Source organism: Mirounga leonina, unplaced genomic scaffold (genome assembly GCF_011800145.1).
Source record: "Mirounga leonina isolate KUSES-001 unplaced genomic scaffold, KU_Mleo_1.0 Mir_53, whole genome shotgun sequence".
Taxonomy (NCBI): Eukaryota; Metazoa; Chordata; class Mammalia; order Carnivora; family Phocidae; genus Mirounga; species Mirounga leonina.
In genome coordinates, this window is record NW_023270807.1 from 95,016,106 (window position 1) to 95,088,194 (window position 72,089).

Consider the following 72,089-nt stretch of genomic DNA (forward strand, 5'->3'; position numbering starts at 1 on the left):
TTAAGAGGATGAAAATCTTGGGACTGTGCTTTCAGGAAACTAAATGAGCAGTAATTGTCAGAAATTCAGAGCAGGGGCTGCTGCCCTAAAATGAATGAATACCTGGATGAGTCTTAGGAAGTCTGCGAATCCCTGAAAGACACACAGAATTTTGTCTGTATTTGTGTATGTACACATTTCTATTGAGACTGTCTACAACCTCTCAATGATTTTCAAAAATTGTGATCCCCTGCCCCAAACAGGACTGCCCCAAGGCAAGCATCCAAATAGATGCCACCATTCCATATATCTAAATATCTTAAGATTATAAATGAAGTTAAATTGTTAAATAAAATAGGTTCTTCATCCTATCTTGGCAAATATAACCTCATACTATATAGTATAGTAATGATATTCAAATTTTACTTTGAATTTACTTTTATCAAAAATGTAAATTAATGTAAATGTTCAAAACCTCAAAATATTAAACAATATATTATTAGAAATTATCTATTAAAACTAAAAAGCAATTAAAATAAGAATGAGATACTACTACACACCTATTAGAATGACTAAAACCCAAAACAACACCACCAAATATTGGTGAGGATGTGGAGAAACAGAAGCTCTCATTTACTGCTGGTGGTAATGTAAAATGGTACAGCCACTTTGGAAGACAGTTGGACAGTTTCTAAAAAACTAAACATACTGTTATCGTATGATCTGGCAATCCCGCCTTTCAGTTAGTGAGTGGATAAACAAACTGAGCATATCCAAACAATGGTATATTATTCAACAACAAAAAAGAAATGAGCTATCAACCCACAAAAAGACACAGAGGAAGTTTAAATGTACATTATCTAGTGGAAGAAGCCATTCTAAAAAAATACATACTGTACAATTCCAACTATATGACATTTTGGAAAAGGCAAGACTGTAGAGACAATAAAAAGATCAGTGGGTTACCAAGGGTAGGGGAGGCAGGATGAATAGATGGAACACAGGAATTTTTTTAAGCAGTGAAACTATTTAGCACGATACATGTGGATACATTTGTCAAAACCCAATTCAAGAAAAATCACACACACACACACACACACATGCATGCACACTCCAGAGAATGTACAATACAAAGAGTGAATCCTAATACAAACCATGGACTTTAGTTAATAATGTATCAACTGTGGCTCATCAGTTGTAACAAATGTACTCCACTAATGAAAAAGGAAGTTTGGTGGGGGTTGGTACTCTGTAGTTTCTACTCAATATTTCTTGTAAATATAAAACTGCCCTCCAAAATAAAGTTTATTAATTTAAAAATTAAAAGGAAAAATACAAATTATAATGAATATAAAAACTTGAGAATTGTTTAAATAGACCAGAATTGTATTAATTTATTAATTTGTGTATTTGGAAGCTGATATTGGTACATAAACCTAAGATTATTTCTTCCTGATTAATTGATCTCTTTACATTATGAAATTACTTTCTTTATCACTACTATTTCTGCTCTACAATGTATTTTTTTTTAAAGATTATATTTATTTATTTATTTAATTGACAAAGAGAGAGAGACAACAAGAGAGGGAACACAGGTGGGGAGGGAGTGGGAGAGGAAGAAGCAGGCTTCCCGCTGAGCAGGGAGCCTGATGTGGGGCTTGATCCCAGGACCCCGGAATCATGACCTGAGCCGAAGGCAGTCGCTTAACCAACTGAGCCACCCAGGCGCCCCTCTGAAATGTATTTTGTCTGACATTAATGGAACCACTCTTGCTTTCTTTTGATTTGTGTAGCATGCTGTATCTTTTTCCCATTCTTTTGCTTTTACTCTGTTTCTCTTGACATTTAATAAGTGATTTCCTTGTAGGCAGCATATTGTACTTTGATTTTTATCCAATCTGACCATCTCTGCCTTTTAATTGGAATGATTAGACCACTTACATTTAATGTGATTATTATGTATTAGATTGAAATCTAACCTTGCTATTTGTTTTCTGTTTTCTCCATCTTTGTTCTCTTTTCCCTCTTTTTCTGCTTTCTTTTGGATCAATTGAGCATTTTAATGATTCCATTTTTTTCTCTTTTGCTGGCATGTTAGTTATTTTGTCATTTTAGTCGCTTTAGGTTTATAGTATCCTTCATTCATGTATCTCAGTTTACTTTTGAGGGATATTATACCACTTTACAAATAGTTTAAGAACCAATTTTAAGGTTCTATTATTGTCACACATTATTATTAACATATTTTATAAATCCCACAGTACATTTTTATTATTTTTGTTTAAACAGTTAATTATCTTTTAAAGATATTTAATATTAAGAAAAAATCTTGTATATTTATTTATGTAGTTACCATTTCTGGTATTCTCCAGTTTTCTGTTTGTAGATTTCCATATTTCCATCTAACATCATTTTCTTTTTGCCTGAAAGGCTTCCTTTTACATATCTTATAGTCTGCTGATAATAAATTCTTCCAGTTTTTATATGTCTGAGAAAATCTTTATTTCACCTTCATTTGTGAAAGATACATTCCCTGGATATACAATGATAGGTTGACAGGTTTTTCCCTTAATATTTTTTCTTTTAGTCTTCCATTGTTTCCCTCTTATATTATTTCTGATGTGAAATTTCTTATTATACTCATCTTTTTATCTTTTTTCCTCTCTACATAATGTGTTTTTTCTCTCTGGCTGTTTTTAAGATATTCTCTTTATCACTGGTTTTGAGTAATTTAGTTATGATATGCTTTGGTATACTTCATGTTTCTTGTGCTTGGGTTCACTGAGCTTCTTAGATCTGTGGGTTTATAGGTTACATCAAATCTGGAAAAGTTGGGCGCCTGGGTGGCTCAGTTGGTTGCGCGACTGCCTTCGGCTCAGGTCATGATCCTGGAGTCCCGGGATCGAGTCCCACGTCAGGCTCCCTGCTCAGTGGGGAGTCTGCCTCTCTCTCTGACCCTCCCCCCTCTCATGCTCTCTATCTCATTCTCTCTCTCAAATAAATAAATAAAATCTTTAAAAAAAAAATCTGGAAAAGTTTTGGACATTATTTCTTCAAATATTTTTTCTATCTCTCTTTTCCTTTAGGGGACTCCAATTGTGTGTGTGTGTGTGTGTGTGTGTATTGAGTTTTCCTACTCTTAAAGAGTAGGAAGAGTAGATTATGTATTATACCTTGTTGGGTGCTAGGTATTTTTGAATTCCCATAAGTGTTCTTAAACTTTGTTAAATTACTTGGAAACAGTTTGATCCTACTGAGACAAAAATTTTCTGACCACTTCTTCCAGTAAATTATGAGGTTTTTCAGTCTGGTTTGTGAAAATAGGCACCATTTCTGGCCTTGTGTAAGCAGCAGTTACTGCTTCCTCCAATCCTTTTACCTGGTTTTGTCCCCAGCCCCAGGTAGTTTTCTGACATGCATTAACTGATAAATCCTCTGCTGAATACTCCAGGGGGATCTTGTACAAATCTGCTGGGATGTCTCTATATTCAACTCTCTCTCCCCAATACTCTATCCTGTGAACTTTAGTCAGCTTGGTCTTCCTGGACATTTAGATTCATCTCCTCAACTCAGGAAATCTGCCTGGCTTCTTCTCTGTGCCATGTGCTGGAAACTCTTTCAAAGCAGCAAGCTGGGAAAAGCAGGGCTTACCTTGTGTGTTTTCCACATCTTGGGGATCACAGTCCTTCATTATTTAATGTTTAATATCTTGAAAATTGGTATTTATATATTTTGTCTCTACCTGTCATTCAGTTGGGAGGGTAAATCTGGTCCCTGTTACTCCATCATGTTTGGAAGCAGAAGTCAATGTATAAGTATTAACTAAATAGTAGAGCAGTATCTAGGCTCATTTTCTTCAGTTGGGGGCAGAAAAATGACTGTTAATAACCAGGACTTACAGTGCAATTCCACGAGTTGCTGGATTTATTATAAACTTTTAGAATTGGAAAGATATACAAAAATTATCTGGTCTAAAAGGATATAATGCCTGGGAATAGTCTAGGGTAGAAAGCATTAGAATGAAGGATTATACTGACCATGACCTAATAAATATTTCAGTTTAAGGATTAACTATTCTAGAGACTTTTGTACAGACCCAACATTTGCCATAATAAAGAGTTTAAAAAATTATCCAATCCAAAGAAAAAAAAACAAAACAAAAATTATCCAATCCAACTTGGATAATTTTAGTTAGGAAAACCTATGTGGCTCTGTTGGGGCTAGCATGATGATGATGATGATGATGATCACTACACTCAGCAAAGTACTTTCTCATTTCATCCTACACAAAACAAAGAAATAAAAGAAGCAATGAGTGTTTGCAGAAAGGAGAGTACGTCTGATTTATTGTGATGGAAATTTGTGGTTGTTGCAAATAAAGCTGAAAAGTGATGATGATGATGATGATTATAACAGCTTACTACTTTCTAAGCACTATTATAAGTAGTTTGCATGAGTTATCTCATTAAATTCTCATAATTTCCATATATAAGTCTGCAATTCATATTTTTTCACATTTTGACATTTCTGAGGTCAGGATGGCTCTTTGACTGTTGGTATAGTACAGTTACTGTCAATCTGGATAGTTTAGTATTTTCAGAGAGAGTGTACCTTTGTTTCAGCCAGTCGTCTGGTGTCATAATTAAACTAGTCCACTGTAATCTATCTGAGGCCTTTTGCCCCACACAGGTAATATGAATTCAGACTTCAAATTTCCATGACTATGAACTGCATACAATTCTCAGGGGAGATTAACCCCCCTACATCTAGTGTCAAATTGAGATACGTAGGACCAGGAATAAGATAAGATGGTGGGCCTGCAATGAAGAGTTGATGAAGGATAAAAATTGGTATGACTAGAAGCGGATTTTAAAAGCAATTTCTATCAACATATTTTTTTCCACTATACCTGATTAGCATCTTAGTTCTCTATGGCACTAGCAACAGTAAAATAGGCCATATTAAACAGGACTATCTTGAAAATTTTATTTCCAATTCCAAATGGAGCTTTATATTGTGTTTGCTCTAAATTTATTTATTCTTCTCTTCCAGATGACTATAAATGCAAAGTAGAGCTTATTTTGACACTTTCAACAATGGATAGATCATCCACACAGAAAATCAATACGGAAACATTGGACTTACACTATGTATTAGAACAGACGGACTTAACAGACATTTAGAGAATATTCCATCCAACAGTAGCAGAATGCACATTTTCTCAAATGCACATGGAATGTTCTCCAGGATATATCATTTGTTAGGTCACAAAACATCTCTTAGTAAATTTAAAAATATTAAAATCATATTAAGTATCTTTTTCAACCATAATGCTATAAAACTAGAAATCAGTTACAAGAAAACTGGAAAATTCACAACTACGTGGAGAGCAAACAACATGCTACTGAACAACCAATATGTTAAAGAAAAAATCAAAAGAGAATGAAAAATTTCTTGAGACAAATGAATATGGAAGCACAACCTACCAAAACAAATGGGATGGAGCAAAAGCAGTTCTAAGAGGGAAGTCCATAGCAATAAATGTCTACATAATGAAAAAAAAAAAAACCCACTAGATAAACAACTTTACACCACAAAGAAATAGGAAAGGAAGAACAAACTAAGCCTAAAGTTAGCAGAAGGAGGAAAATAACAAAGATGAGAGTGGAAATAAAGGAAGTCGAGATTATAAAGACAATTGAAAAGATCAATGAAAATAAGAGGTTTTTTGGAAAAAGTAAGCAAAATTGATAAACCTTTATCTAAACTTACCAAGAAGAAAAGAAAGAAGACCCAAATAAATAAAGTTAGAAACAAAGGAGGAGATGTTACAACTGATACCACAGAAATACAAAGGATCATGAGAGACTAAAACAAATAATTATATGGCAACAAATTGGACCACCTAGAAGAAATGGAAAATTCTTAGAAACATACAACCTACCAAGACTAAATCATGAGAAATACCAAATCTGAACAGACCCCTTACAAATAAAGTAATTAAATCAGTAATAAAAACCCTCCCAACAAACAAAAGTCCAAGACCAAATGGTTTCACTGGTGAATTCTACTGAATATTTTAAGAATGAGTACCTGGGGTGCCTGGGTGGCTCAGTCAGTTAAGCTCCTGACTTCAGCTCAGGTCATGATCCCAGGGTCCTGGGACTGAGTCCCGCATTGGACTCCCTGCTCAGCGGGGAGCCTGCTTCTCCCTCTCCTGCTCTTCCTGCCTGTGCTCTCTCCCTCTGTGTCAAATAAATAAATAAAATCTTAAAAAAAAAAATGAGTGCCAGTCCTCAAACTCTTCCAAAACAATAGAAGAGGACAGAGCACTTTCGAACTCATTTTACAAGGTCAGCATTACGCTGATACCAAATCCAATCAAGGACAACTACAAGAAAACAAAATTACAGGCCAATATCCCTGATGAACATAGATGCAAAAATCCTCAACAAAATATTAGCAAACTAAATTCAACAATATATTAAAAAGATTGTACACCATGATCAAGTGGGATTTATTTCAGGGATGCAAGAATGGTTCAACATCCGCAAATCAATCAATGCAATACACCACATTAACAAAGTGAAGGATAAAAATCTCACAATCATCTCAATAGATGCAGAAAAAGCATCTGACAAGGTTCAACATAGATTCATGATAAAATCTTGTAATAAACCAGATATAGAATAAACATACTTTAACATAATAAAGGCTACATATGACAAGCCCACAGCTGTCATCATGCTCAATGGTGAAAAGCTGAAAGCTTTTCTTCTAAGATCAGGAACAAGACAAAGATGCCCACTCTTGTCACTTTTATTTAACTTAGTATTAGAAGTTCTAGCCAGAGCAGTTAGGCAGGAAAAAGAAATAAAAGCCATCCAAATCAAAAAGGAAGACATCAAAATTTCTCTATTTGCAGATTACACATAATAGATAGAAAACCCTAAAAACTACCCCCAAAATTTTTAGAATAAAAAAATTCAGGGTGCCTGGGTGGCTCAGTTGGTTAAGCAACTGCCTTCAGCTCAGGTCATGATCCTGGAGTCCCTGGATCGAGTCCTGCATCGGGCTCCCTGCTCGGCAGGGAGCCTGCTTCTCCCTCTGACCCTCCCCCCTCTCATGTGCTCTCTCTCTCTCATTCTCTCTGTCTCAAATAAATAAATAAAATCTTAAAAAAAAAATTCAGTAAAGTTGAAGGATACAAAATCAATATACAAAAATCAGTTGTGTTTCTATACCATGACAATGAACTATCAGTAAGAGAAATTAAGTAAATAATCTATTTACAATTGCATCAAAATGAATAATATACAAAGAATAAATTTAACTGAGGAGGAGAAAGACCTATACACTGAGAACTATAAGACTTTGATGAAAGAAATTGAAGAAGACAAAAATAAATGGAAAAATTCTGTGTTCATGGATTAGAAAAATTAATATTGTTAAAATAATCCATATTACCCAAAGCAGTTTTATAAGGATTCAATACAATCCCTATCAAAATTCCAATGGCATTTTTTCAAAGGAATAGTATGGTATTGGCATAAATACAGACACATAAATCAATGGAACATAATAAAGAGCCCAGAAATAAATCCATGCATATGTGGTCAATTAGTTTTCCATAAAGAAGCCAATAATAGGGGCGCCTGGGTGGCTCAGTTGGTTAAGCGACTGCCTTCGGCTCAGGTCATGATCCTGGAGTCCCGGGATCGAGTCCCACGTCGGGCTTCCTGCTCGGCAGGGAGCCTGCTTCTCCCTCTGACCCTCCCCCCTCTCACGTGCTCTCTCTCTCTCTCATTCTGTCTCAAATAAATAAATAAAATCTTTAAAAAAAAAAAAAAAAAAAAAAAAAAAAAAAGAAGCCAATAATATAAAATGGATAAAAGATGGTCTCTTCAATAAATGGTGTTGGGAAAACTGGACAGTCAAATACAAAAGAATGAAATTGGACCTCTGTCTTATACCATACAAAAATCAACTCAAAATGGATTAAATACTTGAATGTAAAACATAAAACCATTAAACTCCTAGAAGAAAACATAGGGGGTAAGGTCCTTAACATCAATCTTGGCAGTGATTTTTTTGGGGGGGGGGACTTGACACCAAAAGCAAAGATAATAAAAACAAAATAAACAAGTGAAACTACATCAAATAAAAAGCTTTTGCATAGGAAACTATCAACAAAAAGAAAAGGCAACCTACTAAATGGGAGAACATATTTACAAATCATGTATCTTACAAGGGGTTAATGTCCAAGACATATAAAGAACTCATACAACTCAATAACAAAAACAAAAACAAAACAAATCATTTAAAAAATGGGCAGAGGAACTGAACAGACATTTCTCCAAAGAAGACATACAAATGGCCAACAGGTATATGAAAAAGTGCTCAGCATCACTAATCATCAGGGAAATGTAAATCAAAAGAACAATGAGATATCACCTTCCACCTGTTAGAGTGGCTGTCATAAAAAAGACAAGAGATACAAAGTTGGAAAGGATATGAAAAAAAGGGACACCCTGTGCATCACTGGTGGGAATGTAAATTGGTGCAGCACGTATGGAAAACAGTATGAAAACTCCTCCAAAAATTATGGGGCGCCTGGGTGGCTCAGCCAGTTAAGCATCTGCCTTCGGCTCAGGTCATGATCCCAGGGTCCTGGGATCAAGACCCGAGTGGCTCCCTGCTCAGCAGGGAGCCTGCTTCTCCCTCTCCCTCTGCTGCTCCCCCTGCTTGTGCTTTCTCTCTCTCTCAAATAAATAAATTCTTAAAAAAAGAAAGAAAATTCCTCAAAAAATTCAAAATGGAACTACCATATGATCTAGCAATCCCACTTCTGGGTATAAATCCAAAGGAAATGAAAATAGGATAGTGAAGAGATATCTGCACTTCCATGTGCCTTGCAGCATTATTCACAATAGCCAAGATACAGAAACAACCAAAGTGCCCATCAATGGATGAATGGATAAAGAAGATGTGGTATATATATACAATGGGATATTATTCAGCCATGAGAAAGAAGGAAATCTTGCCATTGGTGACAACATGGATGGACCTTATGGGCATTATGCTAAGTTAAATCAGCCAGACAGAGAAAGGCAAATACTGCGTGGTACTCTTACATGTGAAAACTTAAAAAAACAACAACAAAAAAGTCAAACTCACGGAAACAGAGAGTAGAAAAGTGGTTTCCAAGGGCTAGGGGTTGAGAGAAATAGGGAAAGGTTGGTAAAAGGGTACAAACTTTCAGTTATGAGATGAATAAGGTTTGAGGATTTAATGTAAAACACGGTGACTATAATTAATAACATTGTAAGTTTATATAATTGAAATTTACTAAGAGAATAGAACTTTTTGCTTCATCAAAACAACATAAATCAATGCTGTTCATTTTAATATTATAATTTTATACTTTTAATATGTAGATTTGTTCAAAATTTTTAAAGTTTTTTATTTTAATTCCAGTATAGTTAACATACAATGTTATATTAGTTTCAGGTGTACTAAGTATAGTGATTCAACAGTTCTGTACATTACTCAGTGCTCATCACAGTAAGTGTACTCTTAATCCCCTTCACCTATTTCACCCATCCCCCCACCCACCTCCCCTCTGGTAACCATTAGTTTGTTCTCTATAGTTAAGAGTCTAGGGGTACCTGGGGGGTTCAGTCGGTTAAATGTCTGACTTTTGATCTCAGCTCCAGTCTCGATCTCAGGGTCGTGAGTTAAAGCCCGGTGTTGGGCTCCACACTGGGTGCGGAGCCTACTTAAAAAAAAAAAAAAAAAAGTTAAAGCATCTGTTTTTCGGTTTGTCACCTCTTTTTTTTTTCCTTTGTTCGTTTGTTTCTTAAATTCCACATATGGTGTTTGAATTTTATAGTTTTCTAATGAGTCTGTAACCATAAGGAATTTATACCATATTTATGTAAGTAACATTGTATTTATATTATATTCAAGTAATTTGTCAACACTGAGTGTCATATATTTTTTTCCTTGAAGAGGGGTCTACTCACTACTTAAGTTGGAGACAAGATGTCCTAGGACCATGAAAAAAATAAGGCATGAATAGATTATATACAGCACCCACATTTGCATTGTAGTGAATCATGAATTCCAGTTTGCCTGGGGGCATTTGTTTTGTAAAAGTTTCTTTGTGACTAGGGATGTAGAATTGTGGCAAAAGTTCCTGTTTCATAATTGACTATGCCCATCACCAACTTGTAGAAAATAGGGTTTAAAGAAATCAGCTAGAGTGGCCTGCTTTCAACACTGAGACTTAGTGATGTGAGGCCCCATCAGCTCCTACCAAAGATTCCTATTCACGCTCTGGGCCCATAAGTAAGGTAAGGAGCTGCGGACTGAGAGGAACATCTATCAGCTTCCCCAAGGTCTCATCATCATCCCAAGAGCAGGCACCTGCAAGAAGACTGTCCCCTGAATCTGTGAGTTTACTGCTGAGACTTCAATCTGTTTTCACTGTGTCACTTTTAGTAAGCTCATCTTTAAAACATATTCATCATTTGAAACCTGTTTGTTTTTTGCGGTACCAATATTGTACTTTTAAATTTTCCTTAGGGTCATGGAAGGATGCTGGCCATGGTCCATGCACTCACAGAAATTATGAACCATTTCTAAGGAAGGACTCAGTCCTTTTGAAGATTGTGTTAAAGGGAAAAGTAAGATAAAGTCATGGAGCTGCAAGAAAAGGATGAAATGGATGAAGAAAAAGAGAAGAAAATCATGTCTCAGCCCCAAAGTAAGGCTTTTTGGTGTAGAAATACATAGTTTCTAAATGAGTGGCACAAATTCATCTAAATGAACAAAATATGGATTATAAAAATGTTTAGTCTGTGAAAATTATGCTTGTTGAGAACAAATTTAATTATTCTGATTCAAAGGCTCATGATGAAACCATTACTTTATTATTTAAAGGCTTGGCTTATTTGTTAGATTCTATTTATGCTTTTCTGTTTCACTTTTATCAGTTCCGCAGGACAGGGCAATTGTGCAAAAAGGGGTTTACAAGAAGTGAGTATTGAGAAAGTCTCATCTTAAAATAGTTTTGCAACTTGTTATGCAAAATCACAGATGCAGAAAAATCATTAAGAGCCGTTAAGCAGATCAATTATACTATCTCTAGACCTGATATTTTTTAGCTCATTCTCTTTCACAGAGAGTGTTCTATTTGTATGCATAGAACAGCCGTACATGCTCACCTTCAAGCCTCTTGCAAGTATGCCAATTTATCAGAGGGAAGTTTTCACTTAATTGCAATTTGGGTTAAAATAAAAATACAGGGGCGCCTGGGTGGCTCAGTTGGTTAAGCGACTGCCTTCGGCTCAGGTCATGATCCTGGAGTCCCGGGATCGAGTCCCGCATCGGGCTCCCTGCTCGGCGGGGAGTCTGCTTCTCCCTCTGACCCTCCTCCCTCTCATGCTGTCTCTCATTCTCTCTCTCGCAAATAAATAAAATCTTAAAAAAATAAAAAATAAAAATACAGCCATGTCACTTCAGGAATTGTAGGCAGGAATAAGATTTAACTAATACCAAAACAGTACATTTTCACCGCTAATTTTCTACTCCTCCTTGTGTACCATGTACAGAAAAATAAGCTTACTGCACAATAATAAATTTGTTTTTCTATGAGTTATTGTTGCATTCTTTTCTTTCTTTCTTTCTTTTTAGTAATTTTTCTAAGCTTATTTAGATTTAGACATCATTCTTTGAGTGTAGGTAACAGGATAAGAGAAATCATTTGCTTCAGATAGTCCTTATTTTTTGGTTCTTCTGTGATCTTTAATGCTGTTCTTGGATTCTTTTTTTTTTTTTAAGATTTTATTTATTTATTTGAGAGAGAGAATGAGATAGAGAGAGAGAGCATGGGGGTGGGGAGGGTCAGAGGGAGAAGCAGACTCCCCGCCGAGCAGGGAGCCCGATGCGGGACTCTATCCGGGGACTCCAGGATCATGACCTGAGCTGAAGGCAGTCGCTCAACCAACTGAGCCACCCAGGCGCCTGTTCTTGGATTCTTAATTGGTGGTTAAGAACATGGACTTTTGTGTTAGATACGAGGATTTGAATGTAGGATCCTTTACTTGCTGGTGTTGGGAGAGTGGACAGGAGATTTTAAGGCTCATTTCCTCCTCTGTCAAATGGGGTTGAGTTGTACATGCCTTATAAATTTGTAATGAGAATTAAACAATATACAAAAGTGTTAGCATAGTGGTTGCCACATTGTAACTGAGCAATAAGTATCAGTTATCTTTATTTTATTTTTAAAAAATATTTTATTATTTATTTGTTAGAGAGAGAGAGAGCATAAAGAGGGGAAGCGGCAGGCAGAGGGAGAAGCAGGCTTCCCAGGGAGCAAGGAGCCCAATGCGGAACTCGATCCCAGGACCCTGGGATCATGACCTGAGCCGAAGGCAGATGCTTAACTGATTGAGCAACCCAGGTATCCCTAGTTATCTTTAATATAGGTATTAGCATTATGGGGCTTATGTATTTTTAAATGAGCTGATGTCTGCTAATAATTGTATACATTTAAATATTGAGCTTCAAAGGGTGTCTTAATCCATGTAGGCTATATGCTATAGCAAAATTACTCTAGACTTTATGGCTTATAAATAGCAGAAGTTTATCTGTCATAGTTCTGGAGGCTGGGAAGTCCTAAGATCAAGGTGCCAACAGATTTGGTATCTGGTGAGACCCTAATTCCTGGTTCATAGATAGCTGTCTACTTGCTGTGTTCTCACATGATGAAGGGGAAAGAGAGCTCTCTGGGGCCTCTTTTATAAGAACATAAATTCCATTCTTGAGGGCTCCATCCTCATGATGTAATCACCTCCCAAGGCCCCACCTCCTAATATCAACACATTGGGGATTAGGTTACAACATATGAATTTTTGGCAGACACAAACATTCAGTGTATAGGAAAAGGTTAGAAACTGTGTTCTCTGGTAAACTGTGTATATTGAGTAATGATGGTTTGTTTGCAGTACTGAGGTACAGATTTTCTCACATTTAGAAGTAATTTACAGCTTATTAGATATTAAGATATTTAATATCTTAAACATAACCTATTTATAGTCTTCTTTATATATTTCCATAAATAATATTTTATGTAGAGAAGCTATATGCAAGAAGATTTGCCTATGAATTAGAATATTTTTCTAGTCTGAGTGTACTGGAGAAAAATTTATATTATATGACATACAACATGGTTTCTTCATAAAGCTAACCGGTAGATTGAAATAAGGAGATGCTAATACTATCAGGGAACATTTTTGTAAGGTCTGTAGGTATAAAATTTTCAGAGCAGGGATTTAGACACTACGGTATAGCTGATTAAGGATGGCTGTTCAAGGTCCCAACATGAAACAGATGGCACATTCAAATTAGAATAATTCGATGAAGGTTTATAAATAAAGGTAATATTATAAAGGTACAGGCAGAGTGGAAACCATAGGGACTCCCAGGAGGTCATACTCCAGGCCTGAGAACCATGAGTAGGGAGAGGTAATCAGAACCAGGAAGGAGAGGGAATCATACAGAACAGACCATCTTAGAGGAACAGTGACCTTCTGTTGAGGAACACAGATAGCCCTCTGCTTGGAATAAATTCCCCGACCTCATTCTGCTCTCCTGCTAGATTTCCCTACTGGCTAAGCCCAACAGGACTGCCTGTTGCAATCATCCATTAAGATCAACCATCCAGGGTAGCAGCAGAATGGAGGTAGGTAGAAAGTAAATTTGAAGGGGCAAACAGAAGGTGTCCGCACACATGCTGACATTATTGAAACCTAGAATTTGTTCTTGTTATTATATTCATTGGTGGCCAGTGTTTATAAAAGAGTTGAAGCTTTATAAACATGTACTAGACAAGATCCTTACAGGAATTAAGTTTTAAGCTATTTTTTGAACACTGAGAGAAAAGAACATGGCTTAAAATCCCTGTTTTGTTAAAAAAAAAAAAAAACAGTGCTAGATCCATATTCCTAAATCTCATTACACCTGGATGCCGCCCTCTAAAATGTTATCTCAGTGCCCTGAGCTCCCAAGTTCTGCTCAGTGCTTACTTTTGTCCTTCATTCACTCATCATTCAACAAATATTTATTGAGAGTCTCTAATAGCCTAGGTATCGTGTTAGGCTTTGGGTATAAAGTAGTAAGTAGAAACCTAATTTCCAATCTGAATCTAAAAATATTTTTTTGAAACCAATGGTTTAATAAAGAACTGTTTTGAGTGATATAGAGAAAGGCTTATCTAGTTTAGCAAATCTGTGTTCATAAAGGTAATCATCGAGAGCAATAGAACCACATAATCACTGAAAGTCTAAATCTAATATTTAAACATAAAAATTTGAGACCTTGTGTGGCAGCCATTTATGTATTAAGGGCCATAGAATTTTTAGGTAGCATATTTCCTCCCTCCTGAAAGAAAGACCTTTATCTTAAATTTTAAGCTGTCCAACTCTGGAAAAGCTTTTCCAAATATGATTTGTGAGACAAAGCACAGGGCCCTCGCAGGATCTAGAAAGCACTGCCCAATATAGTAACCAAAGAACTGGTAATGTTCACAGCAGTGTTCTAGTCTGCACACTCCGATACAGTGGACACTAATAACCACCAGTTATGGTGGCTGTTGTGCACTGAAAATGTCACTGAGCTGAGGAAGTGAATTTAAAATTTTGCTTAATCTTAATTGATTTAAATTTAAATAGCTACCTGTGGCTACAATAGTGGACAGTGCGAATCTAGAACAAGATGTGCAAGATGGGGCTTGCTGATTCATTTAATCTTATTTCCCTTTTCAACAGGGTTAACAACAGCTGTTCGTTCACTCATACCACATCATGTGCCTAGCAGCGTGTCAGGTAGAGAGGAAATCAGAGCTAGGTTATAAGAAATAACAAGTGTTGGCAAGGAGGTGGAGACATCAGAACTCTTGTGTGTTGCTAGTATAAATGTAAGACGGTGCAGCTTCTGTGAAAAATGTGTGATGATACCACAAAAAAATTACACAGAGAATTACCATATGATCCAGCAATCCCACTTCTGGGTATACACACCAGAAAAATGAAAGCAATGACTGAAAAAGAAATATTATTGGGAAATCCTTTAAAAGGAAAAAGATTCGGACACACATGCTAAAGATTCCTTTAAAAGGAAAAAGATTCGGACACACATGCTACAACATAGATAAACCCTGAAGCCATTATGCCGAGTGAAACAAGCCAGTTACAAAAGGATACATATTGTTCCATTCTACTTATACAAATGTCTAGAATAGTCAAATTCACAGAGACAGAACATAGAGCGGTGGCTGCCAGGGGCTGGGGAGTGGGGGATTGGAGAATTAAGTGTTTAATGGGTACAGAGTTGTCAGTTGGGGATAGCTAAAAAATTCTAGAAATGGATGGCGAGGATTGCATAACAATGTGAATGTACTTATGGAGCTGAACTTTACATTTTAAAATTGTGACAATGGTAAGTTTTATGTCACATATATTGTATCACACACAAAAAAGACAGGTTAAACTAATATGTCCTCAAGGAGTTTGCAAACTAGCATGGCAAAGAGAAATGATGGTTGGTGGTTACTACATGGTGTGGGGATAAAAAATGACTATTTACTGAGGGTGATGGAGGAGTTGTACTTGAGAGGGGTGGCTGGGTTAGATGACCCTCCAATCCTGAGATTCAGTGGGTTTATGAGCGCTTCAAATTTGGGATGGCAGTAGGATACAAGATGGTGTATACAGAGGACAAGACTTCATTTCATGTAGCAGATATCCTCCTCTCCAAGCGCTTGTCCTGCTTTATCTGGGTTTACCCTAAAGTCCTCATCCATACTCATGGTTCAAAAAATCCAGACTGGAGGTGAGAGCCAGTCTCTCCAGAAAAAATGTATAAAACATAGGAGACCAACCTGGGAGCCTAGACGGGGGTGGGCACATCAATTGCAGAAAGCCCAGGTCAGTCTAGACTTTGTCATTATGAACATCTTCAGCCCTTCATCATCTAAGTCTCAAAGATCCCACTCTCTGATAACCAACTTGCTTTTTTCCAACTGAATCTCTCTAATCCCCCACTGCACGATTCCTTGACATCCTGGGGCCTCCAATCCATTAACCTAACACCTTTTCACTTTCCTCAACACCATCATTTATGTCCTCTTTTCTCTCCTTCCTTGGTTTAAATGCCATGGTCCTTCCTTATAATCATTCCCTTGCATAGATGCTCCATGCTCTTGTCCCTCTCTCCTCCAACATATTCAGCTGTGAACTCCAAACTCTGGTTGTATCTGGACCTCTGTCTAGCATTATTTGTACCCAAATAGGCAAATGAGGCTGGTGAGAATACACAACTATACCAACTGGCCTCCCTTTATATCTTGGTCCCTGACTTCAAATGAACCCTTAGTGTTATCCAGCAATCTGACTATATTTTCAGAGTCTATTTACTCTCTCACTGCCCCTGGATGATATTTCATACTTTTTATCCTCTTCTCAAACTTCCTCTCTTTCCACTGATAACCTTGCTTCTTCTCTGATAAAACATTTTTCTGCCTCCACATTAACCAGCATCTGTGCCCATATGTTCTGCCTCCCCTCCTATCAGAAAAGAATTCTATTTTCTCTATCTTCTCCAATTTAACCCCAACATTCCTTTTGTGCGTTGGATCCCACCCCTGCTCATCTACTCAAGAACATTGCTACAGCAATTATCTTCACTCCTCTGCATCCTCACTTTTTCCTTCTCTTTTGGCTCATGGCCATGAGCATACAAACAGGCATATCTTCCAATTAAAAATAAAAATCTCTCTCTTGACCATATATTTCTTCCAGCTATTCATCTTCCTGATCTCTGACCTTTGGAGTGCCCCAGGGCTCAGACTTTACTATCTAAATTCTATCTGCACATCACCTATATGCTAAGGACTCCCAATTAATAGCATTATCCCAGACTCATCTATCTAAATGGCTTCTTGACAACTCCAAACTTCAAATGTCCAAAATGGAACTCTTAATCCCCAGCAACCCTTCCCTCCCCTCCCCCAACCCCACAACTTGCTTCTCAAGCTGTCTTCCCTGCTTAGCGTAAGGAAACTCTTTTCTTCTAATTGCTCCAAGTAAAAACCTTGACTGATCCTGATTCCTTTTACTCTCTCATGTCCTACATCCAATTAATCAGCCAGTCCTGTCAGCTTCTCCTTGGGAATATATCCAGAACCTGCCCACTTCTTACCAGCTCTACTGCTAGGGTTTTGAATCAGTGAGGGTTGTCGAAGAGACAAAACCAGGTATATATGAATGAAACATATATATTATGGAGGCTGAGAATTTCTACGATCTGTAGTCGGCAAGATGGAGACCCAGGAAAATTGGTGGTATAATTCCTGTCTGAGTCCAAAGGCCTGAGAAGCAGGAGAGTAAATGGTGTAACTTTCAGTTTGAGGCCAAGTCTGAAGGCAGGAAAAAATTGATGTCCCAGTTCAAAGATAGGCCCAGAGAGGGGCGCCTGGGTGGCTCAGTTGTTAAGTGTCTGCCTTTGGCTCGAGTCATGACCTCAGGGTCCTGGGATCAAGCCCTGCATCAAGCCCTGCATCGAGCCCTGCATCGAGCCCTGCATCGAGCCCTGCATTGGGCTTCTGCTCTGCGGGAAGCCTGCTTCTCCCTCTCCCACTCCCCCTGCTTGTGTTCCCTCTCTTGCTGTGTCTCTCTCTGTCAAATAAATAAATAAAATCTTAAAAAAAAAAAAAAAAGGCCCAGAGAGGACAAATTCTCCCTTTTCCAGGGAGAATTGTTCTATTCCATTGTTCTATTCAGGCCTTCAACAGATTGGATGAGGCCCACCCATACTGAGGAGGGCAATTTACTTTACTTATTCTATAGATTCAATCAATAATGGTGTAGAGGAGATAAATCTCCCCTGCAGAAGAATTTATAAAATTGGCCTTCTTCCATCCTCTCCCCTAATTTGTCAACACAACAGAAAAAAAAAAAAAAAAAAGCCATATCAGGTCACTCCTCTACTGAAAATTCTTCGATGTCTTCCTTTCTCAATCAGGGTAAAATATTAAGACTATCATGACCACCTAGGCCCTACATACACTGTTCTCCACTCCTAGCTCCACCACCCATTGCCCACTCATTCTGTTCTACCCACACTGATACTATTCTTAGAAGCCAAGCATGCTCTTGCCTCAGGGCCTTTATATCTGCAGATCTCTCTGCTGGAAATGGTCATAACCCAAATATCCACACTGTTTCCTCCCTCAAACTGTTTTCTTATCTTAGAGACCTTTGAAATAAACCCCCCTTTTTTTGTTTTTAGTTTATTATAACACCCCTCATCTCTCTTATTTTGCTTAACTTTTAAAATAAATTTCATTTTTGGGCGCCTGGGTGGCTCAGTTGGTTAAGCGACTGCCTTCGGCTCAGGTCATGATCCTGGAGTCCTGGGATCGAGTCCCGCATCGGGCTCCCTGCTCGGCAGGGAGTCTGCTTCTCCCTCTGACCCTCCCCCCTCTCATGTGCTCTCTCTCATTCTCTCTCTCAAATAAATGAATAAAATCTTTAAATAAATAAATAAATAAATAAATAAAAAATAAAATAAATTTCATTTTTTAGGACAGTTTTAATTTACAGAAAAATTGCAAGGATAGTATAAAGTGTTCTCATAAATGTTGTTCCCATTTTTCCCTATTACTACCATTGTACAGTTACTATGGCACATCATCATAACTAATGAACCAATCTTGATACTATACTGCTAATGAAAGTCCATACTTTATTGAGAGTTTCTTAGTTTTTGAAAAAGATTTATTTATTTATTTGAGAGAGAGAGAGCAAGAGCACGAGCATGAGTGGGGCGGGGGAGGGGTATAGGGAGAGGGACAATCTTAAGCAGACTCCCCACTGAGTGGGGAGCCCTCTAACGTTCCATCTCACAACCCTGATATCATGATCTGAAAGGAAATCAAGAGACTGACTCTTAACTGAATCAGCCACCTAGGTAAACCCTCCTTAGTTTTTACCTAATGGCCTTTTTCTGTTGCAGGATCCCATTCAGGATACCACAAACATTTAAGTGTAATGTCTCCTTAGGCTCCTCTAGGCTGTGGCAGTTTTTCAGACTTTCCTTGTTTTTGATGACATTGACAGCTTAGAGAAGTATTGGTGGGGTATTTTGTAGGATGTCCCTCTGCTGGAATTTGTCTGATGTTTTTCTTATGATAAGCTGGGGTTATGGGCCTGGGGAGGAAGGCCACAGAGGTAAAGTGACATTTTCATCACATATCAAGAGTGTATACTATCAATATGATTTATGACTGTTAATGTTGACCTTGATCATTTGGCCAAGATCGTGTTTTTTAGGTGTCTCCATTGTGAAGTTACTCTTTTTCCCCCTTTCCATACCTTACGTTTTGGGATTAGTCACTTTGAGCAAGGAGTGGGAAGTTGTGCTTCACATAAATTTTTACAAGTTCTTCTGCATCTCCTCTCCACCTATTCATTCAACTACTTATATCATTAGGAACTCATGGATTTTCTTTTTACTTTGATTGCAGTCTACTACCACTATTTATTTTGTTGCTCAAATTGTTCTAGCTTCAGCCATTGGGAACTCTTTCTGTTGGCTTCTGCATTTCTCTGAAAATTCCCCATCAATGAAGGCTTTTTTTCTTTTTTAGCATTTCCTAACTTTTGAGCCTCAGTCTTATTTTTCAAGATACTTACCACCATTCCGCGTAATACACCCTTAATCCGTTTATCTTTCCGCACTGGAATGCCAGGTCTTCGAGGGCAGGGTCTTGGAGCTATTTTTATCCAGGGTAGTATCCTCAGTCCTTGAGTGGACACTCCGTTGGTACTGAATGAATGAATGTACCCGGCTGGGGCTCAGGGCTACTTGAGAGGGTGAGTCGGAGGGGGCTCTGGCAAGACCGTGCTCAGCCTCCCCGCCCGCCTCCTGGCGGGTCCCATCAGGTGCAGGGCCGGCCCCAGCCTCTCGCACTCACACCCACACTCAGAACCGGCTGCACGGGTCCGGCCGGCAAACGTCACCAGCGCCAGGGGGATTCCCGGGGAAAGTCCGATGCCTCCGGCCCCCCGCCCCGCGCGGGGGTGGGGGAGCGGGTGAGGTGCCTCGGTCAGCACGCGGAGAGGGCCTGTGGGCGCCCAGGAGAGGGGAGGCGGCTGGAGCCGACCCGCAGGGGCGCACGGACTCCGGGCGGGGCGGGGACCGACGCGCGGGCGGCCGGCGCAGTCGTCCCGGGGCGGGGCCTGCGCCCCCAGCTGCGGGCGCTGCAGACGCTGCAGACACAGGGGCTGGGCCGGCGGCGTCCAGATGCGGCGGCGGCGGCGCGGAGCTCGGGCGGCTGAGGAAGAGCCCGGTCCCGGCCGCGGGAGGCGCCGGGAGCCTCGCCGCCAGGAGTCGCGCGACAGGTGTCCTTCCTTCTCACGACTCCCCGCGTAGGACCGGCGCCCGCGCGGGCCAGGGCTTCCCGGTTCGCGCGCTCGGTCCTGTTCCTGGTTCGTTTTTTCCCTTTGTACCTCTTTGTCTCTCCTTAACTGGCCCAGGAGCGAGGATGCGCCCCGCTGGGCTGTGCGCGGAGAGCCGCGGGGGGACGCCGGGGTGGCCTCGCTGGCTGGGCTTCGAGGGACGTCTTTGGGGGGATCTCGGGTCTGGCCGCGGTGCTCACGCCGCCGCCTCGCGCCTCAGCGAACTCGGCCCTGGGTTTCTCGTGTACAGCGAGTGACTTTTTTTCTCTCTCAGTGGGCAAGGGACTCCGCATTTAGGGCTGCATTGAAATTACTTCGGGTTCCTGTTGATAGGCTTCCCTTACAAAGTGTGCGCCTAAGACTACTTTGGTTTTAAGTCCAGAGGCTGAAGTTCTTTTGAATTACCGGGGACATTACTTCGGTGCGATCGCCTGTTCACTTCCTATTTTATTTTTATTAATTAATTTATTTATCAACTTATTTATTTATGAGAGAGTGAGCGGGGGTAGGGGCGGGGGGGCAGAGAGAGAGAGAGAGAGAATCTCAAGCAGGCTCCACGCTCAGCGCAGAGCCCAAGAGGGGGCTTGATCTCAGGACACTGAGATCATGACTTGAGCCAAAATCAAGAGTCTGCCGCCTAACCAACTGAGCCACCCAGGTGCTGTTCACTCCCTATTTTAGGCTGCACTTTCTCAAAAACACCAGAATGGGTACTTCTTGACTTGAACTTGACAATATGACTCAGGAGCCAGGAAATACGGAGAAATTGATATTGCCTTGAGCTAGTTCCTTCCAAGCCCACATAAAAAAGACTTTCTTTTTAGAAGAATGAAGACAAGAAATAGTGGCAAGGTGACTGCCAGAGCCACACAGCCCTGAGAGGGAATTCTAGACTCCTCTGACAATAGCTGAGAAGTGTATTACTTCCTGTGGTTCTCATGCACTTGTTGAAGCCGTTTCTCAGCAAAGGGAGGAGTTGTTATTTCCACACGGGTATCCAAAAATGACTCACAGGGCTGCTCTTTTAATTGTGAGACTTTGTTAATGAACTTTTGAAAAGTGAGGTTCACTCTGGGTGTGTGTAAAGTAAGACTAAGATATAAAGTGCGTGCACTGCTAAACTGGGGCCGGTGGTATAGGAAGTAACAGTTTAAGTTTTCCATTTCCTAAAGCACCTGATGGTACAGCCTACCAGCTAGGGTCACTAGGCTGATGTAAGATAACCATTCAAATCGTGTGCTTTGCTGCAGAGGCCCAAGAGAAAATTAAGTTCGTTGTTCAATAACCAAGTGTTACTACTTTCACTGGTATGGTATGGTAGAAATATGTTGTTTTACATAGTGATTGAATGTCACTCTCTGAATCCAAATATTTTGGACAGTTTGTCTTTAGTAAATTAGTGCCACATGAAAATATTTGAAGATGGTGGATACCTGTTGGAGGTGAGATATTAACATATTTAAGCTGATAGGTCCCATTGCAGCTGGGTAGTGGCTCTTGGGAAAGGACTGTGCACTGTCTCAACACATAGTAGAGAAGGGGACAGCATCTCTGTTGGAGCTGAGTTGAGCTGAGGTCAGCCCAGCAAACAGTTACCAGGCACCTTCTTTGTGCCACGCTTTTCACAGAGGTCTGGTTATACAATCGTAAATAAGACAGGATGCTGCTGAAAAGGGCCATAAACACTAGTGTGGAAGGTTGGAAAATCCAATGAAGGAGATGGGCACTTTGACAAATCTGTGTCCACAGAAGAGCTTCTGTCTTGATATATTTCTGCAGATCTGGGATTTGAATGAACTGTGTCATCATTGCTGGAAGAATGAGGAAAGTTTTGAGTTTGATCATCTACTTGTCTTTGTAGATAGCCTGTTGTGCTTATTCAGTAAGCATTTCATTCAATGAGTGATTTAACAATGTATTAATTAGAAAGGAATGATTCTTAAAGTGTTTGAATTAACCATATTTCATATTATTTATAACCATGTAAAAAGAAACTGAGTCTGTTATTACCCCTAGACAGTTGCAGGCACTTAGAGTTACTTACCTTTTAAAAACAGAGTGGCTAGTTAATGGCCTATAACTTTATAACACCATATTGAAACAACTTTCTGATTATTGTTTTTTTATAGTTCAAATCAACCTTTTCCAACACATCATAGCTGTACAAGTCAAAATGACTAAATCTACTGTGTCACAGTTTATTGTTGAGATTGACGTCTGCTGAGGTACTTTTGGACTTGATGCCAAAATATATTCAATTTCTGCAATTCCATAAGGTATTCCAACTAGTGGGGGAAACAATGCTAAACTTGAGACAACTCATTCTCAATTTCCATATTTCATTTCTCCCTCAAGGGCGTCAAAGTTTACTTTTTCTATGAGAAAGAAAGGATTGACTGTGTTCTTCATCATTGTATTCCCTGACCTTGGTACAGGCATTACTCATGGCAGGTGTTAGGAAGTATTTATTGATTAAATAATGAGCCTCAGTGTAAGAGGGGGAGCTGTCGGGCAGATGGAGGGATAGTTGACCCAGCGGAAGGATCAGCGCTGTACTGTTAGGGAACTCCAGCCTGGTCAGTATGGGCACGGGGTGAGGGCTAGGGAGACAGACTGGGCCACATTACAAAGTCCCATGTGCCATGTTGGACCTGTGACTTTATCCCATAGAAGACTTCAGCAGGTGAATGATATTGCCAGATATGTGTTTTGGAAAGACAATTTAGAATCAAGATGGAGAATAGATTGGATGAGCACAACACCAGCCTTATGGGAGACACACAGGAGATTACTGTAATATTTGAGAAGAGAAATTGGAGAAGGCTTGAGTCAGGCAGTGATAGTGAGGAGTGGAAAAGAGGGAAGGAGCTGACATGTCTAATAGGCAGAACTTGGCCACATCTTTAGGGGTGGGCAGTGAGGGAGAGGAAGGAGTTTAGGATGACTCCTACATTCCTAGTTAATGACTAGGATGGGAACCTAAGTAGAAGAATAGGTTTGTGCTAAAGGATCATGAGGCCCTTATACAGTGCTTGGCACATAATCAGTGCTCATTAAAATTTTTGAATGAATAATAATAGCTAAAATGTATAGAGTGCTTATTAGTGCCAGGCACTATTCTAGGCTCATTATGTGACTTCAGTCTTCTACTTCTCATTGCATCCCTGTGAGTTAGGTACTACAATTGACTGCTTTTGACAGGTGAAGTAAGCGTAATGTTAGTAACTGATAGAGCTAGCAATTGATCCCATGCACTTGGTTCCAGAGCTTACATTCTGAACCACATTGCTTTGACATGGTATCTCTAAGAATGAATGAATAAATGAATGAATGAATGAGTGAGTGAATGAGTCAGTGAATGAATGAATGAATGAAGTCTCAGACGCTGTGGTATACTCAAATTGGAGTCATTGTCTTGATGCCAACAATTCTTTCTCGTCCAGGGATGGCCCAATATATAAGATGGGCCCTCAGTGGCCCTATTGTGCTGCATGGCATCGCTCCCCCTACCTTCACCCCTAGATATATTTGGTTGATCTAAGAATAAGCCTAGAAACTTCCCTTATCTTTACATCCCACCCTGAAGTATTTAATCAGTTGCTCCTCACAGTCTGGGGAAAGCAGCTTTTTCTGCCCGAGTGTCCTGTCTCCACGCTTTAATAAAACCACCATTTTGAACTAAAACAAAACAAAACAAACAAACAACAACAACAACAACAAAACAGAAGGAATAAGCCTAGAATAATCAGAAAATTTCTCCTGGGGATTTGAAACACTTTTATGGAGACTCACTCTGGCTGTGAGTTTCCAGAACTTCAACAAATGTGTCTTTAGAGCTGCCTAGATTACCACTCTCCCCAAACGCTGAATGTTCACTGCTTTGCATTTCTTGGATGTAGTCAATGATCTGTTGCAGAAATCTGTAGTATCCCTCTTGTGGGGAAACAGAGAGGTTGGCCAGGGGATATTAATCTACAGAGCAGGGTCCAATGGTAGAAGAATTGCTAACAAATTCAGGCAGGTGCATAACTCCAAATCTTACACTCCCGGTTTGTGATCTACCTTCTGGGGCCTGTTTTATTCTGGTTTTACCCCGAAGCAGGTCTTGCCTCTAACTTCCAGAATCTTACTAAGTGAAGCTGGCCTGCAGTGTCCCCTGTTTTCTTGATTATAACTAGGCAAAATGACTCAGATTTCTAGGGGTTGGGACCTATTTTCTATTTTTAGTATCCAGATAGATTCTTTTGGTCCCAATAAAGGTATTTTTGACAAACAAGCCAAGCTCCCCACTTCCCCCCAAAATCTGGCCTCATCTCTTCACTGTTCTCATTATTTCATGAGTTAGATTAAGATTTTGATCTTTGTTCAGCAAGCGGGGTCTAATTATCTTTTTCTCAAAAACCTCTACTTTGAACTATTTAAGGATTATAAATACTGAATTGATGTTCTACCTAAACTGAATCAGCAAACTCATCTTAAGGTTGAAGTTTTAAAATATTTTCTCCATGCATGAAGGAAATGTTTCATTCAGGATCTCTTCAGGCTTAACAGGAAAACAAGGTATTTATAGCTTCCCCCTATATGGGGAGACACTATCTGGGGAGACATGTCTTTCCACTATATGGAAGACACGAAGCCTTCTGGAATGATCCAACCCACATGATCACCCCTTGTTCTGAATTCCTGTATGCCTACCTGTAATTTATTCAGTACTCAAATAATAAGAAAGGGAAGGATTTTGGTTAATATTTCATGTGGGTTTGTCTTGCCTCTTCTTTTTAACTGTGGTTTCTCTGAGAGCAGAGAATCACTGAAGTTGGGGGCTTTCATAAGTCTCTCAGCTTCCTTCCAGTTATAATCATTCTGTGACTCTTGCTGATAATAAAGCCATCTGTCAGATTAAGTCATTCATTAGCCACTCCTTCTGAGTCTGTGAATACCAGACATTATTTGTATATCTCATTTAAGTTCTTGGTAAGGCTCAGTAATTTGGTAATTTTTAATATAAAGCATAGTTTTAGAATTGATAATTTCCACTTATTCTTCTTGAACTAACTCAGTGTTTTCAACTTGATTTGTGTATTGTGTTGTTTTTTTTTTTTTCTTTTCTTTTTAGTAGATACAGTATCAAGGTAATCCAGAAAATACTTAGTTGCCTGGAAAAGTATTCCTCATTTTATTTTATTTTATTTTATTTTTATTTTTTTAAAGATTTTATTTATTTATTTGAGACAGAGAGAATGAGAGAGAGCACATGAGAGGGGGGAGGGTCAGAGGGAGAAGCAGGCTCCCCGCCGAGCAGGGAGCCCGATGCTGGACTCGATCCAGGGACTCCAGGATCATGACCTGAGCCGAAGGCAGTCGCTCAACCAACTGAGCCACCCAGGCGCCCATATTCCTCATTTTATATACTTGTTTCTCTGTTCAAAGATGTAAAAGATATTCCATTACTCATTGCATAACTTGTTGGGTAAAAATGTGAATTCTGACTTTACAGAGGAGTGGAAATTGCTCTGTTGCTGTCTTCATATGGAAACAGAGTGAACAAATATTGTTCTGTCTTCTCTTTCAGTTTCAGGATTGTGGTAGAGCACATCTGACCTCCTGGCTTTATTTCTAATTTTTTTTATTTTGTGCCTAGCTGTATTGATTAGTAACACAAATCTGTTGATTTGAGAAAGTAGCAAAAGTGTGTAACCTGAATGGTATCATATTGGTAGATATCCTACATCCTTCGTCCTTCTTCCTTGATTACTGCACGGTAAACCAGGATATAGAGATGTTAGATGATAGGATGATGTAGCTCTTCTTTAGTTACAAAGTACTCTCATATATGTTTTCTCTTTTAATTCTCATAAAAACCTGGCAAAACAGAAATGGTAAGTATTATTGTTGTTGTCTGTATTTGAATTCTATACTTGAGGAAGGACACACTTGGAGAAATTAAGTGACCACTGGATTGCCCAAGAAGTCAGGTACAGAGGCCCACTACACTGTGCTGTCAGTGCTTGACTGAAAAAGGCAAGTTCAGCAACTTCGGTCACATTCCCTGCAAATAGACTGTGAGGTTTGCATCCAGGAGGTTTATCAGAAGATGCTGTGGGAACAGCACTTGTCAGGGAGAGAGAGCCTCAGGATTATGCAGAGGGAGAGATTGAACTTCAGTGCATGTACAATGGGGGCCTCAATAGGAGGAAACTTTGGAGCAGGAATGGCCCTTCAGAATTGTTCCGCAAGCAGGGGAGCTAGTCATCTGCATTCCCTGCATTGACAAGTCACTGGATATGGGCTACACCCAGGCATGAGGTGCAGTCTTGGACTAAGCAGCTTCCTTCAGTCAAAGGCAATTCCTGGAACTCTGAGCCTTCAGTAGCCAACACTTCTGGCAATTGGGGGAATTGAGGGCCTTGGTCCTGAAGGGGATCAGAATATCACATGATCCACAACCATTGTATGGAAGAAAGCATTCTCCTCTGCTGCAGCCTTGTTTGTGTCTTTCCGACCCAGACTGTTGCCCTGCTGAGTGGAGCCCAGAAAGCTGGCATTTTTTCCAAGGCCCTTAAGGATTTAGAATAGCTGACCAGATAGCAAGAAAACAAAGTAGGCTTAATCCTAGGAAGATGAGGAGCAGAAGGGGAACCCAGTGAGGGAAGGCTGGGATGAGTGGCGGGTAGGTGCCTCATAGAAAACTAACTTCTGATCCCACGGCTAGCAAAAAGCCCTTGGCTGTCCAGACCGAGAACAAAAGTGTAATGCATACTGGCCTTTGCTGTGATTCTGGGCTTTACCATTGTTGAATGGCAAACAATTTTGTGATATTAACCTACATTCTCTCTCTCTTTTCTCCCTTCTTCCCTTTCTCATCTTTCTACACCTTTGAAAAGCCCCAGACCAGTCCAGTGACTCTCAATATGTAGCCTGTAGATTATAATCATCAGAATTACTTGGGATCTTTAAAAACAACCCCCCAAACCAAACAACAACAACAAAGAAAACAGAAAGTCCAGGCCCACATTTGATATCTATTGAAACAGAATCTTTAAGAGTGGAGCCTATGAACTGATATTTTCAAAAAATTTTCTACAGATGACTTTTATACATACTATATTTTGAGAACCACTGACCTAAGCTGTTATGCTTTTGATGGTGACCAAGCCTAGTGGGATTCTTCAAATAAGAAGTTATGAAAACTGTGGAACAACAGAGGAACACATGAGCCTTAATTCCAGCAGGTTTGATAGAACAACATTTACCCCTTGTCTTTCATAGCATATCTCTGGTGTGGCCATGAAATACTGTCCCGAATTCCTTGGCTGGTTTTGTCCCAGATTGCTGGAAAGAGAGAGGGATGAGTCTGACTTGGCCTTTTACTAGCTGGGTAAGAGAGGCCAAATTCCTCGAGTAGGCATAGGGGAGAAGTCAGTGAATTTATAGGAATCAGTAAACTTTCTGGGAGAATAAGAAGATTCTAAGAAATTTTATCTCAGATGAAGCTTTGACGTGCTATCTTATAACTTTAAATGACCATCCAATAGGATGAGAACGAGAACTATGACAAGAAAATATATTATCTTATTCATTGAAATAAGGAATAATTACTGTTCTTCAAAGGGAAAGGCACTTTTAAACCTACCAATTCTGAGTCTGGTCATTGCAGGAAGTATCAGTCACCTAAAGAAGAGGCTGATAAACTCCTAGGACATTTTGATGCTGTATGCTGGGTGCTCTGGGGTACATGGCAAGCACAATAGGTACAGCCCCTGTGGAACTTACGGGCAAGCAGAGAGGATGGGGAGTCAAACAGTTAACAATAGCATATAGTAAATATCAGGAAAGAGGAAGTGCCAGAAAGTGTGAGATCATAGAGCCAGTCATCCAGCTTAGACTAAGGTTAGAGAGTTTCCCATTCTTCTGAAACATATAAAAATAGAAGCTACAAGGCTGGCTTTGGTTCTAAGACAAAGGGCCTCTTTGTAACAAAGGAAAATCTTTTGGTCTATCTAGTTTAAAATCGACCAGTCCTTCGTGTGTGTGTGTGTGTGTGTGTGTGTGTGTGTCTGTCCAGTATGTAAGCACACACTTTGGCAAAGAGAGGTCAAGAACATGACTCTTTCATTTAATGAGGAAAATAGATAGCAGGGAGCAGAGAAGGAAGTCTTTTGTATCTCATTTGATGCGCCATTGCTTGAAGTTAATTAATGTTTTAACATGTAATACATAGTAAAAGAAAATACATGTAAAGCTCTGAAAATCATGGGCTTATATCCCAGTTTTTTAAAAGTTAATTTTAAGAATCTGATGACTATGGCCTTGGAGGGTACTTGACAGCTTTGCCTCCAGGCTCTGTTACAGATCAAGTTTGAGGCACATTTTCTCAGAGGTCAGTGTCTGTTCTCGCTCCTCATCTTCCTGCTTCACATTCTTGGCCCTGGTGAGAGAGGATTCAGCAGTGGTGTTGAAGTTCGGAGCCTCCGCCTGTCCTGGCAGCTCACACTGGGCCCTTGTTCTGATAAACTCAGAACAAGGTGCTTGCCCTTTTCTGGTCAGTTTTTGCTCTTTTAGTATTTCTGTATCGGCTTCTTTCTCCCCATAAATTATAAACTTCGTCAACTTAGAGAGGAATAAATTCTTGCTACTCAATTATACCAGCCTGGTTGCTTAATATTCTTCTCCTTCACTATTACTTTTTGATGGTATGCCTCTTCATATACTAACATTTTACATATAACTGATCTATTCCTCAATGTTGTGTTCATGTCCACTAATCTAATTTTTATGTTTGCAAAATTATTATGCTTCTAATTATTGTCTTATGACAAGTGGTAATATCTGCTAGGGCGCTCCCCATTTCACGAGTGCTATTTTCTTTTCAATTTATAAAAAACTTTAATCGTTTATTATTTGAGTTTCATTTAAGGATCATTTTCTTTTTTAGAATTTTTTTAACCCTGGCAGGAATTTTGGATTTAGTTCAGTCAAAAAAATTAACTTGGGGGAGAATTCCAGATTCCATTTATAAATGCGTCTAAATGTTCATTCTAAAGTGGAATCTGTAAAAAGATGGTTCTCTAAGAAAGAGAGAGAGAGAAAGAAGTAAGCAGGCAGGATGGAGAGCTTCTGGTTACCCCTCAGCCAAAATTTATAGCATTGCCCTTTTAGCTAGTGTTTTTGATTTCCGAAAGCCTATTTTGTTCTTTTTTTCCTGCTTGCTTCTCTCTCTCTCCCTTTCTCTCCCCCTTCCTTGCTTTCCTTTCTCTAGTTTTTAATTTTATCAAATATTCATACATAATTAAAGATTCAACTAGTTCTATAAAACTAATGAACAATGAAAGTCTAATGAAAAAGGTTCAGGGGCACCTGGGTGGCTCAGTCAGTTAAGCGTCTGCCTTCGGCTCAGGTCATGATCTCAGGGTCCTAGGATCCAGCCCCGCATTGGGCTCCCTGCTCAGCAGAGAGTCTGCTTCTCCCTCTCCCTCTGCCTCTGCTGCTCCCCCTGCTTGTGCTTTCTCTCTGTCAAATAAATAAATAAAATCTTAAAAGAAAAGAAAAGAAAAGAAAAAAGGTCTCTTTCTATTTCATCTCCCTCTCCCCCAAGACACATATGTTTACTATACCTTTTCTTTATTGTGTTTACTATGTTTACTGATTCTTTTGGTATTTATATTTATATCTCTAAATAACATGCTTCTATTACTATTTCTTGATTTTTCCATTTTGGGCATTATCTGTTGATTTCCCTGTACAGAAGATAATGATTTAGCTCATTTTAGCCCTCACTGCCAGAGATATGCACCTCTCTTATTCCTTCATCCCATCCTCTCAATACAGCAGAATCCTAATTTGAGTTAGATCAGTATTTAATAATTATATGCTTATGATTATGAGCATGCTAATCACAGGAGATCCATGTTTTATATCAAGATTACTCTCCTATAACCACATAATCTGTTTTTACTTTCCTGGAGGTTAATTGTCTGGGTTTGTTGCTGTTTTTGTTAGTTTAGTTTTATTTATACTTACAACCTATTCAATCCCAAATTGTCTAAATCTCCTCCCAAGAAATTTTGACCCATCAGTAATTCTGAGTTTCATCTTTCTGAAGAAATCTCTCGTGTCGCCTACTCACCTAATCTAGACAGATGGTCTTTCCAGTCAGGTGCCCAGCTCTCATCTTAGAGTTTCCCTTTGCCATCATCCTGGGCTGCTCTCTGCCTCTCTCCTCTGTTGGATTTCAGGTTAAGATTCTATAGTCTGTGTCTTTTTTGCTTCACTTCCTTGTTTTGTTGGAATGCATTCCCCAGTCTCTTCCCGAGAAAGAACATAGGAATCTTTTTTTGAGACTTTGTCTATCTGAACATGTTTTTATTCTACTTCATATTTGATTGATGGTTGGCTGAGCTTAGAATTCTGGGTTGAAAATATATTTTCCTCAAAAGTTTAAAGGCATTGTCCCATTATTTTTTAGTTTCCAGTGTTTTGCCATTTAGAAGTCCAAAGCGTCTTGACTCTTGATGCTTTGTAGGTGATCTGTTTCTTTACCCACCCCCCACCACCTTATGATGTGTTCTCTCTGAAATTCTTATTATTCAGAATTTGAAATTAAAGTACTGGACCTCCAAATTCCTCATCATCTCTTTATTATTATTATTTTTAAAGATTTTTAAATTTATTTGAGAGAGAGAGAGGAGACCGTGAGATAGCACGAACTGGGGGAGGGGCAGAGGGAGAGGGAGAAGCAGACTCCCCGCTGAGCAGGGAGCCCAGTACGGCTTGATCCCTGGGCCTTGAGATCATGACTGGAGCAGAAGGCAGACTCTTAACCAGCTGAGCCACCCAGGCGTCCCAATTCTGTTTATTATTTTTAACCTCTTTATTTTTTACTTTGCACTTTATGGAAAAGATCTCTCATTCTCCTGCCTGTAGAATATGGGGCGCTGTGCTGGACAATAGGTGAAAGAGGAGGACCTGGAGGTCCACATTTCATATAAAAAAACATTCTCCTCATCCTCCTCTCTTCAGATAAGTACCTCTCTCCTGGTATAGCTTCAGAGTCTAGCCTGTACTCTCCTGCCAAGGGGGGATAAGGGGTGACAGGTCCTTTCCCTTCTTAAGGCTTTCACCAAACTTAGTTGTTACTCCACCATCACCTCCCTTTTCAGAGGTACTCGGCCTTTCGTTCTGATTCCAGGGTATTTATCTCATGGTTGTTTCTTGGTCTTCTCCACTGTTAGCTTAGGATTCAACTTTTTAAAATATCTGCTAGGCAGGGGCACCTGGGTGGCTCAGTTGTTAAGCGTCTGTCTTCGGCTCAGGTCATGATCCCAGGGTCCTGGGATCAAGCCCCGCACTGGGCTCCCTGCTCAGTGGGGAGCCTGCTTCTCCCTCTCCCACTCCTCCTGCTTGTGTTCCCTCTCTCACTGTCTCTCTCTCTGTTTCAAATAAATAAATAAAATCTTAAAAAAAAATTGTTTAAAAAAATAAAAATAAAATATCTGTTAGGTTAGTTATCTCTCGCCCACTTGCTTTACAGCTTCCAGAATTTTATTGTTGCTCTCTTCTCTCCGCTCTTTCTCCCTGTTGGCTTATGCCGTTGTGAAAGTTCTTTTAGTAGGATTTTGGAAGGGAGCAGAAATACTGTTTAATTTACCATTTTATCCAGAATATAGAGGTCATCTTTAAAAATACAAATGTGTTTTCTAGAATGAGTGGTAAATTAAGCTACAAGCACATAAGAACAGATATATTCATCAAAATAGCTATTATTGCCTTAAAAAGTAGAGACTGAACATAGGACTGGGATGTTTAAGTGGATAAGTTTGGATTTGCCTGAGGAGTAGGGAGGGGTGAGGGTCATCTCTGATTGGAGGGCGTATCTAGAAGGAGGGCAGGATAAAATGGCCATAGTGGTGTTTCTTTAGGCCAAGATAGATTGAGGGCAGTAAGTAAAAAGCAAATGACTCAACTATCATCTACAAATTTTCTGTTGATGTTCATGGAAAGTGTGTATGTTTACCATCAGGAGTAAAACCGTAAGTATGCATTTGTTGAGAATTCACTCACTGTGTGTCAGGCACCTTATTGAGCACCCCTTGAGGTTGGTAGTGTTATTCCAATTTGCTCAGAGCAATTTGGGAGTTCAATGCAGGTTTATTAGACTTTGCTTCCTCTTTTAAATAGTAAACTATTATATCTTTGTGTCATAGTTGACAACAGTTGTTGAAACTAAGAAACTTCTTGTCATTGCACAGAAAACCGAAGTTGTAGCTCCCTCATTATCTTCATAGTTCTGTCTTTAAGTGTGTCAAAAATCAGGAAGTTGCATAAGTCGGTTTTGGTTTCAGCTCTGTCTGTACTTTAAGTATATCAGAAGCTTATTTGACATTTCTGAATTTGCATTTTTTTTTCTTTAAAAGTGCTTTCTGGGGCGCCTGAGTGGCTCAGTCAGTTAAGCGTCTGCCTTTGGCTCAGGTCATGATCCAGGGTCCCGGGATTGAGCCCCGCGTCGGGCTCCCTGCTTGGTGGGGAGCCTGCTTCTCACTCTCCCTCTGCCTGCCACTCTCTGTGTCAAATAAATAAAATCTTTTTTAAAAAAAGTACTTTCTATAAGCTTTTTTTTTTTTCTGTTGTTGCTTATCTAAAAAAATACTTTGAAGGGACTGAGACCACATCTCTTTTGCTAACCTTATCCTCTCATATTGCCTAGCACATGGTAGGTACTCACCAAATACCCGTTGAATAAACACATAAAAGTCTCTCTCGTAGTAGCCCAGGCAAACACATGCATCCTGAAAGATATGCACAAGAACAGCAATCCCATAGCTTATTTTATGAATGTTACTTAAAAGCTAGTTAACAGGGTGCCCAACTTGGTTTACAAAAATAAAATAAACCTAACATGACATCATTTCTATGCTGTTATAAATATTTTAGCTAATAAAATTGAGATATTTTAATATAATGCTAAAATCTAATAAATGCTCAACAGGAAGTTATGGTACTTAAAATTGTATGCATTTTATGGTTGTTGGAATTAACCTACAAGGATATTGACAGTCTGTGCATGGGGGAATAGATAAAATTATTCTTTAGCTAGAGAATTTTCCTCAATATGGGACAGATAGGAATTTTTTAAGATTTTATTTGTTTATTTGAGAGAGAGGGTGAGAGAGAGAGAGAGCAAGCAAGGGGAGTGGCAGGGAGAGGGAGAAGCAGACTCCCTGCTGAGCAGGGAGACCAATGCGGGACTCAATCCCAGGACCCTGAGATCATGACCTGAGCTGAAGGCAGATGCTTAACCAACTGAGCCACCCAGGCACCTGACAGATAGGAATTATCTATTGATTCCAATTATGAATATTACCACTACCACTGTAAAGATGCAACTTCCCTTTTATCCAAAATGGAAGCTCCCACATAAGGGAAATTGTAAATTCTGTTAATATTAAAACATCTGTAAGATTACTTCTCAGCACTTAAAGGTGTTGATTCTACATAGCACTAAACAGCACAACTGCTACGTGGAACGGTTTTTATTGGGGTGAATGTGTAAGAAGTTTGGTCAGCTCCTGCTTTCTAGTTTGTTACTTCTGTTTTGCAAGGAGCTGTTGTTTGTCTTCTTCGACAGGGATAATGTGAGATACTCATTTTGAAATAAAAGTTTTCATTATAAAGGAGTTTGTTCCCTTGTCCCTCCTTCATACAGTAAATGAAAAACATCAACTCCTACTTTGCTGTGGTTCTGAGTGAATATAGGACGTTAATATTCTGTCCCCTGAGTAGTTTAATAATATGGAAACTGGTAATAGAATAGTTGTGTGGTGTTAGAGGATCATTTTAGATCACATGGTCTGTACATGTTTCTTAAGGGGTAGTACTTGTAGTATTTTGAATAAACTACCTAGGGCAGTAAACTGATGATGGATGGCAATGGTAGAACATAAAAATTTCTAATACCACGTTTGTAAAATACTTTCAGATATATAGAGTGCTTTTATGTGCATTACTTACATCATTTAATGATCTCCTCCACCCCCACCTTCCCCCCAAAAGACCCTTATGAGATAGGTAATGTCATTACCATTTTACAGGTGAGGAACCTGCCACTCCAAGTCATGCGAAGTTTTGCTCGACTTTGTACAGCTGGAGATGGAAGTGAGGATAAGGCCTCTGACGGCTAGCTGAGCACCCTCTCTCCTATACCAGATTTGCTTTCAGGACTCATGTCAGCTAGCTGAGGGGCAAGACTTCTTCCCTCCATGGTCCTGTATCCAACTGGAAAGCAAAACAAAGCCTACCACTACTAACAACAAAACTTTACTTACTATTGGGGTGGAGAATAGGGCTTACCTTCGTGATACATGTATGAGGGAGATGTTCAGGGGATGTTTACTGAATTAAAATTATTTATCTGCTCCCCAAAGAAAACCTGGTCACTGACTTTATAAACACTGAATCTTGAAGATAGCGGTCCTCAGACTGACAGACCCCCTTAAGACTCTTCTACCGTCTCTGGGATGTGTGGAATTGGGATCACCATTTTGAGATTCTTAAACATGAAAGCAAAAAAGAAGGATTATATTCCTTTTTAGAACTTCCTTCCCCTTTCCAAGTTGTTTTCATTGTTCCTGATTTCACCTGCACAAAAATGTTGGTGGTAGAGAATACAGAGGGACGTGCCCTACAGGCCTGCATCCCTGAGGGATGCCTCTGGCAGGAAGAAACCCCAGAGAATTCCTATGGTTTACTGTGGAACCATTCCATATTTCACAGTGTCAGGATCAGTTCTGAATGTTGTCTCTTAAGTATTCACAACCTTATAAGATAGAAAAGAGTCTGGATTGGTTATTTTATATATAGTTATTATATATAGTAGTATTAGATGATGTGAGATTTTTACTTTCCAAGTAAAACAATTCTGTATCATTTGATTTCTCTTCCTCCCTCTTCTTTAAAAAAGAGCATGTGTTGGGACACCTGGGTGGCTCAGTCGGTTAAGCGTCTGCCTTTTGCTCAGGTCATGATCCCAGGGTCCTGGGATGGAGCCCTGCATCAGGCTCCTTGCTCAGCGGACAGCCTGCTTCTCCCTCTCCCACTCCCCCTGCTTGTGTTCTTTCTCTCTCTGACAAATAAATAAAATCTTAAAAAATATAAATAAAGAGAGGAAAAAAAAAACGATGCTAAAAAAAGATTATCTCACACACAAGCAACATTCACAAGAAAGGCCAGAAACTGTTTAGTTTAAAAAATAAAATAAGATAAAAATATAGGAATAAATATAAAAAATAAAAATAAAGAAGAGCATGTGTTGCTTTTGTACTCAGAAAAGAAGAGATTTTACAATAAGGGCATTAAAACAAAAATTATTTAAACCGCCAAACATGAGTGTTCACTTATGACTATAGGTGAGATGGGTCATAAACTGTTGGTAGTATATTAGCAAATGCACCATTTATACTAATATTTATGCAATTATAGTTGCTGGATATCCTTTGGCTTTTTAAGTGAATTAAAAATCACGAAGAGACAATAACAGCATATAAGAGAGCTTACTCTGCCAGGCACTCTTCGAAGATTTGTACGTGGATTATCTCATTTCATTCTGCCCACCATCCCATGCAGAAGGTATTTATAGTTGGGGAAGATAAGGTAGAGAGAAGAAATGTGGCATAAGCAGAGGTTTGAAAAGCACTCATCTATTAGGCGTTGCCCTGTCTTACTGCTGGGAACCCTGAAAGCAAAGCAGTCCAGGCTAGACCCAGTGGTGGCAGAACAGGCTCAGCACTTAGCCACTCTCTTAACATTTCCCTGAGCATATGCGGAATCCTAAGCAGAGTATACAGCTCTGAAACGAAGTACCCTGATTGCCTTTAACAGTCTGAGAGGTTAATAGGGCCATAATCAATTTCTGATGTTTCTTCCAAACCTAGTTCACATCCCTCTAATTTTTATTCTTTTTAGTATGATAGCAGGAAACGTCTCTGGTCATTTGGAACATGGCCGTGGACATGTTTGGAAGTTGCATTTTTGTCTGCCCAGTGTTCTTTATTTTGGCAATCTGAACGACAGACTTATGATACACTTGAAACGGTCTACCTCCATTTCAAAACTGGCTCTTCAAGTTCTCAGAACCTCTTATCAGACTGAAACTCAGCCAGGGTTAAAAGTGCTGTGTCTTTGTACTGTCCTACCCCCACCACTCAAGCACTCTTACTTAGCATGCTGCATTATAAACAGTTTCTGGCCTTTCTTGTGGATGTTGCTTGTGTGTGAGATAATCTTTTTTTAGCATCGTTTTTTTTTTTTTTTTTTCTCTCTTTACTATGATTATGACCACAATCTTCAAAAGGGAAGGAAGGCTGTCCTCAGACATGTTGAGAAACACATACTCCTTTTTTTGTGTATGCTTTATATTAATGTTTGCATACAGTATGAACAGAATATTGTAAATGCACACTGCATTAAAATCCAAGTATGTAAGTGAACCATGATCATCAAGTAGGTGACATAGAGCATCACGACAGTCATATGGTACATGCTGCTTATGTTTGTGTTTTTATTTATTTTTTTACTTCCCTCCCAAAATCAGTTTTATTACTTTATTTCTTTATTTTTTATTTATTTTTTTAATTTAAATTCAATTAATTAACATATAATGTATTATTTGTTTCAGGGGTACAGGTCTGTGATTCATCAGTCTTATATAACACCCAGTGCTCATTACATCATGTGCCCTCCTTAATGTCCATCACCAGTTACCCCATCCCCCCACCCCCCACCCCTCCAGCAACCCTCAGTTTGTTTCCTAAGATTAAGAGTCTCTTATAGTTCATCTCCCTCTCTGGTTTCATCTTGTTTCATTTTTTCCTTTGTTCCCCTATGATCTTCTGCCTTGTTTCTTTTTTTTAATTTTTTTTTTAAAGATTTTATTTATTTATTTGACAGAGAGAGACATAGCGAGAGAGGGAACACAAGCAGGGGGGAATAGGAGAGGGAGCAGCAGGCTTCCCACGAAGCAGGGAGCCCGATGTGGGGCTCGATCCCAGGACCCTGGGATCATGACCTGAGCCGAAGGCAGACGCTTAACGACTGAGCCACCCAGGCGCTCCATGCCTTGTTTCTTAAATTCCACATATCAGTGAGATCATGTGATAATTGTCTTTCTCTGATTGACTTATTTTGCTTGGCATAATACCCACTAGTTCCATCCACATCGTTGCAAATGGCAAGATTTCATTTTTTGATGGCTGCGTAATATTCCTGTGTGTGTGTGTGTGTGTGTGTGTGTGTGTGTGTGTACGTACCACATCTTCATCCATTCATCTGTCAAAGGACATCTGGGCTCTTTCCATAGATTGGCTATTGTGGACATTGCTGCTATAAACATTGGGGTGCAGGTGTCCCTTTGGATCACTACATTTGTATATTTAGGGTAAATATGCAGTAGTGCAATTACGGGGTCGTAGAGTAACTCTATTTCCAACTTCTTTGGGAACCTCCATACTGTTTTCCAGAGTGGCTGCACCAGCTTGCATTCCCACCAACAGTGTAGGAGGGTTCCCCTTCCTCCACATCCTTGCCAACATCTGTTTTTTCCTGACTTGTTAATTTTAGCCATTCTGGCTGGTGTGAGGTGGTATCTCACTGTGGTTTTGATTTGTATTTCCCTGATGCCAAGTGATGTTGAGCACTTTTTCATGTGTCTGTTGGCCATTTGGATGTCTTCTTTGGAGAAATATCTGTTCATGTCTTCTGCCCATTTCTTGACTGGATTATTTGCTCTCTGGGTGTTGAATTTGATAAGTTCTTTATAGATATTGGATACTAGCCCCTTATCTGATAAGACATTTGCAAATATCTTCTCCCATTCTGTCAGTTGTCTTTTGGTTTTGTTGACGTGCAAAAGCTTTTTATCTTGATGAAGTCCCAATAGTTCATTTTTGCCCTTGCATCCCTAGCCTTTGGAGACATGTCTAGCAAGAAGTTGCTGCGGTCGAAGTCGAAGAGGTTACTGCCTGTGTTCTCCTCAAGGATTCTGATGGATTCCTGTCTCACATTTAGGTCTTTCATCCATTTTGAGTTTATCTTTGTGTGTGGTGTAAGGAAATGGTTCAGTTTCATTCTGCATCACTTCTGGACACTTCTGGGACTTCTCAGACCCAGCTCTTTGCATGTAGATCCTCCTGATCCTGAGACAATGAAAAACAACAACAAAAACCCCCAGTTATCTCCCCATACACACCTAACATAAAATGATGAAATAGGCAAAGAATAACCAAAAGACATAATCCATTAAAGCAAAAACATATTCACAGGATAAAAATAACCATCACATTTCCATGCCAATTCTATCCAGGTCTGTGTTGCTGGTACCCCCACTCCTGGGCCAGGGGGTGATTAATTAGGACCCAGTTCTGCGTCTCAGGACTGGTTCACGGCTACCTATTTCTCCACTGCTCCTGGCTCCACCTTCTGAAACTTTCCTCTTTTCCCCTAAGAAATGGCATATTTCTGCTTCTAAATATCTTCTTTAGCCTACTTCCTGCTCATAGGAAAGCAGGCATCCTGAGGCCTCTTTTCCTCTGAACTCTGTCTTGCCTTTGAGCTTATCAGGAAAATCCTCCTTAAAACCTTGTTTTTAAGAATCCCAGAGAGTCCCTGCCCCTAAAACTCATGTCCACACTTTTTTTTTTCAAGACAAATCTCTCTCTACTTTGGGCTGAGTGTTACGCTGCCATGAAATCACATGTTTAGGCGTCTCAGAGTCCCTTTTGCCCCACTGAGAAGGTCTACGAGGCACCCCATTAAATTTTACCAAGGTCTTTATTCTGAGGTCATTTTTTCCTATACAAATCTTTTCTTCCAACTGAAGAGACTGAAGGCAAATGGTTTTATTTTCCAATCTCGTGAATTCTGGCTCTTCTCTTCTCTACATAATGCTTATTAAGTAGATCATTCAGGTTTTAGCACCCCTCTCTCTTGCAGAACCTTATATGCAGCTAGAAGCACTCAACGAACACTTTTCAGCCTTCAGCCTGGAGACCTCTGCAGCTGGATCCAGCCTTCACTGTGTGTGCTTTCAGTCTTCTGTGCTGCCACAGAGACTGGCTGGCTGCTGCATAATACGGGTTGCCTTTCCCCCACGGCTGCATAGTTTCCTCATCCCTCTTTCCATCAACACTCACATTTTGCCTGCCATTTTCCCAGTTTTTGCTAATAGCTACCTCACGGCTTTTCACCTGCTGTCTGGTCCCAAAGCCATTGCTGAATGTTTTAGATTTTTGTTATGGCAACATGCTACTTCTAAGCACCAATTTCTTTTTTCTCTCTTTTTTTTTTTATAGATTGCACAATTTATTAAACCACTGATAGTGGTAAATACATAGATTGTCTCCAATTTCCTAGCAGTCACAAGCTCTTATACTATATCTTTGTATATGTGTCTAATCATTTTATTGCGAATTCCAAAAAATGGTAGTTTTTAGGTCAAAGGAGATATACATTTAAAATTTAAAAAAAAATTTTTATTTTTAAAAATTTTATTATGTTATGTTAGTCATCATACATAACATCATTAGTTTTTGATGTAGTGTTCCATGATTCATTGTTTGCTTATAACACCCAGTGCTCCATTCAATATGTGCCCTCCTTAATACCCATCACCGGGCTAACCCATCCCTCCACCCACCTCCCCTCTAAAACCCTCAGTTTGTTTCTCATTGTTCGTCGCCTCCTCCAATTCCCCCCCTTCATTTTTCCCTTCCTACTATCTTGTTTTTTTTTTTTTTTTTAACATAATAATGTATTTTTTGTTTCAGAGGTACAGGTCTGTGATTCATCAGTCTTACACAATTCACAGCGCTCACCATAGCACATACCCTCCCCAATGTCTATCACCCAGCCACCCCATCCCTCCCACCCTCCACCACTCTAGCAACCCTCAGTTTGTTTCCTGAGATTAAGAATTCCTCATATCAGTGAGATCATGTGATACTTGTCTTTCTCTGATTGACTTATTTCGCTTAGCATAATACCCTCTAGTTCCATCCACATCGTTGCAAATGGCAAGAGTTCGTTTCTTTGATGGCTGTATAATATTCCATTGTATATGTATACCTCATCTTCTTTATCCATTCATCTGTTGATGGACATCTTGGTTCTTTCCATAGTTTGGCTATTATGGATATTGCTGCTATAAATATTGGGGTCACATACTCCTTTGGATCACTACATTTTTATCTTTGGGGTAAATACCCAGTAGTAGGTACCAATTTCTGTGTCAGTTAGTTTCTGCTGTGTTGTTCTGGGGCTCCCTGTGGCAAGCCCTTTTGCACAGTGCCTTACAAGATGCTCCCATCATCATTTTTTTTTCTGCATCGTATTTGCGGATGTCCCATTGGCCAGAGCAAGTCCCATGGACACACTCTAAGGAGTTGGAAAATAGTCTATACCTCTTGATGGGAAGAGCTGTGAAAAATGGGTAGTGAATTTTTGTTTCAAACTTTCCCAAAAGAGTATGTACAAATTTGGAAAGGAAGAATGGGGGCACTTGGGAGGCCAGGCCAAGAAAATGAGATGTGAATTGATGGTCATCACATCATGGAAATAATCTAATAATTTGTTGCTTTCATAGTTCAGAGACTATGAGGTACTAAAAGAGTAAAATTAATAGCAATTATTTATCGAGGTTCCTTTATTAAACTTTCAATATATGCCTGGTTCATGAAAATGCTTTACATATATTAGAATCTTTTTGCTATAAATGGAAATGTCTATTCCATAAGAGTTTTCCCCCTTACTCTGTTTCCCCCTTTCCGCCATCTCTTTACCATTATTTGTAGGGTACTTAAATATAATGAGCTTCTCTTTCCTCATCTTTAGAATTAAGGCATGGGTGCAAGATAATCACCAGTCTTTCTGCTTCTCTGATTTTACTTGACATAATTATTGGGTTGATTGAAAAGGGAACATAATAAATAACTTCCCCTTACCCATCTGATTTCCATACCCACTGAAATAGAAGGATAAAACAGAGGCCGAAGTGTTACCTTTGTTACCAATAAAGACAAGGTTGGAGGAAGTGGCTTCATTGATGGAGAACTGTGCTTTATGTCCCTGAACCTAGAGTGCCCTCCCCATCAGCTGACCTCTCCACTCCCACCCAGGAGCACAGGGGAGGAGAACACGGGTTCTCCGTGGTAAGCCGCCTTTCAAAAGGAAGAGGGAAGAAGAGGCTGGGCTATCATGGGCAATTTCTCCTTCCAGATTCACCAGTCAGATAAGCAACTCTGTGCCCTTTGGCAGGAGGAAGTGGCAAGATATGTCTACAGGGAGGGAAATGTCAGAGTGGTGAAAAATGTTTCTTCTTAGCAATACTTACACCACATACCCTAACTCTTCACACAGCTTCGCGTGGGACTGAGTGGACAGAACATGAACATAGGATCTGGACAGATGTGGGCTTAAATCCCAGCCTTCTCACTGACTCAGAGACTGGCTCATATTGGACACTCAGTTTGTCACTGACATTAGCTTTTCCTTCCTTGCTTTACTTAGTACATTTGATTCCAGAGGGTTGTTGACCCACATGTAGTTTACCATGATTCAGTGCTTGGCTTTTATTTAATTTCTTACTAACTTTTGCTACAACCTATAAAGGGAATGAGAAGAATATCTGTAGCTGGGAATAACTGAGGAAAGGTTTGACATTTTAACCCCAAGGCAAGAGAAACATTTGAAAACAAAGTGTATCCCCATACAGTTCAGAGATGTTAATAATGACAATCTGAGTCACCAATAAATTGTATTCAAAGTCTTCTCTTTAAGGAAGGAAGTACATCAGTGCATTTTAGAAGAAGATTTTCAACAAAAATGAGTGAACCCCTTTCCTATTTGAAGGGAGAAAATTCAGTTAGGTAAAAAGGTCACTTACATGGAAAAACCTGCAGTGATGACATTGGATAACTGAGATTTTTCTGTGCTCATGTAAAAGTTGTCAGCTAGAAATAATAAGTTGTTTCCTTGAAGAATTGAAGAGAAGTAAGCAGCCAACAGGATTAGAATCAGGACTTTGTCTCAGAGAAAAAGGAACAGGAAAAAGATATCTACAGATTCTGTGGGATGGTCCTTAACTGATATTATGAGTTGGGAAAGAAATGGTCATTAATGATTCTTGAAAACTCTACTGATTTCCCTTTTTTAAGAAAGTACCCTGTGGAATACTTATAAAATATGTAAGTTTAATCAAAGACATACTGGACTGAACGTTTATTCCCCACGATGTTTTTTTCCTCCAAAGATTTCTTCTATATTTCCCAGTCACAAGTTTGTTTCACATTCCGGGGCCAAAGCCAAATCAGATGTAGAATACTGCAACTGGTTTTGTTTGTAAATCCTCATACAGATAAGAGTGGAAAAACTTGTACAGATGATTTGAACCTTGACCCTGGAACTCTACTGTCTTTACTCTCTCCCTTACCAAGTTCATTCATTAGCCTTTCCTCTGTTACCACTTCCACACTCCTGACTGTAGAATTTCTATTCCCAAGTATCAGTGCTTGGTTATTTCAATAGTTGAGTCAATCCTAAATACAGCGGATCTTTGTTATAAGAGAACTATCTACGAACGTTAATTCTGTGGACTTTTGTCAAGTTGTGATGAGTTACTCCTGTCTGGTAGAGTAACAGAGGCTCTAATAATGAAAGCATTGCAGTATTGGGGAAACTCTGATGTGAGGAAATTATTATGAGAAAGAAGGTAATTGTTCTAATGGTGCCACGGTTTTCATGTGTTCTTTCATATCTGGGTTATTAGATGCTAATAATTTTTGCAGATATAAAACATCTATTGGGTAAGAGTATGGTCTGAATGCTTGGATCCTTCAAAATTCACATGTTGAAATCCTAACCCCCAACAGGTCTTTGGGAGGCATATTAAGTCATGAGGGTGGGGCCCTCATGAATGGGAGTAGTGCTCTTATAAAAGAGGCCCCAGAAGGCTTGCTTGTTCCTACTGCATTGTGAGGACACAGGGAGAAGACAGCCATTTATGAACCAGGAAGCAGGCCACCACCAGACACAGAACCCAACCATGCTGGCACCCTGATCTCAGACTTCTGGCCTCTGGAGCTATGAGAAATAAATTTGTTGTTTATTTATTTATTTTTAATTTTTAAAAATATTTTATTTACTTATTTGAGAGAGAGAGAATGAGAGACAGAGAGCATGAGAGGGAGGAGGGTCAGAAGGAGAAGCAGACTCCCTGTTGAGCAGGGAGCCTGATGTGGGACTTGATCCCGGGACTCCAGGATCATGACCTGAGCTGAAGGCAGACGCTTAACCAACTGAGCCAACCAGGCACCCAAATTTCTGTTGTTTATAAGCCACCCTGCTTGTGGTATGTTATAGCAACTCAAATGCACTCAGACAGGGAATAGTTCCCTAGAAGATTAAAGAGTTCTTCCTTTTTTTTTTTTTTCTTTTCAAATTTTGACTTAAATTCTAGTTAGTTAGTATACAGTACAATATTGGTTTCAGGAGTAGAACTCAGCAATTCATTGCTTACATACAACACCCAGGGCTCATCATAACATGTGCCCTCCTTAACACCTCCCTCCATCAGCCCTCAGTTTGTTCTCTATCTTTAAGAGTCTCTTATGGTTTGTTTCCCTCTCTCTTTTTTATTCTTCTCCCCTCTCATATGTTCATCTGTTTTGTTTCTTAAATTCCACATGAGTGAAATCATATGGTATTTGTCTTTCTCTGACTTACTTTGCTTAGCACATAATATGCTCTAGCTCCATCCACATCGTTGCAAATGGCAAGATTTTATTCTTTTTGATGTCTGAGTAATATTCCATTATATATACATATAACACATATACCTGTGTATGGAATATATATTATATATATATGGAATATAATGGAATATTATGTGTATAAATATATATTTAATATATAAAAATATATCAAGGAAGATTAAAGGTTTCAAGGCCTTTATCAAGGAGTCTCTGGAAAAAGAAGCTAATGTAGCTTTGTGGTTTATAGATGGACTCTTAAGTCAGTTTTTCTGGATTCAGGCCTCAGCTCCACATTTACTTAGAGTGTGACTTTAGGCAAGTTGCTTAACTCATTAGGCCTCAAGTTTCCTCTCCTGTAAAACTGGGATGAAAATAGGGCCTCATAGAGACCGCACAGTCCTTAGCACTGTGTTGCACACTCCACAAATACTGATATAGCTGATAAATGTCAGCTATAGAGCGAATGTATGGACTTTGATTTACAGTGCATACCTGCAGAATGCATCTGAAAGCATATTGCTGTAAGTAAAATCCCTCCTGCCCACTGGCGATTTACTGGCCATGCATACTGGACTGCCTTCTCTTCAAACGTTGGCTGAGAAGTCTGATTGAGGGAACTGGAAAGTGAAAGTTTCAGGAAGCAGCAAATGAATAGAGTGATTAAAAAGTGGAGACTAGGGCGCCTGGGTGGCTCAGTCGTTAAGTGTCTGCCTTCGGCTCAGGTCATGATCTCAGGGTCCTGGGATCGAGCCCCACATCGGGCTCCCTGCTCTGCGGGAGGCCTGCTTCTCCCTCCCCCACTCCCCCTGCTTGTGTTCCCTCTCTCTCTGTGTCTCTCTCTATCAAATAAATAAATAAAATCTTAAAAAAAAAAAGTGGAGACTATCTGCTCTTTTAGATTAGATTCCCCAGAAATGCTTTGGAAAAACTCCTGGCTTTGCTTTAATGAAGAGGGGAAGTAAGAAACATGTATTATTATTTCTTCTAGCCTCAGACTTTTATACTTAGAATCCATTTCTGATAATACTTCTCAGACTCTCACATTATGCTTTGAGTGAACCTCAAAAAGTTAAACAATTAAATGTGTTCTTGCCAGTGCACTTTGGATCCAACACAACTGTTTGTTTGTTTGTTTTTTTAATTAACCTTTAGAGCAGTAAGAAGATAAGTCTTTTTAGGGACTCTTTCTATTTTAGCCTATAATTTTCAGAAGTTCAAAGAAGGATTTTTACCTCTTAGATGTGTCATTTTTTTAAATAAAAAAATAGAGCAGAATGCCAGGTTTTACTCATTTGAGTAAAATTATTATTTGTGGACCTGAATCATCCTGTTTGGGAAAGTACACTTGTTGCCCGCTAAGTGCTGTGTTCCTGTGTTGTGTGCTGGAAGGTAACTGCTAACTTACCATGACATAGGACCCATGGGACTTCCTGGCCCCACCCATTGGGCAGGAAGGTCAAGAAGGGAGCACACAGGGCAACCACACGGGGCTGTGCAGACTGCCCAGTACAAGGGTGACTTGCCACGAAGATAAGAGAGACTGGAAATCCATCCCGTGCCCAGTTTGCCAGATGCTGTGCACTGGTGCAGGGCTGTATCACTCAGAGAAAGGGGCACCCTTCTAGCATCCACGAGGATGTCACAGGCTCCTACACAAGGGCTCATTAAAATGCCATATGGACCAGTGATGGACTTAGACATAAAGACACATTCTGATTTGTAATCATTTTTTGTTTGCAAGACTTAAAATATTGCTATAAAATCAGGACCTAGGAGATATAGATTATACGACCTGAAAATCAGAACATGGACCCTTCATAATTGAAGTAAGGGAGTCATTACTCAAAAGTCCTTATTTGGAACTATCTATCATGGGGCAGGATATTTTTAGTTTCATTAATAGCTGATAACTTTATACAAAGCCTATGCACACGTGTGTGTGTGTATCTCTCAATGTGTTTTTTTTAGTTCCCATTGAAACAAGAATCTGGAACTTTCTGAACTCAAGAGTAATAAAGTCTCTAAAAACATTTCTTTGTCATAAATACAGAAAGGAAAGTCCTTCCATGCTTTTGGATTTGTTCCCCTCCGTTAATCTACAAGTTGAGTTTCGTAATAAACCTCACATGATTGGCACATTGCCTTCCATTGAACTGTGTATCCTCAAGTCTGAAGTTTCTCACTACTTGTAAAAATACTTTAACATATTGCTGTGAAACAAGAGAAGGTTTTGTTTTCTGGGAATAGGCAAAATTTGCTTAATGTATGCATTGCTTAATGTATAATAATATATAGATTATATAAAGATCTCCTTTTAAGTTAATTCCCTCTTTAAAGACCAATTGCATTCTGAGGTGCTGGGGTTAGGGTTTCAATATATGAATTTGGGTGGGTGATATAATTTAGCCCATAACAATGTATGAACAGTTTTGTTCTTGTTCCCCTTAAAGTAAGTAGGCAAAACGTTTCTGTTGTATGATCAGAGATATGACCTTGTGTTCTGTTTACAACTGGTTCCCTTAGAAGCAAGTAGGAACTTCCATAGTTGTTCTTTGTAGCATCCAGTATATGGGTTATTTGTGTATTATAACCCCCACTCATTGACCTTCTGAGGTATGTCCAAACCTGCCTTCTGAATCTTTCTTTTTCTGTCTTTCTGAATCTTTCCCCATCAAGTTTGTTTAACACCCAGCCATGAGGACTATTATAAGTGGTCCAGAACTGCATTATGCTTATGAATCAGAAGCTGTTATGATCATTATCTACGGAATGGGTCACAAGTTTTAAGTGTGCACTGGAATCACCTAAAGGTCCTCTTAGAAGTACTGAGTCAAGCATCTGTAGTGTTTGCAGCTCTCCAGAGGATTCTATTGCCTCCTAAAGTCTGAGAACCACTGAGCTACCGTCACTTCTCTGTTCCTATATTTTTTTTGTACATAAAATGTAATTGCCCAATGAAAGAAGGATTACACAATTTCCCCTTCCTTCCCTGTGGGACCTTGTTCTCAGGACACATGATATGCATGCCTGAAAAGGAAATTAAAAGACAGAAGCAGATTTCTGGTAGTTGGTCATAAAATTTCGGTTGAATTCTTCATCTCCACATGACTCAAAGCAGGATTTATTTTAGCAACTTTATAAATACAATTTACCAAAATGTATTACATTATTCTTTATCACAGTGAGACAGGATGGTCAATAGAATTGTTTAATTTTTCTTTCTCATTTATCATAGTTTCCTTTTTAAGATCTCACAGTACAGAATCAAGCTACTGGATGTGTAGGTTAATTTGATGTTCTTTCAGTGCCTGCATCTATATTTTGGTATAACTACAGCAAGGAATACATTTAACCTTTTGGGCCACATTCTTAGAAATAGCAGCTTCATGGTTGACTTTTTTTCTCTATTTTTTATTTATTTATTATTTTTATTTTATTTTATTTTTTTTTAAAGATTTTATTTATTTGACAGAGAGAGAGAGAGCGAGAGAGGGAACACAAGCAGGGGCAGTGGGAGAGGGAGAAGCAGGCTTCCCGCCGAGCAGGGAGCCCGATGTGGGGCTAGATCCCAGGACCCTGGGATCATGACCTGAGCCGAAGGCAGATGCTTAACGACTGAGCCACCCAGGCGCCCCTTTTCTCTATTTTTTAAATATTTATTTTATTTTTAAATTTTTCCCCCAACTTTTTTTTTTTAAGATTTTATTTATTTATTTCAGAGAGAGAATGAGAGAGAGCACATGAGAGGGGGGAGGGGCAGAGGGAGAAGCAGACTCCCTGCCAAGCAGGGAGCCCGATGCGGGACTCGATCCCGGGACTCCAGGATCATGACCTGAGCCGAAGGCAGTCGCTTAACCAACTGAGCCACCCAGGAGCCCTCCCCCAACTTTTTATTTAAATTCCAGTCAGTTAACATACAGTGTAATATGAGTTTCAGATGTAGAATTTAGTGATTCATCACTTACATACAACACCCACTGCTCATCACAAGTGTCCTCCTTAATATCCATCACCCATTTAACCCACCCCACAGCCCACCTCCCCTCCAGCAACTCTCACTTTGTTCTCTATAGTTAAGAGTCTGTTTCCTGGGAGCACCTGGGTGGCTCAGTTGGTTGAGTGTCTGACTCTTGATTCTGGCTCAGGTCATGATCTCAGGGTCCTGGGATTGAGCCCTGCATGGAGTCCTGCATCGGGCTTCCTGCTCAGTGGGCAGTCTGCTTCCCCTTTTCCCTTTCCCTCTGCCCCTCTCTCCTGCCTGCAATGCTCTCTCTCTCAAATAAATAAAATCTTTAAAAATAGTTCTTTATGTATTTTGGATACTAACCCTTTATCAGATATGTCATTTGCAAATATCTTCTCCCATTCCATAGGTTGCCTTTTAGTTTTGTTGATTGTTTCCTTCTCTGTGCAGAACCATTTTTATTTTGATCAAGTACCAATAGTTTATTTTTGCTTTTGTTTCCCTTGCCTCAGGAGACATATCAAGGTAGAAGTTGCTATGCCTGATGTTAGGGAGAGTTACTACCTGTGTTCTCCTCTAGGATTTTGATGGTTTCCTCTCTTTGGTTGACTTTCTGTTGTAGTTTTCTTAATGCTTGCTCCCTGGCAACCAGAAGACCTCTGGATCAGTGGGACCGACTCAATCTGGGGTGGGTTGGGCCAGGCAAGGTTGGTAGGAAGGCAAGGTAAAGGCCACCATCTCCTCTACACCTCCACAGAGAATCTTTAATTCCCCACACTGTTCCTTTCACTCTCCTTACCTGATTATGGACTTGAGCCTTCAAATGATCTTAGGCCTTCACTTGATTTAGGATCCATGCCTTTATAGTTTTCAGGTCTTGAGAAGGAATGACTATCTCTGAACATCTTCTTCCAAGGCCATTATCTGTATGATTGAAGTGTGTTTTTCTGCTCATAATATGAATGAGATGATTCCCCCAAATAGCTTTTTTGTGGCTTTAGGAGAACAATACAGAGCATGGGACCTGTCTAAGACTAGTGGAAGACCAGCAAACAGATTCCTAATGTTGTGGTGTGTGGTGTTTTACCTTAACCACCCATTCATTACCTTCCATTGTAGTGCCTCCTAAGTCTTGGCCAAGAAGCAAGGATGGTACCTATTCTTACCTGGTTCATCAAAATATATCCCTTCTCTGTACCATCTACCTGTTGCGTCGTAGAATACATTGGATACTAACTTAAGCAGATAGATACAGCTCAACTCCAAACCAGCTAACTCTAATGTACTTTGTCCAGGTCACATAAGGTGTTAACTGATTGCAATGCATATGTCTTAAAGAAGGACCTTAAGAAATTAGTCCTTTAAGCAAACAATATTTACAGTTTTGTGGGATTTTATTTAATTGTAAAATCTACATGGGCATCATAAAAATTTTGGAAAATACAGAAAAGCACAAGGAAGTAATTAAAATAATTTATAATTCCACAATTCAAAGAAACCAACTATTGACATTCTGATGCATATTGTTCAAGTCCTTGTTTCAGGATGTATGTGTAGGAGTGCTACACATCCTCTTCTCTTTACCTAGTTTGTCTGCCTAAGATGGTTTTTTATGCTTTACTACCATTAGATAGCCTTCTAAACTGCAATGATTTAGCAGCCAATACCTCATTTTTGCACATTTAAAGTATTTCTGAATTTCTGTAAAGATAGCATGACGTTGGAAATATTGACAGCAATGGGCTTCACACACTCTTGCACAAATTTTTAGAATAAATGTACATGGGGCAAAACAAATACACATTTTAGAAGCTTTTGATGCATATTGCTAACCTCCCTGCCAAAGATTCTATCAATTTGCTCTCCTACCAGCATTTTTTCAGAGTTCCCAGAATCCTCACCAATTTTTAAACATTATTATTATTATTATTATTATTATTATTATTATTATTATTTTAAATCTTGGCAACTTGGTGGGGGAAGAAAATCACAGTGCTTAAATCTGCATTTCCTTGTTTAATAGTGAAGTCCTTCGTGACTCACTTTTATTTATTTGCTGAAGAAGTTAATGTAGTGGTTAAGCAGGGCTACTCTATAGAGGGCCCAAGTGTTCACTCCCTGGCAACCATGGGTGAGTTCCTTAATCTCCCTATGCTCAGGTACCAGCTCTGATAATGACAATACTTACTTCGTGGAATCTGTGAAGATTAAAGAGGGTATCACATGACAAGTGCCTAGAAACCACTTGGTATTACAGTAAGCACTTGATACACATCAGCTACTCCTATGTTCACTAGCATTTAGATTTCTTCATATATGAGTTGCCTTTTCATTGTCATTTCATTGTCACCAGATAGCAAAATGGCATTTTAAGCAGGTATTAAAAATCATCACCTTGGAATAAAACTTCTGCTTAATTTATGTAAATAGTGATCATAGCAGATGAGAGGCCACGGTTAATATTTCACCATTTCCCATTTATCACTAAATCCAACTTGTCAGCATTCTTTGGTGAAATAAAATTAATTACTTCAACTTGAGAGAAGCTTTTAATTTGAGATCAAGATCCCTCATCGATTGAGTGTCCATTAAGTGCTACTACATTGTCCTTCTTTGCTGCAAATTATACAGTCGGAAGAGAATCTCTGCAGCCACAAAATCTTGGGCACAAGGGAACATGTTCATTATTTTGACATTTATACAAGCTACTAAAAATGAACGTTTTTCACTTCCCTGGGAAAAATGTGGACACAGAGAACATTATTTTACCTTGCTATGTAGCAACGAATTAGAACCACCCTTATGAAAACATGGAGATTCTGCTTGAGCTGCCAACTTGTTTCAAAAGGTCATGAGAAGTACAAATATTGCAGATAACACTTGGATGTGTACACAGATGAACAATTCCAATATAAAAGTAGCATCCATGTTCATCTGTATGTATGTCTGTTCCAGATCCAGTTTATACTCCTCCCTGATTCGCTCAGTCTCAACTACCCTCTAGTTCTTGGCTGTCCGATCAGGGAAGAACCAAGAACCCAGCTGTTTGTTCTGTCACCTCATCCCCTAACACTGCCATCTGTCTCAGCCTCCCCCGAGGACCAAACCTTGGCAAGGCCTCTGTAATGTGTGCTGTGTTGGTAGCCACATCAGCTCCAGTGTGTGGGGGTGACCCGATGCACCCACAGAGGCTTAGGTGCCCTCATGCCTGGTTTCACAGCAGCACCCGGTCATGGGCATAGGACTTGGTTTCCCCAGCGGCTGCCCTGAGGATGTGGATAAGTAGAGGGGTTTTAATGGCCATTGGCTGAATATTGACCAAGAAGAGAAAGGAGACAGGAAGGAAGCAATAAACAAATGACTCCCTCTTTCTCCTTTTCATGGACTGTTCCAGGTGCCACGACTCCATGTAGTGTTTCTGGAAACTTCTAGTTGACTAAGCAACTGGCTGTGTTGTTTTGTGAGGCTGTAGCCAGCTGGGTATTTGTCTCTGTTCTTTCCCACCTCACTTCCCTTCTCCCCCTCACCCTGGGGGCCCTGGGATTGTATCACAGCAATATGTTGGCACATAACATTTGTTTCAGACTGCTTTCTTGGGAACCTGGGGTAAGGCAGCATCTGAGAGCTTTCATATACATTTAAATGAATATTTTATGTTTAAGCACTGTGTTTAGCATTCAGATATGAATAAAATACCAGCATGTGCATAACAACAACAACAAAAGTACAAATATTGCTACTATGTGATGGCTAAATGGGTTAAATGAGAGCGTGCTTTATTACTGCTACTAGGGTTATGTATGATTGAAATTTTCCATATAAAAATTTTTTCAAATAGTTTTGTTAAAGATACTACTAGGGACCTTGGGAAAAACTGAACATCTTTTGTTTCTGACATTTCATCTGGTTATGCTATGTGATTGCTGCCTAGAAGGGTATCTTCTCTCTGCCCACCTCTCCTACTTACTAAAATCACATTAAACACTTTCTTATCTCTTTCACTTTTAATATCTTCCATCAAAATATATTTTCAGATGTCACCCCCACCAAACAGGCACTCAAACTGAAGTCTGTATCGGTGATAATGAACAGAGGAGCAAGGAAATGTCAACGTCCAAATTTTATACTTCCTCATTAGATTTTTGTCTTTATTTTGTTGTCTTACTTCAAGCATGTTTTACTTTTATAACATTTTTAAGAGAAAACATTTTAAACCATGATTTATATGGTAACTGTTTTAAGAACTGATAGGTTGCTTGGGACCAGGCATGCTCAGCATTTGCTGAAATAGACAAAAAACAGCACTTAGAGCTGGCCCTACAGCCTTGGAGTACATTGATTGTCCTTATTTAAAAATCTTTATCCTTCCAAATATTTTCTTCTTCTTTTTCCTTTTTCTGTGCCTGTTTTGATTTGCAATTTTTGGAAAACATAAAGCAAGAAAAAGTGATTGGTTCCTAATGCAATCTGAAATTTTATTTTTTTAAATTTTATTTTATTTTGTTATGTTAGTCACCATACAATACATCATTAGTTTTTGATGTAGTGATCCACGATTCATTGTTTTCCTATAACACCCAGTGCTCCATGCAATACGTGCTCTCTTTAATACCCATCACCAGGCTAACCCATCCCCCCACCTCCCTCCCCTCTAAAACCCTCAGTTTGTTTCCCAGAGTCCATAGTCTCTCATGGTTCATCTCTCCCTCTGATTCCCCCCCTTCATTTTTCCCTTCCTTCTCCTAATGTCCTCCATGCTATTCCTTATGTTCCACAAATAAGTGAAACCATATGATAATTGACTTTCTCTGCTTGACTTATTTCACTTAGCATAATGTCCTCCAGTCCCATTCATGTTGATGTAAAAGTTGGGTATTCATCCTTTCTGATGGCTGAGTAGTATTCCATCGTATATGTGGACCACATCTTCTTTATCCATTCATCTGTTGAAGGGCATCTTGGCTCTTTCCACAGTTTGGCTATTGTGGACATTGCTGCTATGAACACTGGGGTGCATATGGCCCTTCTTTTCACTACATCTGTGTCTTTGGGGTGAATACCCAAGAGTGCAATTGCTGGGACATAGGGTAGCTCTATTTTTAATTTTTTGAGGCATTCTGAAATTTTAAATTGCTGATTACTCGAGTTCCGAGCTGCAGAGGCCTTATGGGCTATGAAGTACGGCTGTGTTCACGCCTCTCGGTCATGATAGTCCTTTCCTTGTGATTGTGAGCCAAATGTCCTAGAATATTCAGCTCCTTTAGTGTATTTGTTGCCTACACCCGGGAATAAAGAACTGGGAGCGCTGTGCAGAAGTTTCTTTATTTGGGGCGTCAGTGTTCTCAATGCAAGTATTTGACTGGCTGCAGGAGTTTAACCCCAGTCTGTACTTGCAGGCAAGATGAAGGACCGGCTAGCCGAACTTGTGGAGTTAACCAAGAACTATGACCAGCAGTTCCCCGACGGGGACGATGACTTGGACTCGCCCCACGAGGACATCGTGTTCGAGACGGATCACATCCTGGAGTCCTTGTACCGAGACATCCAGGACCTTCAGAATGAAAACCAGCAGCTGATGACCGACGTGAAGCGGCTGGGAAAGCAGAACGCCCGCTTCCTCACGTCCATGCGGCGCCTCAGCAGCATCAAGCGCGACACCAACTCGATTGCCAAGGACATCAAGGCCCGGGGCGAGAACATCCACCGCAAGCTGCGCGCCATGGAGGCGCTGAGCGAGGAGGCGGAGGCCCGGCACGGCCCCAACTCGGCGGTGGCGCGCATCTGGCGCGCGCACTACAGCGCGCTCACCCGCACCTTCCAGAGCGCCATGCACCAGTACAACCAGGCCGAGATGAAGCAGCGCCACAACTGCAAGATCCGCATCCAGCGCCAGCTGGAGATCATGGGCAAGGACGTGTCGGGCGAGCAGATCGAGGACATGTTCGAGCAGGGCAAGTGGGACGTGTTCTCTGGGAACTTGCTAGCCGACGTGAAGGGCGCGCGGGCGGCCCTCAACGAGATCGAGAGCCGCCACCGCGAGCTGCTGCGGCTGGAGAGCCGCATCCGCGACGTGCACGAGCTCTTCCTGCAGATGGCGGTGCTGGTGGAGGAGCAGGCCGACACCTTGAACGTCATCGAGCTCAACGTGGAGAAGACCCTCGACTACACCGGCCAGGCCAAGGCGCAGGTGCGCAAGGCGGTGCAGTACGAGAAGAAGAACCCCTGCCGGACCCTCTGCTGCTGCTGCTGCCCCTGCCTCAACTAGCAGGTGGGCCCCGGCCGCGAGACACCCCGGGGAAGATCTGGGGGGCCGCGGCGCAGGGCCGAGTTGCCCCAAGTCCTAGGGGCTTCTTAGAGAAAGAAGAGTTTTCAGGCGCGAGAATTCCCACCCCGCTGTGTTTGGGAAGGGGGCTCATGCCACCCCGTGCTTCTCCGGGGAGGACAGATCGCCAGGGCGGTTGTGGGAGGGCATTATATGGCACGCGGCACCCTTTCCCTCTTAACGGAAGCCCAACAAAGAACTTGACGTTGTAGCTGACTGTGCCGTAAATGCCCAGGGCATGCTTCCTAAGGACTCTCTAGACGGAAGTCGGTTCTGCACTGGCTGATAGTATGAACTCATTATCAAAACTTAAATTCCTGGGCGCCTGGGTGGCTCAGTTGTTAAGCGTCTGCCTTCGGCTCAGGTCATGATCCCAGGGTCCTGGGATCGAGCCCCACATCGGGCTCCCTGCTCGGCGGGAAGCCTGCTTCTCGCTCTCCCACTCCCCCTGCTTGTGTTCCTGCTCTCGCTATCTCTCTCTCTGTCAAATAAATAAATAAAATCTTTAAAAACAAACAAACAAAACTTAAATTCCTTTACCTTTTCCTGAAAGTGCCTTGGTTCTGTTCAATGTCACATGACATGGATCTTGAGAAAAACTGTACATCTTTCATTTCTGAGTCTTCATCTGCCTTATCCTGTGTGATTCCTGCCCAGGTGTACACCTTCTTTCTGCCCACCTCCCCTACTTATTAAAATCACGCTCAACACTCATTATTTCCTCATCTCTTTCGCTTTTAACATCTGCCATCAGAATGTCTGTTGGACTTTTTCCAAAGATTTTTAAGCACTGAGTTTTGAACACGTACTCAAATTGAAGTATGTTATCAGTCATATTTTATATATTTTTCATAAATAATTTAAAATTTATCTTTTTACTTGATAATACAAATGCACACAAATCCGTAAATATAAAGTACTAATATTAACACATGTACATAATGACCAGTTGGTTTAACTTGACTTTTGTAAATATGGTCTATAAATATCAAGAGCAACACTTTTACTGGTCATTGGTGTTGGTTTGCTTGTTTTGAGTTTATCTCACTCCCATGCCCATAGTCACAATTCTATTTTGAACCATTCTGTGTTGGTCGTGGTGGTAGAGACAGATGTCAAAGGCGAAAATGCATACAGAACTGGAGATAATAAAATAACATTCTTGGAAATACTACTTTTGTTTTACTGTGGACCATTCCTGTCATGTACTGAAATGGAGTAATTTAAAATAAAATTTAGCTTAATAAACATTACACTATAACATCCCCTTTGTGTATTTTTATCTTGGCCATTTAAATCTTAGTTTGCTTTTTCAATTATTATTCTTAAAAATTATTCTACTAGCTGCATGAGGCTGCAACATCTGGATGGAACTCTGACTAGAAGGGGAAAAGATGAAAAAGAATTCCCTTGTGGGTGTCCTGCTTTCTCTCCCAAGTTACTTATAATAGTTTAGCAAATCATCATGCTTTAGAGATTTGGTTTTGTTTGCAAACTTTGTAATGCCCTCACCCACGTTTACCATACTTCCTGTCTTTCTTCTGAGTCAACTCTTAACTTTTTTTACTCGTTATTTACTAAATGAGCAAGTTTACTCAGCAGTCAAAATTCTCGGGTCTTTCAGACAGATTTTAGAAAGGAGTAGAAAGAAGACCATGTGAACTCTTTGGAACTCACTGACAAACCTCCTTATGCCCATGAAAATCTAGCCCTGCACCTAATTTTAATTTCATGGTTAAATATGAGAATTGTGGAAACCAAGTTCCACTGGGCTCCTCTCAGACTTCTCCCGATTTCTTTCTCAGTTAACCTCACGGATATGTTTCACTTTTAACCGAATTCCCTTTCCATAAAAACAAAACAAAGCAAAAACAAAAACAAAAACAAAAAAACAAAAAACGTCTTCACACAGCTCCATTGCTATGTCTTCCATTGTAGAGAAGCGATATTGTGAATATAGACCACCAGCTGGTTTCCCTGAGAGAGAATGGTTCATGAATTCGACTTCTTTAAACCCATAAATCATTTTCTTTGCCTAGAACCAGTCATAAAAGTAAATGAGTTTGCAGGCTCTGTGTATTCTTTAATTACCCACATTTCACATTAGAGACTTAGGTAAAAACTGCACTTTCATTTACTAAGTGATTAGTGCACTGTTATCCATGACAAGGTAAGAATTTTTCTTCCTGCTTTTTAGTAACTTTCTGAGTGTTCGCATAGTAGTTAAGAGCACTGATTCATGACCTCACTCTCTTGGTTTAAATCCTAACTCTGCCACGTACTAAATGTATGACTTGGGCACATTACTTAACCTGTTTGTGCCTCAGTTTCCTCATCTGTAAAATGGACATAATAAGGCCTACTTCATCGAGTTGTAAGAAGTAAAGGCTATCAGCAATGTCCACAATAGCCAAACTGTGGAAAGAGCCAAGATGTCCATCGACAGATGAATGGATATAGAAGATGTGGTATATATATACAATGGAATATTATGCAGTCATCAAAAGGAATGAGATCTTGCCATTTGCAATGACGTGGATGGAACTGGAGGGTATTATGCTGAGAGAAATAAGTCAAACAGAGAAAGACATGTATCATACGATCTCACTGATACAAGGAATTCTTAATCTCAGGAAACAAACTGAGGGTTGCTGGAGTGGGGGGTGGGGTGGGAGGGATGGGTGGCTGGGTGATAGACACTGCGGAGGGTATGTGCTCTGCTAAGTGCTGTGAATTTTGCAAGACTGTTGAATCACAGATCTGTACCTCTGAAACCAATAATGCAATATATGTTAAGAAAAAAAAAAGAGAGAAGAAGATAGCAGGAGGGGAAGAATGAAGGGGGGGAAATCGGAGGGGGAGACAAACCATGAGAGACGATGGACTCTGAAAAACAAACTGAGGGTTCTAGAGGGGAGGGGGGTGGGAGGATGGGTTAGCCTGGTGATGGGTATTAAAGAGGGCACGTTCTGCATGGAGCACTGGGTGTTCTATGCAAACAATGAATCATGGAACACTACATCTAAAACTAATGATGTAATGTATGGTGATTAACATAACAATTAAAAAATTTTAAAAAAAGAAGTAAAGTCTATCTATGTTCATTATTGTTATAGCTTTCTGGTAGACTGAGAGAGCTGTTACTAATTTAGTAAGTTAATAGTTATTAACTTCTGAGGAAAAAGAAATGTTTATTTTTCTGTTGATAGTCTTTAATAAAATGGAATAAAGAAACCAAGACCCATCTTCTTTGAATATTAGGGCTTTTTTTTCCTACCACACACACACAAAACCATTTTCACAATGGCATTTCTATTCCTTCTTATATCCAAACATGTTCTGGAAAAGTATTAGATTTTCCGCTCAAAATGAACAGTTAAGCAGGAAGCAGGTATTCTGTTCAATTTGGCAAGTATATTCCCCTGATCTTCCCAAGCTGTGAGTCAGAAAATCCCAGAAAGTGTTATGTTGTGGAGGCCAGGTTACAACAGACTAAAGAGAACAGTTGGCTTTCCCCACACCCTGCCCTGTTCCCCTGAAGCCCTTCCTGGCTCCGAGTGCTGTGCCAAACAGTGTGTGAGATGCTGCTGTTTTCCTCTGGAAAGGCTACTCCGGTGCCCCCAAGAGGTGTGATAGAGGTTGGTTTTATCCAATCCCACAATGCTCTCTTGGCAAACTCTGAAAGTTGACCTTGGGCAAGAAGAGGAAAACTTTGTGGCAAAGCTACTAATTTCATACACTAACATCATTTAATGTACAAAATGAAAGACCCAATCACAAAGAACAATAGATCCTTCAGGGGCAGAAGGTGGAAATCTATTTCTAAAGCTATTTTCATATATGCAGTGACTCCTTCTAACTAGCCAAATGCCAAACCTTACAGTCACGGCCACAGATTATAGGCGGTGACTCCAGAAAGATCAGATATAAGAGAGATGCTCACCGACAATGCATCTGTATCCAGGATAACATGAGTTCGAATTTTTTAAAAGCAGATCAATAATTCAAAAGGATTTGAACTGTGACATCACGGGAGTGAGTTTATGGCCTTTCAGGATAATGACTTTGAAAGAAAACAGCGTTTCTTCTTGTGCTTCCTATTGATTTAAAAATAGTCCCAATGCTTTATAGTTGAATGTCATATGCACGTATTTTTCAGGCTCTACAATGTAAAATTCCTATCTTGACAGGAACCTGCGGAAGATTGTTTACAGCTTAAAATAATAAAATAAGGTAATTGTAATCTTGGATTTTATGTATAAATCCCACCATTCTATCTTCCATCATCAAATTTCCACTCCTCTCTTCGAAATATGCACGGTATCTCTAATGCAGCATGCAGTTCACTCATTTGTAATCTGGACAATAGCTTGAAACATCCATTGCCATTGAAGTAACAGTTAACTTGCTTTTGATGGCAAGAATTGAAAATCCTTGCAATTAATAAAATGGGGCTATTAGAAACAGAAAATGAATAGGATCTAGAATGCAATCTCACCATCATTTAAATATTGGGCATCTTTATTACCATGTGCTAAAAGGAAAGATGAGATGGCCTTATACACCGGAAACTTCTGTTGTGAAGATTATGTATCTATTGGTAAGAAAGAAGGCTTTCTGACCTGATGATCTAGGTGAGACTACATAGGATGCTTTTAAACCAGTGATATCCTAAAAACTGAGGAGTGAGAAACAACTCCCCAGCACTATCATTTTCTAATTCTTTTTTTTTTTTTTTTAAGTAGGCTCCACGCTGGGTGTGGATGCAGGGCTTGAACTCATGACCATGAGATCAAGACCTGAGCCCAGATCAAAAGTCAGACACTTAACCGACTGAGCCACCCAGGTGCCCCTCTAATTCTTGATATTTATTTTGAAAGTATTTTTATACCCCTTTTTAATTATAAGCATCTTTAAGCTACTCTTGAACCTCTTCCATTTTTTCCTGATCTGTATCTCTACATTTGCAAGGTCTTATAGGCAACTTTTTAGACATATCCTTCTCTCTGTATCCAGGTATCCCATAATATTCTGTAGTGGATACAAATAACAGAGCATGAAAATTATATGTATATATATATATATATATATATATATATATATATATATATATATATAATCTCCTTATCTCTCTGTTTTCAGGTGGGCCCAGCTATGTGCATGTGCTTAGGTTTGCTGTCCCAAACAGAAAGCACTCTGAGCCATTTAACAGGAACATACATGTAATGCATGTGTTTCTAAATTTCTGTGTCAGGATCTTTGCACTGCCCCATCAGTGTGCTCTCCAGTTATGTGCCCCCTTTCCCTGATACCTCCTGCGGATCCTGTATTCACACTTGGGGATTGCTCTGAGCCACCATAAATCTATTATGGAACAAGGTAGGGAAAGAAGAAGGAATGAGGAAATACCCACGTCTATCAAAGCTCACTGGCTGAGGCTGAGTAGTACTTGTTTTCTAAGTGTTCTTGGAGACAGATGGTGCCTCATAGCTGTTCTACACTCATCCCTCCTGTTTCCTTGTTTTGTTCACTGTGGATTTGACACCTTGCCTAACTCTTCACTATTCATGTATTCCTGATGGTCTAGTTTCTGTTCAACTGCTTGCCTGGACTCTGCAACCTGACTGCTATCCGTCTGCAAGTCTTCCTGGCTGTTTTTTGTCCCCCTGACCTTTCTTACGTACACTGCTGGTGCTACCCTGAACGTGACCCCACTTCGCTCAAAAGTCATCCCATCCCACAACAGATAGACGTAATAATACCCATTGGTAGAACACCTTTCAGTTTACAGGGTGCTTTGATCTCAGTATTTTTCATGATAATCTTGTGAAGTAATATTACCGTGTCATTTTTCAAAGAGGTGGGAACTGAGAATGCAGTCCTCTAATACTTGACAAAATTGTGTATTTGCGAGTGTCTATTTCTTACGCTCATATTACTAAGCTGCTCTCTGCATGTTCACATCGACGTCAATCTCAAGCATAAACTGCATGACGAGAATATGCATTTTCCTTGACTGATCTCTGTAACGTTAGTAAAACCTGCTCTTCCCTTGGCCTTCTGGCTCTGCATTTCTTTCTCCTACCTTTGGCTCCCACTTCTTAGTCTCCTTTACAGGTGTCCCTCCCTCTTCCCAGCCTTCACTGCAGAGCCTGCATCCATGGCCAACTTCCCTGAGCTATTTCTTTCACTCTGAGGGTTTCAAATACCACCTTTCTAAACACTAGTCGTTTCCAGATCTGTACCTCCAGCCCAGAGTTTCCAGCTGCGACCTGAGTCTGTACGTCCAACCACCTAGCAAACATTTGCAATTAGATGTCCCACCGGAGTTTCTTCTTCTTCTTCTTCTTTTTTTTTTTTTTTAAGATTTTATTTATTTATTTGACAGAGAGAGACACAATGAAAGAGGGAACACAAGCAGAGGCAGTGGGAGAGGGAGAAGCAGGCTTCCCGCCAAGCAGGGAGCCCGATGTGGGGCTCGATCCCAGGACCCCGGGATCATGACCTGAGCCCAAGACAGTGGTCCAACGACTAAGCCACCCAGGCCCCCCACCGGAGCTTCTAATGCTAATGCTGCGTACAGACCCTGCCATCTCCCCCACACACACACACCTCCTCCTGTTCTTCCTATCCTGCAGGCGTCATCAATCACTTTCTACCCCACTGAGCAAACCAGCGCCCTTGCCGCAGCCTTGTCTCTTCCCCACTTTGCCTCCCCGGGAATTCACGCACTTCTCTTCACACACAGCCCTTTGCCCAGGTCAGACAGGCGTCCCCTCCTGCCTCGGTCACTTCAGCAGCTTCTAGCTGGTCTCTGGCTTCTCGTCTTGCCTTTTTAATTCAATCTCTATACTACAGCCATAGTACTTTTTCTTTGTTTTCTTTTTTTTCCTTTCCTTTTTTTTTTTTTTTTTTGGTTATTACTCTACTATGTTGGAATTTTTTAAATTGTGGTAAAGTGTATATATAACCTAAAATTTACCATTTTAGCCGTTTTAAAGTATATGGTTCAGCGGTGCAAAGTAAGTTTATGTTCTTGTGCCCTTAATCTCCAGAACCTTCTCATCTTGCAAAACCGAAATTCTGTACCCGTTAAACAACACCTCCCCATTTCGCCTCCCCTCAGCCCCTGGCAACGATGGGTCTACTTTCTGTCTCTGAGTTGTGACTACTCTATGCACCTCATGTAAGTGGAATCCTACAGTATTTGTCTTTCTGTGACTGGATGATTTCACTTAGCCTAATGTCCTCAAGGTTCATCCATGTTCTCGCCTGCGTCAGAATTTCTTTCCTTTTTATGGCTGAATAAGACTCCAGCGTGTATGTCGACCACCTTGGGTTTCTTCGTTCATCGGCTCATGTCCTCAGTCTGCTTAGAGCTCTGATGGTGGCCCCTTGCTGTTGGGATAAGGATGCAGGCCCCACCTGCGTCTGCAGCCTCCGCCGCCCCTGTTCGTGACCGCACCCCCTCCCCCAGCTCTGGCCGGTCCTGTGCGCTCTTCTCTGCCTGGGTCTCGGCCCAGCCTTTCTCCCCGGCGTTAGTCCCGCGGCTCCGAGAAGCCGACTGCAGCAGGGGGTTCAACATGCCAAACTTCCATTCGGGGCAACGTGTTAGAGAGACGCCGGGAGGACATCACAGCTGCCTTAGTGTCCCTGCCGCGCTCAGTGACGGAGGGCGGAGAGGGGCTCGCTGGAGACGGACGGATTTCAGCGGCCACCCCTCAGCGCTGGGGCAGCCAGTGCGGTGCCTTCTTCTGGCCAGCGCGGCCCTTCTCGTCGCCAAGCACCTGTGCGTCCTCTGCGGGGCTGCTTTTTGATTTTTAAGGGCAGACAATATCATCTTACGTGGTTTTTGATCTTAGCATTCTGCATAGTATCTCTGGCTTCATAGTACTCAAATGTTTGTGGTCTGAATGCAGAAATAGAAATATTCAGAATTTGCTTTCTCTTATGACCGACTTTGTGTGTGCCTTTAAAAAATGTGTTGGCGATGGGCGCCTGGGTGGCTCAGTTGGTTAAGCGACTGCCTTCGCTCAGGTCACGATCCTGGAGTCCCGGGATGGAGTCCTGCATGGGGCTCCCTGCTGAGCAGGGGGTCTGCTTCTCCCTCTGACCCTCCTCCCTCTCATGCTCTCTGTCTCTCATTCTCTCTCTCTCAGATAAATAAGTAAAATCTTTAAAAAAAAATGTGTTGGGGCGCCTGAGTGGCTCAGTCCGTTGAGCTGCAGACTCTTGGTCTCCACTCAGGTCATGATCTCAGGGTCCTGGGATCAAGCCCTGAGTCAGGTTCCACACTCAGCAGGGAGTCTGCCTGAGGATTTTCTCTCTCTCTCTCCTTCTACCCCTTCCCCTGCTCACATTCGCATGCACTCTCTCTCAAATAAATAAATAAATCTTTAAAAAAAATTTTAAGTAAAAAATGTGTTTATTTTATAGCATAAAGCCCAATATCTAGTCCCTGCCCAGTGGAGGGTCTGTGCAGGGTGCTGGGCCCACAGGGGTGGGAGGGAGTGTCCTGGGAGTAGGGGTAGGACTTGGTGAGGGGCGGGAGGTGGATTTGGAAAAAAACTGCGTGGGAGGAAGGCACTCATCCAAGAGAATGATCAGTCTGAAAGGGCTGTGCAGAGAGAGAATGAAGGTCTGAGTCACAAGGGAAGCCAGCAGAACTGGGGGGCAAACCATGGCCTGGAAGGAATGGTTCCAGGCAGAGCCTTAAAGGTACAGACTCTGGTTGGATGCAAAGAAACTTGTAAAACAATGTTCTAATCTGGAAGGACTTATTTTCTTTTTATTCTTTCAGCCATATAAAACAAAGATTATTTTTTAAATTGGGGGACACAATGTATTGGCTTGAGTTTCAGCTACATACATTCCTCTCTACTGTGGCATCTAGCAGGGTAATTTACGCAAAATACCTTGTTCTTGGCTCCTGGGCAGAAAAGGATGTTTAGGCTGATGGCTTTGGACGTCAGTTCTGAACTGTCCTCAGTCACTGAGGTCTCTGAATAGATGAGGATGCCCTGCCATGCCTCAGCCCATTCTCCTAAGTCTTTCAGGAGACCTATACATACAGACTCCTTAGAGATCTATATAATGCTTATTCAGTATAAAAATGTTCAGCTGCACGTGTACTCTGAGAAAAATAAGTGCAAGACCCCTCCTTTCCCTGCAGGAGCTGAAGACCAAGGAGACACTGCAATGATCCTAAACTGCCCTTCCTTTTACCTGGAGCTCAGCTGGGCTGCAAGGCTGCAGTGGGCCTGGCGAATCTACTGTTGCGGGGCCTGAGGCGCCTTCCAGCTAACAGCAGCTGGTCCTTCAGCTCTTTCAAACCACAGCTTGGGACCAAATCACGACAGGAATCTCCAAGGGTAGAGAGGATATACAAGGAATGTCACCCCTCGATAAAAAGAAATGATTTAGCCTCCATGTGACACAGACAGGAATTTCACTTGCAGCGAGGAATGCTTAACTAGTTCATTCTTTTGTCCTGCCCTGTGGTTTACCCTGGTCTAATGCACCCTTAAAAGGGCAGAGATGAGGGAACACAGTTTCTTTTCATAATCTCCATCCCTATTTTGTAATCCAAGAAACCTGTCAAACAAGAAATGTTCCTAAGTGGCAAGATGTTAAAACATGCACTTCCCCAGGAGAAAGTAAAACTGTCCAGGAAAGGGAAGAGAGTGCCTGCTCTTTTAATGTTGTAACTCATCCCTAGGGGAGCTTCTTGTGTTTGGCACCCCGCATTGACCATTATCGATATTTGAAGTAACTCTGCAACAAGTTCTCATTTCCAAAAAGCTTCATTAGCAAAAGTTGCGCTCTTCATGCCGCTAAGAGTCTCAGTGCTACGTGGAAAATGGACCCGCAGAAGAACACACTGGAGGATGTGAATATGGTGATGAGCAACCCTTTCCTTCTTGATAAGAGACAAGAGGCTTATAGGAAATATTTTTGGAAGGAATAATCTAGTAGCAGGAATGAATTTTAGATTTAAAATAAAAAGAAAGGGAGAAAGGATGACTTCTTCCTAAGATAAAAGGTGGGTCAGAAAGCAAGAGAACCCCAGGCTACCAGAAGTGCAGAGTGGAATTGGGGGGTCTGTCAAAAGTGGACCAAAAATCAGAAAGGGAAGCTGAAAATACACAAAGTAGATCTTCCTGTGATCTAACCCAATTAATTTTCATCAATGTACTAACAAAGAGAAATTGTGAGTCAACCACTAGAGGTTGGTAAGCTTTCTTTTTTTTCTCCGTAGGCCTTGTGAGCACAGCTTGGTAAAACTGTGTATTGTATTCTCTAAAAAATTTGTTTGGGCTTAAATTCAGTGTGGTAAGTGGAATGAAAATTCTGGAAATTTCTCCTAACACCTAAAGGTCTTTGTAGATTTATGATAATCCAACGCCTTTATGTTCATTTGCATATTAATTTCTCTTCCTGTTACTTTTTTTGTAAAAAAATGAAAAATGTCTGCCTGTTCTTACAGTTTGATAGAATATAATTGCCAACCCTCTCTTCATCCTACTATTGCATTGTTCTTTAACAAAAACTAAAACCGAGGGAGAAGGATACTATTAAAGCCATTTAGTTTATTGTTTCTTTGCTTGGTCTGCTTTTTTACTCAGAAGAAAATTTAAAATACATATTTTCAGTCTTAAAAACAAAGTTGGTACTTGAAGTTTCTCCCTCAAATGAAAACTCATGTAATTAAAGGTACCTCACACAAAACTGAACAACTCATTTACCTCCTTAAACTATATTGCAAAAACAAAAGGAAAAATTCAGTGTGAGTAGGCAACCTCCCTGACACCCAAGCTAGACTCTTTTCCGTCTGCTGGCAACACTGCTCTTACTCTCACCTTTGAAAAGCATTGTTTTGAGCAGTAGGGCTCAGCTCACAATGTATCCATCCAGCTGGGTCCTGCAAAGTATACCATGGGATGATGCAAGAGGACACGGGCATCAGGGTGGGGCCACCCCTCTGCCTGCAATTCCCGCCTGCCCTGGGTGACGCTGTGGCATTTGCCTAAGCCATTCATTCAATAATCTTTATCTTTTGCCTGGATCTGCCCCCTGAGCTCCAGATTTTAATACCCTATTGTCTGCTTGCCCTCCCTTCTCGAATGCCTCACAGGTTCCTGAGACTCAGCATTTTGTCCTTCCTCTATGGACCTCCTTCACTTAATGGAATCATTACCTTCCCAGATCTAGAGGCAAAACATCAGAATCACCTTCACTGTCCACAGCCTGATGAAATGAAATTTAAATTGTTGCTGATGCTAAAAAGAGAGAGAGAGATTAATATTTATGGACTATTTCGTGGTTAGCATAATCCGAAACGCATACCAGGTACTTGAGGTGCGGTGTGAAGGCTGCTACAATTTCCTGTCTGGACTTTCTTAATTGACCCAGCATGAAAGTGTTTCACGGATCAGGAATTGTATTTTGATTTACATTTAAATTGATATAATCCTTCATGTTAATGTAGTTGATCATTCAATAAATGTCTATGGGCACCTGGGTGGCTCAGTCGGTTAAGCGTCTGACTCTTGGTTTAGGCCCAGGTTGCGATCTCATGGGTCCAGGGATCAAGCCCCAGTGGGACTCCCTGCTCAGTGGGGGGCCTGCCTGAGATTCTCTCCCTCCGCCCTGCCCCCAGACTCACTCTCATGCTCTCTCTCGCTTTCAAATAAATAAATAAATCTTTAAAAAAATGAATGTCTACCAGGTGCAGATCCGATACTAATTCATTTGGGTTTAAACTTTCACACATATTTCTTTTACATAGGTAAGCTACCCAGGACAGCTTCTGCAGGCCTGGTATCCCTGCATCATGTTTAATGGTTCCTTTTCTCATTTTCACAAGTGTCTGTATTTGGATGACAAATTATATGGTCACCCAACATATATCTGATATATATAATCTGGATGTCCCCTTGTTTGACAGTTTTCTAAGCTGACCCTGCCCTTTAATATCTAACCAGTTTAGGGGTGCTTGGGGGGGCTCAGTGAGTTAAGCGTCTGACTTTGGTTCAGGTCATAATCTCAGGATCCTGGGATGGAGCCCGCTGTCCAGCTCCCGACTCAGTGGGAGTCTGCCTGTTTCCCTCCCCCTCTCTCTCCTCTCCCCTCCCATTCCCCCTGCTTTTGTGCCTATGGGTGCGCCCTCTCTCAAATAAATAAATAAAATATTTTTAAAAATTAAAATAAAATCCAACCAGTTTAGTCTGAGCCCCCATCCTGAGTGGCTGCAGAAAGACCCTGCCTTTTGTTAGACTGTCCCTCTCCTCGGTGTGAAGCCCATGGAGACCGAGGATGTGTTCTTTCTTTCCTCACTGCCTCTTCCTGAGGCCATATTTCTTACTAGCCAAAAACACAAAGTAAAATAAATATCCCTAAGGACAAATGAACAATTTAAAGTAAAATATCACAAGGAAGGGAGAAAATTAAGAAAAACTAAAATGTAGAAATTAAAATATAAGGGTTAAACTACAAATGTAGTGAAAACAAGCTGTCACAAGATCCAACGATCACATCTAATTATAAGATAAAAATTAAAAGCTACCACACGTAAAATAAAATAAAAACACGAACATAGATTTAAAAAATCCTCAACTAAACTGGGAATAAGCAAAAATTCAAAAGGATGAAAAAGCAAGAATATTTTTAATGGAAATATAAAGGCGATGTAAGGGAAACAAGATAGAGGCTGAACACTTGAAGAATGAAGAACTAAAACAGGAATGGGGGAAGTTAGATAAAATGAATGAAATGAGATAACACATGTAAAATGCTTCTCACAGTGAAGTGACATTGCCACAGTGCTCCATAAAACAAAATTTGTCTCTAATAAAGTTGGAAAACAAAAGATGAGGTCGGAAAGAGGGGAGCAGGGAGTAAAGAGCCCCACTGGAAGAAGCCAAGTGTCCCTGGCAAATGCCCACTGAGACTTCCCAGTACTTGGCTCCCCAAGACCTGGGGGATAGAAGGCAGAGGCATTACAAGCTCCTTTCCCCTGCCCTTTGTCCCGTGTCCCCTCACATGTCTTTATGGTATCTATGACACACAGCTGTCTGAAAGAGCCTCACCACAAACAATTTTGGGAGAGTCAGGGTTGGTTAACTTCACACATGCTCAGCCACCAACTGTGTTCTTTGAAATCCAGAAGAATGGCATGCTCAGGTATCTAAAAGTGTCTGGCAAAAGAAAAGGGGGGTGAGGGGCGCCTGGGTGGCTCTGCCTTTGGCTCAGGTCATGATCCCGGAGTCCTGGGATCGAGTCCCACATGGGGCTCCCTGCTCAGCGGGGAGTCTGCTTCTCTCTCTCCCCCTTCACGCCACTCGTGCTCTCTCTGTCAAGTAAATAAATAAAATCTTTAAAAATAAAAATAAAAAAAGTGTCTGGCAAGTATTTGGTAATCCCCAATGTAAGCAAACAGATGGCTTTTCATTCTCACCTTCAGATGAGAAAATATATCCTAGTGTTGATGGTATTTAGTGATAATATGATCACGAATTTAAATAATGAAAATCTATGCTATATTTCTTCATAATATAACTGAGATAAAGAATGGGTGTTAAAGTAACCTGGATGTTGAAGCATTTAACTGATGTTGAAACAAAGGGGTGTTAGAATAATGTTGTAGTAATCCAAACAGTATGGTACTGGCACAAAAACAGACACACAGATGCATGGTACAGAATAGAGAGCCCAGGGCGCCTGGGTGGCTCAGTTGGTTAAGTGACTGCCTTCGGCTCAGGTCATGATCCCAGGGTCCTGGGATCAAGTCCCACATCGGGGCTCCCTGCTCTGCAGGGAGTCTGCTTCTCCCTCTCCCCCTCCCCCTGCTTGTGTTCCAGCTCTCGCTATGTCTCTCTCTGTCAAATAAATAAATAAAATCTTTAAAAAAATAAAAAGAATAGAGAGCCCAGAAATAAACCCTTGCATATATGGTCAATTAATCTATGGCAAAGGAGGCAAGAATATGCAATGGGGAAAAGACAGTCTCTTCAACAAATGGTGCTGGGAAAACTGGACAGCAACATGCAAAAGAATGAAACTGGACCACTTGCTTACACCATGCACAAAAATAAACTCAAAATGGGCTAAAGAATTTATAAAACTCCTAGAAGAAAACACAGGCAATCATTTCTCTGACATCAGCAGTAGAAACATTTTTAAAGATGTCTTCTCTGGCAAGAAGAAAAATTAAACTGTGTGACTATACCAAAATTAAAAACTTTTGCACAAGGGCCCCTGGGTGGCTCAGTCGGTTAAGCGGCTGCCTTCGGCTCAGGTCATGATCCCAGGGTCCTGGGATCAAGCCCCGCATTGGGCTCCCTGCTCAGCGGGAAAGCTGCTTCTCCCTCTCCCACTCCCCGTACTTGTGTTCCCTCTCTCGCTGTCTCTCTCTGTCAAATAAATAAATAACATCTTTAAAAAAAAAAAAAAGCTTTTGCACAGTGACAAGGCAATCTACTGAATGGAGAAGATATTTGCAAATGATATAGTCAATAAGGGGTTATATCCAAAATATATAAAGAACTTCTACAACTCAACACCAAAATAACTCAAATAATCTGATGAAAAATGGGCAGAAGACCTGAACAGACATTTTTCCAAAGAAGACCTACAGATGGCCAACAGACAAATGAAAAGTGTGCAACATCACTCATAATCAGGGAAATGCAAATCCAAAGCACAATGAGTTTCACTTCACACCTGTCAGAATAACTAAAATCAGGGCACCTGGGTGGCTCAGTCGTTAAGCGTCTGCCTTCAGCTCAGGTCATGGTCCCAGGGTCCTGGGATCGAGTCCCACATCGGGCTCCCTGCTCTGCAGGAAGCTTGCTTCTCCCTCTCCCACTCCCCCAGCTTGTGTTCCTGCTCTCGCTATGTCTCTCTCTGTCAAATAAATAAATAAAATCTTTAAAAAAAAAAAAGAGTAACTAAAATCAAAAAGATAAGAAATGACATTTTACTGAGGATGTGGAGAAAAAGGAATCCGGGTGTGCTGTTAGTAGGAATGCAAACTGGTGCAGTCACTGTGGAAAACAGGATGGAGTTTCCTCAAAAAATTAAAAATAGAACTGCCCTATGATCCAGTAATTTCACTACTGGGTAGTCACCCAAAGAATAGGAAAACACTAATTTGAAGTTATATACACACCCTTATGTTTATTGCAGCATGACTTACAATAGCCAAGATATAAGAGCAACCCATAGATGAATGGATAAAGATGTGGTATATAGACACAATGGAATATGACTCAGCCATTAAAGAGAATGAGATCTTGCCATTTGTAACCACATGGATGGATCTAGAGGGTATAATGCTAAGTGAAATAAGTCAGACAGAGATAGACAAATACCATACGATTTCATTCATATGTGGAATTTAAGAAACAAACAAATGAACAAAGATATTAAAAAAGAGACAAACGAACAAACAGACTCCTAAGTATGGAGAACAAACTGGTGGTGGCCAGAGGGGAGGTGGGTTGGGGGACGGGTGACATAGGTGAAGGAGATCAAGAGTACACTTATCTTGAGCACTGAGTAATGTACAGAATTGTTGAATCATTATATTGTATGCCTGAAACTAGTATCACTGCATGTTAATTATACTTCAATAGAAAATAAAATAAAAGAAGATAAAAGAAAAGAAAAGAAAAAAATGGGTTTAAAAGTAACCTGGACTTTGAAGCATTCAAGTGATGTTGAAATAAAAGGGTGTTAGAATGATGCTAGGAAGTGAAGAATTTCTGGTAAAGTCAAAGTAAAGATTCTCTTCAGGACAAGGCACACCTTAGGAGGAGGCAGTTTCAGGGTTCCACACAACAACTGATATGCCTCTTTAAATACAAGAAGACAACAAGTATACCCAAGAGAAAGAGGTAAGAGTTAAGAAATCAAGCCAAAGGTGGGGAATCAACTGAGGAAGCGCCTTTGCAGGAATACTGTGGAGACCTTCATGCATTCCACATGTACCGTAGGGGCCCTCGGGAATGCTTTGGGTCAGGAATGCTTTGGCAGAAACCCTCCTGTGATAACGGAGACTCTAAAACCTGGTTCTGCCTCAGATCACCCAACCCAAGTGTGCATTCAAGAAGTTGGGGTGAGGCTCGAGAATTTGCATTTCCAACAAATTCCCGGGTGTTCCTGTCACTCCGAGAGCCAGTGGCTTCTATTTAAAGACATGTTCATTTGCTTGCATGAGAAGCAGATTGGAGGTGTGTGGTTTCTGGTTGGCCGTGGCTCACTAAGGTCTTTAAGGGCAAGGTCTCTCTCTAATTTACCCTTCTGACACCTTTGGGCGTTAGCTGACTATCCCTAGGCTTGTCCCCTCATGGTCACAGGATGGCTAACACAGCTCCAATAATTTCACCTTCACACCATCTCATTGAAGGCAAGGAGAAAAAAGGAAGGAATAGTACAAGCTTTTCACTTCCCTAGGCTTTGTTTTTTTATCCAGAACGAACATCTTTTTCAGAACCCCCACCCAACTTTCCTTATCTCTCATTGGCCAGAACTGGATCACTTATTCCTGCCCAAACTCATTATTGGCATAATGGATGACATGATAATCACCTTAGACCAATAATAATTTGTCCCCTGGGACAGGGAGAGGCATCTACCTTGCCTGAAATCAAAACAGGAATGGCTGTTCAAAAAGTAACAAATATTGGGGGCACCTGGGTGGCCCAGTGGGTTGAATGTCAGATTCTTGATTTCGGCTCATGTCATGATCTCAGGGTCGTGGGATCACCAGCATCAGCCTCGGAGCTCAGCTTGAGTCTGCTTGAGATTCTCTCTCCTTCTTCCTCTGTCCCTCCCCCACCTTCTCTGAAATAAATAATAAATAAAATCTTTTTTTAAAAAAAGTAACAGATATTGACTATCACCCCAACAGGAGCCTACCTCCAGCCAACCACCGAGCTAGATATTTTGCATACATTAATTCACTGAATTCTCACATTTTCTCCGAAGTAGACATTATTATTCTCATTTTACAGGTGAGGAAACTGAGACTTGAGGAGGTTGAGTATTTTACTCACACAGCTAGGAAAAATTTGGAATTGGAACTAGGTCTATGATTCCACAGTCTAAACAGTACCCTTACGTTACGATCTCCTGCTGCCTCTTGTTTTAGCTAGAGCTCAGAGAAATTGTTGCTGTCATAAATGACAGCCCTTGATTTCAGACAAAAAGGCTGATTTATATGCTGCTTACTATAGAGGATACATGTGTACTATATCTCACAAGATTTGATGCAAAAATTTAAATCTATGAGTACTTAAACAGAAAATCCTGTCACCAAGAATAATATATTCTTAATGATATGACATAGCTTAATTTTTATTATGATAAACAAGATCCGGCAGAGTGAGAAAGATGCTTCTAAAAGTGTAATTTGGAACTTCCCGAGTTTTGTACACTCATATTTTCAGGAAAGTCTAACTTATACTTACTCATTTCACTTTACAATTAGATATGCGGTGGGAAAG

At 40.5% G+C, this 72,089-nt stretch overlaps 1 protein-coding gene and 1 pseudogene across 3 annotated transcripts; one reads left to right on the forward strand and one right to left on the reverse strand.

The window, feature by feature from the left end:
• Positions 1-241, reverse strand: part of LOC118000967 — a 788-nt pseudogene extending 547 nt beyond the window's left edge.
• Positions 242-9,988: 9,747 nt separating this feature from the next.
• Positions 9,989-55,845, forward strand: STX11 (syntaxin 11). 3 transcript variants are annotated; one of them, XM_034990894.1, is made up of 3 exons: positions 9,989-10,433; positions 10,567-10,747; positions 53,657-55,845. In XM_034990894.1, exons 2-3 carry the CDS (start codon positions 10,681-10,683, stop codon positions 54,523-54,525), a joined length of 936 nt encoding a protein of 311 aa, XP_034846785.1. In that variant the 5' UTR covers positions 9,989-10,433; positions 10,567-10,680; the 3' UTR covers positions 54,526-55,845. The 3 variants fall into 3 exon arrangements, with proteins under 3 accessions (XP_034846785.1, XP_034846787.1, XP_034846786.1); XM_034990896.1 differs by lacking the exons at positions 9,989-10,433; positions 10,567-10,747 and adding an exon at positions 20,315-20,444; XM_034990895.1 differs by lacking the exons at positions 9,989-10,433; positions 10,567-10,747 and adding an exon at positions 20,317-20,531.
• The last annotated feature ends 16,244 nt before the right edge of the window (positions 55,846-72,089 follow it).

Bases quoted from the DNA above. Each gene is read 5' to 3' on its own strand.
- STX11 (XM_034990894.1), top strand. From the start codon at position 10,681: ATGGAGCTGCAAGAAAAGGATGAAATGGATGAAGAAAAAGAGAAGAAA. The intron at 10,748-53,656 runs GTAAGGCTTTTT...CTGTACTTGCAG, and splicing joins AATCATGTCTCAGCCCCAAA to GCAAGATGAAGGACCGGCTA.